Source organism: Sciurus vulgaris (genome assembly GCF_902686455.1).
Source record: "Sciurus vulgaris genome assembly, chromosome: 1".
Taxonomy (NCBI): Eukaryota; Metazoa; Chordata; class Mammalia; order Rodentia; family Sciuridae; genus Sciurus; species Sciurus vulgaris.
In genome coordinates, this window is record NC_136461.1 from 119,940,226 (window position 1) to 120,012,314 (window position 72,089).

The 72,089-nt window shown below is 37.3% G+C and overlaps 4 protein-coding genes and 1 pseudogene across 5 annotated transcripts; 1 reads left to right on the forward strand and 4 right to left on the reverse strand.

Annotated features, from left to right (window-relative positions):
• Positions 1-1,902: 1,902 nt before the first annotated feature.
• LOC306665148 (olfactory receptor 6K2) lies at positions 1,903-2,868 on the reverse strand (the record flags this gene model as incomplete). The annotated part of the gene is made up of 1 exon (XM_079146422.1): positions 1,903-2,868. The coding sequence occupies one exon, from the start codon at positions 2,866-2,868 to the stop codon at positions 1,903-1,905; it is 966 nt and encodes a 321-aa protein (XP_079002548.1).
• A 14,252-nt stretch (positions 2,869-17,120) lies between these two features.
• Positions 17,121-18,044, reverse strand: OR6K3 (olfactory receptor family 6 subfamily K member 3; the record flags this gene model as incomplete). The annotated part of the gene is made up of 1 exon (XM_079102544.1): positions 17,121-18,044. One exon carries the CDS (start codon positions 18,042-18,044, stop codon positions 17,121-17,123), a length of 924 nt encoding a protein of 307 aa, XP_078958670.1.
• A 10,952-nt stretch (positions 18,045-28,996) lies between these two features.
• LOC306639025 (olfactory receptor 6K3-like) lies at positions 28,997-29,944 on the reverse strand (annotated as a pseudogene). Its single transcript has one exon. The product of its transcript is annotated as an olfactory receptor 6K3-like (transcript).
• An 11,902-nt stretch (positions 29,945-41,846) lies between these two features.
• On the forward strand, positions 41,847-42,812 carry OR6K6 (olfactory receptor family 6 subfamily K member 6; the record flags this gene model as incomplete). The annotated part of the gene is made up of 1 exon (XM_079146427.1): positions 41,847-42,812. Exon 1 carries the CDS (start codon positions 41,868-41,870, stop codon positions 42,810-42,812), a length of 945 nt encoding a protein of 314 aa, XP_079002553.1. The 5' UTR covers positions 41,847-41,867.
• A 10,558-nt stretch (positions 42,813-53,370) lies between these two features.
• OR6N1 (olfactory receptor family 6 subfamily N member 1) lies at positions 53,371-55,108 on the reverse strand. Its single transcript, XM_079102504.1, has one exon. It carries the CDS (start codon positions 55,097-55,099, stop codon positions 54,161-54,163), a length of 939 nt encoding a protein of 312 aa, XP_078958630.1. The 5' UTR covers positions 55,100-55,108; the 3' UTR covers positions 53,371-54,160.
• Positions 55,109-72,089: the final 16,981 nt, after the last annotated feature.

Genomic DNA, 72,089 nt, shown 5'->3' on the forward strand with positions numbered 1-72,089 from the left:
TTTTGAAGACAAATAATATATGGTGAAGAGGCTGGGGTCATAACTGTGGCAATTTCTACCTGAATTCTAAAAACTAAGAGTTTTTGGCACAAAGGACAGACAATGGGACACTTTTAAGGAATGCTTCACTGTCTTTCATTGCCAATAATAGAGATAACTTAGGCTGAGAGGGATAAAGAGCTCTTCCTAAAATGAGAAGGCACTTGGATCAGTTGTTTTCAGAAGAATATTAGGACATTCAGAGGCATTTTAAGGTGACTTTGGAGAGATTTTGTGCTGCTTTATGGTTTTTTAAGTAATTAGCCCAGAGATGTGCCTTTTCGTTACAAAAGCCACTTGGGTAGGAAGCAAGGGCATTAGAGTAAACCAAATGATGGTAACAGTTTTCAAAAAAAAAAGGATATTCTGATTTCTTTAACCATCATCATACCATCATTATCAAGACAGCATGATAATATAATAATAATGTAACAATGCCTACAGTTTTGTTTTTTTTTTTTTCTTTTTGCAGTGCTGGTTATTGAACCCAGAGCCTAGCATGTGCTCTATCCGTGTACATCTAGGAAGGAATTATATATACGAGAGAGAGAGAGAGAGAGAGAAGGGAATTGCACTTTCACCCAATGGATGGTCATGTATATTAACTCTCTAACAATACCAGAAAATTTAGCATAGTCACCCAATCTGTACAGTAATACCATTTCTCATATCTTTTGAAGAACATTAAAAACATGCTATATAAACTCAGCAGTATTTCTTGCTTTTCCTCATATTTTTAAAAGTAAGTATTCTCTGAAGCCTTCCATCTGTTTAGATCTCTTCCACCCAAGACCTACAGCTTCTCTTTGATTTTCTTTCTCTGCTCCATCCCAGTTCATTATTAGATGGCATTAGCCTTTTTAAAACTATGCCCTCCTTTACTCCTTGTAAATGGATTACTCCATTTACAAATTAAGATCATTCTGACTTCTATCCAGTTTTCAAGTACCTGTGATTCCATGGTGAGGGTGAGGGAAGGACTATGCCATAGAAGCAAGAAAACTAGGCCAACAACTATAGAATTTGTGTTGGTGGGCTAGGGACACCTAAAAATCTCAGCACTTGCACTATTGTCAAGTTCTTTCACATCCAAACCAAGATATTGGTTCCTATGAATCCTGTATGATTGAAAAAAAAAAAAAAAAAAAAAAAAAAAGGTCAGCAAAAGGGAGTCCTTAAGAAGGTAGGATAAAAAAAAAAAAAAAAAAAAAAAAAGATCCAGAATCCTAAAAGTCCATGAATGAAGGAACTTGAAAAAAATGAAGATTTGTTGTCCAATACAATAAATCATTCATTGCCTGAAAACAATCGAAATTTAGCAAGGTGATGTTGATTTATTCATTCAGCAGATTTATTATTTAATATGTATAATGCATTTGATCACAGTGAAAACAAAGATTAGAATTTTCATTTATCATAAGAAAGAGATTATTAGATGCATTATTTTATTTGAAGCTAGATTGCTTCTCGAGCAATACTTGAACACTCCATTTACAAGTTAAGGTCATTCTTTATTTCCACTGTTGGCACCATGGAGAAAAACAGTCTTATGAAGTTGAATTTCAGTTACCATAATTTACAAACAAATGTTTTGATTGTATTAGAATTAAAGGTGTTCACCCAGAGCATTTCACCAAAATGAGCTGACCTCAGATACCTTGAGTGGCATTAAGTTTAATAAACAAAATTAGGTCCCAAAATGGGTTAAATTGGACAAAGATTGAATAGAAGCTGTCAAATTCAGCTGTTAGCAAATTTTGTTTATTAGGGACCTTTAGGGAACCAGTTTTACTAGAAGACGTTTTTCTGAGAGGTGAGGATGAGAAGGAACCAGCTGCTATATATACTCACAGCTGAAGGCTCCTACTGGAGGTCCCTGGTCTTAGGAAAAAAGATCTTGGCTTGTGCCATGTGCTTTTTGATAGCTTCTTTTATCTCTTTATTCCTCAGGCTATAGATAATGGGATTGAAGAAGGGAGATAAAACTGCAAAGGACAGAGCAATGGCAGTATCCCAGAACAGGGAGTAAGTGGCAGAGAAGCGGAGATACATGAGAGCCACGCTACCAAAGAAGAGCAAAAAGACCGTCAGGTGGGAGACACAGGTGGAAAACGCTTTGCGGCGACCTTCTGCTGATCGAATCCGGAGAATCACAGCCACGATACCAACGTAGGACGTGACGATGAGCATCACCGCTGTGATGATCTCTACCGCATGGACAACATCCACCACCTGGATCATGACGATGGCTTGTGTGTTCGTGCAGGCCAAGCGCAGCACCGGGAGAAAGTCACAGAAGATATGCTCAAGGTGATTGGAGCCACAAAACGGCAGCGTGGAGATCCAGGCAATCTCAGGGAGTGGTGTGAGAAAGCCGCAAACACAGCAAGCCAAAGTCAACTGGGCACACAGCTTGGGGGTCATGATAGTGGGATAATGAAGAGGGCTGCAGATGGCCAGGTAGCGGTCAAAGGCCATAGCTGTCAAGAGGCAGACCTCACTGATGCCTGTGGAGTGGAAGAAATACATCTGCAGGAGACAGCCATTTAGGGAAATACTCCTTCGCTCACTGAGCAGACTAGAGAGCATCTTTGGGATGGTGGCTGTGGTATACCAAATCTCCAGGAAAGAAAGGGCACTGATAAAGAAGTACATGGGAGTGTGGAGGTGAGGATTCAGCTGGACCACGGCGATGATAACCACATTGCCAACAACAATGAAAGCATAGATGAAGAGCAGTGGAACGAAGCAGATGACAGAATCTCCCCAGGAATAAGGGAAGGCAGAGAAAATAAACTCCTGAGCCGTGGTCAGATTGGGGGTCTCCATCTTCAAGGGGAAGGTGAGAGTTTCAACTCCTAGTACACCAAGGTTTCTAGATAGTGTCTGCTGTTATTCTGAGAGAAAATTCACTTACCAAAAGCCAGCCTCTGGGTAGACCCCTGAATTGGGGATAGAAGAATAAAATTAAAAAACGAAAGGGTCTGTATTCCATGCTTGCTTACAACTCTGCAATTGCAGTAAGGAAAAAAAAAAATGCAATGCAAAAAGCACAGCCAATATTTTGAACCAGAGATTCTCAAATATTAGTATGCATCAGAATCAGCTAGAAGCTTGTTAAAACTCAGATTGTTTGTCCCCAGCCCAAGAGCTTCTAATTCAATGGAACTGACTTAGTACCCAATAGCTTGCAGGCAATGTTGATCCTGGTGGCCAGACAATATTTTAAAATTATTGTGTTTAAAGAAACATAGAAAACATTCAACCTTTGGTTGTTTGGGATTGGCTTATTTCACTTAGCATGATATTCTCCAATTTATTTGCAAATGCCATAATATTATTCTTCTTTATGGCTGAATAATTTTCCAGTATGTATATATACCACAGTTTCTTTTTCCATTCATCAGTTCAAAGGCATCTAGGTTGGTTCCACAATCTAGCTATTGTTAATTGAGCTGCTATAAATGTTGATGTGGCTGTATGACTGTAGTATGCTAATTTTAAGTCCTTTGGATATAAACCCATGAGTGGGATAACTAGATCAAAAGGTGGGTCCATTCCAAGTTTTCTGAGAATTCTCCACACTGCTTTCCAGAGTGGCTGCACCAATTTGCAATTCCACCAGCAAGGTGAAAGTGTGCCTTTTTCTCCACATCCATGCCAACAGTTATTATTGTTTGTGTTCTTAATAATAGATATTCTAATTGGAGTAATATCATGCTAAGTGAAATAAGCCAATTCCAAAAAAACAAAGGCCGAATGTTTTCCCTGATAAGAGGATAATGATATATAATTGAGGCTGGGGGTGAGAGAAGAATGGAGAAACTTTAGATTACATAGAGGGAAATGAGAGGGAGGAGTGTATGTAAAATGATGGAATGAGACAGACACCACTACCCTATGTACATGTATGAGTACATGAATGGTATGAATCTACATCATGTACAATCATAGAAATGAAATGATGTACCCCATTGTGTACAATGAATTAAAATGCAATCTGTAAAAAATGAAAGAAAGAAAGAAAGAAAGAAAGAAAGAAAGAAAGAAAGAAAGAAAGAAAGAAAGAAAGAAAGAACCAGTTACTGAAGGAATAGCAAGATATTAAGATAGTGGTCTTTTCCATGTTTAAATCTTACTGATATCTCCCAACAACTGTTCTAACATTATTTCCTCAAACTTTCAGCTCTTCTGATTCTTGGTATATGATTTAATTCATTATTATAATGATAAAGAGAAATATATTGCTGGTGAATTTTTTTCATTTCTCATTTTTCTTCCTCTAAATGACTCTCTCTTTGTATGTACAGTCTATTGGTCTTCTTAGTTAATGTGGCGCCAAAATTTCTTGATTTGGATCTCTCCCTAAACTCCACATTTTATTCTGGACTCTTCTACTTAGAAACCTCTCCTTGTCCAACTTTCTATCCCTGTCTGATATGCACTGAATTGTGTCCCGGTCCCAAATTCATATGCCGAATTTCTAATCTCATTCCTGTTCTATACCTGTGATTATTATGTATGTGTGTGGGTGTGGGTATAAGTGTATGTGTATGGGTGTGGGCATACAATGTGTAAATCTATAGCTACGTCTCCATATTATACATTCATTTGTTCTTTTTTAAATATTTCCTTTAGTTTCTTTTTCATATACATAGCTGTTTTGTCCCAGAAGTCTTGACTTCCCCACCAATCTTCTGTACATCTCCTAACTATGGCCTTCAGATCAAGGTTCTAAAAACTGAAACAAGCACTATTTCAGGAATGTGCCTTCTAAGCAGATCCAGGTCTAACTCTCTAATTTACTAAAGAGATATCATTAAGGTAGGTAAAGGGCATGCTTTCAATCCCAACAAATTGGAAGACTGAGGTATGAGAATTGCAAGTTCTAGGCCAGCCTCAGCAACTTAAAGAGACCCTAAGCAATTTGGTGAGTCTCAAAATTTTTAAAAATACTAAAAAGAACTAGGGATATAGCTCAGTGTCAAAGCTTCCCTGCATTCAATCCCCAGAATCAATAATAATAATAATAATAATAATAATAATATCACTAAGTCAAAGAAAGAATAAAGAAAATCTTAATCTAAAAGAAAAAGTATTAAACTTTGCCCACTGAATCCTTCTCTATCCTTATCTAAACTTCAGTAAAGATAACTCTAGTGAAAATATCACTGACATTAACTGCCCAACAGCCAACTGGAAATCTCATCTGATTCGTGGACCACTTATTCCTGAAACTTTTAGGAATCAATCACAAAGCTCATTTGAAATTTTAAAGCAGTCCTTCCAATCTGGTCCTACCTGCATCTCACTCATTTCTGGAGAAATTTAGTATTCAAGACCTTTGCATTTTGTACTAACTTGCCCTGTAACACTCTTTCCCCACATCTCAAAACCTTCTCAAAGACTACTCACCATATCTGTAGGCTCATTGAAACCGTCTATTGTTAAATAGGTATGTTGTTCTTTCTCTGGATATCTCCCATTCTGCAAAATTAATGAATTCACTGGCCTATATATACCAAGACAAACTTCCTTTGCTCTTTTGTTATCTTTTTTCTCCCTGAGTCCTCCATCTAAAATGAATTTCCTTCGTCCATCAGTAAGACATAGATTTGACTCTCACTGTATAGTCTTTCTCTCTCTCTTTCCCCAAATCCCTCTCTCTCTTTCTCTCTCTCTCTATATATATAAATATATATTTATATATATATCTTTTTCTGAACATACACAGAATGCTGAAATGGGAATAAAGACTCTCTTGGGATTTCTACACAAATGACTCAAGATAAGTAGAAAAATATCCCCATAATAGCTCCAATTAGAAAAACAGCTCAGATTGGTAACCAGAAGAACCCCAATCCCATGGAACTCCAATTCAATCCCAAGTGAGATAGCTTGAGGACTCTAGGCATTGGTATAAAGTTACTTTTCCTCTTATCTGTTTTTCCTTCCCTTTCTGGGTACTTCTGGTTAGATTGACTTTTTGATGCATCAAATTCTGAAAATGCAAGAAAAAGATTTTGGCAATGTTGATAATGTAGAGTGGAGGAGTTCCACAGAGATGCAGCAGTGGAAGAAGGGAGCTAGGCTTACTACTTGGTCCTACTTGATATTGTTTAATTTAGGAAACACAATCACATGTTTTGCCTACTGATCTCATACAGAAGTCTTAGGTTAATATTTTAGCAAATAATATTAATTTTCTCCTATTTTACTTTCATTGTGCATAAAGATCAGAAACTTCTCCAGAAAAAGAAATGATAGGCAGGGAGGTCTCTTAAAGACTGAAGCAAATTAACAGGGTTATATGCCAATCCTATCAAGATCAATTCCATTCTACTTTCGGCTTTCACAAAACTGACTTCCAAGAATTATATTTTTTTGAATAAGTTTAAAGCACATATATTAATTATTTAAAGAGAAAAGCCAAATGAATTACTTTTTGTTTCTTTATGACCACATGGGTTTTATAAGATTATATTTAATTGACAAAATTTTTAAAAGTTTTCATTTATACTTTTGTATTTTACTCCAGAAATTTTGAAAGTAAACCTGTTTTAAGGCTATGAGATATTCCATTCTCTCCTTGAATTTCTCTTGCCCTCTAATGTAGAATGCACTTTTCTTCAAAAAGTTCTAGTTCCTTTATTGAAAACAGCACATAGAAGCCCAAATGTAGGTTTTAGAAAAATGCACATTTTTTCCTTGAGTATCATTTCATAGATAGAAACCTATTTTTCTAAAAATCACATGTTCATATTGGCAACTTCAACTTAATGTTTACAATGTGTTAGAAAAGACAATTGTTATTAATTGTTTTAAATCTTGTTTTACATTTATGTGAGGTAAGAGTACTCTTAGTTCACTTGAACCCTAATTAACAAATGATTTTCTTGGACTTTTCTTTATGACTCAAAAATGGGACTCAAAATATTGATACCACCGTTTACTGGTAACAAGTCCTGCTTCCTCAGGTGTTGAGGTATAACACCAGAGAAGCACACTGAGGCAAGCATAGAGTAGAAAGTAAGAAACTTTATCAAAGAAAAGTAAAAGCAGACTCTCCCGGGTGAAGAAGGGGACTCAAAGGTGGAATCCATAGGATTGAGCAAATCTTGTCCTTTTTTAGGTTTTATTCTCCTGTTCTTTCCCCCATCTCTTTCCTTCCTGCTACCTGACTAGGCCCTGTTTTACAGGTGAGATGTATAAAGTGAGAAGCAGATGAGCAGGGGGAGGCCCAAATTGATTCAGGCAGGTAAGGGCTCAGGGGGCATTAATTAGCAGCTCCTTGCCTGTAGTCCTTGATAAGGGCAGGTAAATTTGGTAATCAATGGGCTCCGGAGATCCTTGACATTCCATCCTCCCAGGGGCAGTCTCCAACTTCCAGAGGCAGATGGCTTTCATGGCCTCCATTTCCTCCATCTGACCCGATCCCCTATTTCTACACTAATTGCCTGTCCCCAATTCTGGCTTCAATATCATACATTTTTTCCACATTCAAGGCTGAAAAATGTATGAATAGGAGGCAATCATCAATCATCCCAGAAACCACAGGATATCCCTGTGTCCCCCTGGAATTATTTATTTCTTTGCATTCTTCAGTTTCACAGGATCAAACACTTTTATGATCCTCTGAAATGTGAGTACATACTTTCTCTATAATAGACCCTAGATTTCTCCAAACTGCCTCATCCTCAAATACGTGTCCACACATGTCAACTTACAAACATATATGAAAATGTCTTTGGGAAACATTTCTAGGAACAGGATTACTAGGAAAGAAGATACTCCTGAGTTCAATTTAATTTCTACCAGGTTTTCCTTGGAGAATGACTATACCAGTGTATCAGCTCTCAAGTACATTTATTTGCTTTCATACTCTGTCTAGCAATTGGTCTTAATAAAGAGCTTAAGCATCTCTCTGTGTAGTTATTAGTCTTTTCAGTTTATCTTCTTTTAAATTATTTACCATACTACTTGCCAATTTTATTTTAAATTGTCTCTATTTTCTTGTACGTTTAAAAGAATATTTTCAAGTTTAATGATTCTTTCACCACTTCCTACCCCTGCTGAAAACTAAATATATATGCAATAAAAATGCTATTATGATTGGGGACGAAGACACACTTACCAATTTGTCTAATGCAACAATTTCCAGTTAGAAAATATTACATAGAATACATCTGAATTTTGTGCTATGCTGGACTAAACATTTTGTGTATGTACATATGGCAAGCAACAGGTATAAGAAGAGTAGAAAATTCTACAGTCCTTCAATACGTTGTGATATTTGTTATATACACATTGCCTTTAGAGCTTTTTTATTTTACCCTTGTCTTAAGAGTCTAACAATAAGCACTAACTAAAACCATCTTAGGATGGTATAAGGTCAGGTCAGGTAGAGCCCATATACAGTATAATGTCATAATTCATCAAGTATTGTGCACATGGACATGGGCATAAAAATGACAATCATTTGGTTTTGTGCTCTTGTAGGTCAGTTGCATTGGAAGTAGTTAAGCTAAACTGCAGGCTCACAACTGGGTTCTGGGCCCCAGGCACCGGCCTTTCAGCAGGTTGAATTCAGGTCAGCTCCTCCTGTCTTTCATTCTGTGAACTATTGAATGATTCTCTGGGGCACTAACTTCACATGGGTTCAAGGCAGAAAGGGAAGCAGCTATCAGGGGACAAACCCAGATACAAAAGAACATACTCAATCTCCCAATGTCCATTAACATCCCAATAGCCAAGTAAGGAGAAAAGAGGCAATTCAATATTGTGAGGCCTGAAAATACACATTACCTATCATGAGTCCTTTCATTGCAAGATTTCATATCTATAAATTTGTCATAGTAATATGAAGGATTGAGACCTATAACTCAATTTATCACAATCTCCTGTTACAGTAATGCTACAACTTTAACTTGCCAGTGAAAAGAATTGATGGGCTTCACAAAATAACTACAGTTCTTTATTTAATCTGTATGCCAGTTGTCATACTATTGAAATTGTGTTGAAAGTATTAAATTAATGTATTATTTGTGTGGATATTTATAAAAACAATATTTTTATCAAGAGCTATACAACATTTTTTCACGTTTTTCTTTGATAAATCAATTTCCTGAAATTTATCTTGAAACAATTCTAATCAAAAGAACTTTATGTAAGAATGTGATTCTTGCAATATTTATAAGACTGATGTTAAGCAGAAAACAATATAAAGGTTCAAAGTAGAGAGGTAATTTGTATGTCCAATCAATGAGACATGTCACTATGATTAAACTAGTGTTTATAAATACTGTGTGAATCACAAGTAAGTCAGAATATAATTTCGAGTTTACAGAAATATGGATTATAAAATTGTCAGGCATGATGGCACATGCTTATAATGCTGGCTACTGGGAAGGCTAAGGGAGGATGATTCAAGTTCAAGGCCAGCTTGTCAGCTTGTGTAACTTAGTGAGACCCTGTTTCCAAAAAAGAAGAAGAAGAAGAAGAAGAAGAAGAAGACAAAAATCATGTATTTATCATATGAAAACTACTGTAAAATCATGTAGATTAGCATTGCAATGGAAGGGAAAAGAGACAAAATAATTTTAGATTCATGGATTAGTGAATTTGATTATAGATGTAAATACATGCATTCATTATATCTTAACCATCTTTTGCATTGATTTTATATAGTTGAGTAAATTTTCAAAGGTAAAGATATGACCTACTCAATTGCTTTGTACAGCAGTTAACCCAATATCAAATATAGCCTATGATCAAAGTTCTTGGAGTACATGCTTCTCTGTTGTATTAAGAATAAAATAAGGTACAGTGGCACACGCCTGTAATCCCAGTGGCTAAGGAGGCTGAGGCAGGAGGATCAAGAGTTCAATGCCAGCCTTAGCTACTTAGCGAGGCCCTAAGCTACTTAGCCAGACCCTGTCTCTAAATAAAATATAAAAAGGGCTGGGGATGTGGCTCAGTGGTTAAGTGCCCCTGGGTTCAACTCCTAGTACCAAAAAAAGAATAAAAAGAATCAAATGAAAACAAAATTAGAGGGATAGAAAACATTTCTCTGACCTTAGAGTGTAAGGCATAGAATTGTTATTTTTGTAATCTCTGTAAACCCTCAGAGGACTTTCTGAGTCTATTCATCAACTCAGTGGGGGAGAGAGTTGGACTAACTGTATAATTTTTTAACTCCTAGTCATTTTTGAGATCAGTATTTTGGAAAGGGATTTCATTAGGGTAAAGAGTAAATTACCTGCCAAATATATTAAACATCTTTGAAAGCAAAAGAGCTTATTAATTGCATCTTTTATGTCCTTATTTCTCAGGCTATAAGTAATGGGATTGAAAAAGGGAGCAAAGACAGAGAATATCTGAGCAACAGTGGTGTCTCAGAATGGCGTATAAGTAGCAGAGAACCTAAGATACCTGAAGGCCTCGCTGTTGACAAACAGCACAAAAACAGAAATATGGGCAGCCCAGGTGGAGAATAACTTTTAGTAGCACTTCAGTGAAGAGATGCCCAGGAGAGCAATGATAATTCTGATGTAAGGAAGAGAAATAATCTGACTTGTTATTAGAATGGAAAGAGCACTGATCCCATCTTGCAATAGGATCCCAGAGTCATCTCTAACAGGCTGAAGTCAATAAAGGGATGAAATCACAGATCTTATGATTGGGTTAGGGCCATAGAAAGATAGGGTAGAAATCCACACAATCTGAGATAGAAGGACTGTGAAGCCGAAGATACAAGCCTGCTGAGTGCTGAGCACACAGTTGGGGGGTCGTGATGGTCAGGAGGCAGAGCAGGTTGCAGTTGGCAACACAGCTGTCAATAGCCATCGACAATTTACAAGGTGTGTTCAGTGTTTCCAAGTGAATGGAAGAAAGAACATCTGCAAGAGGTGGCCAATGAAAGGGAGTGAGAAAAAACTAGAACATGCACACATGGAACTGTGAAAACGTCCATCCAAACTAACTGCAAAGAAGATCGTCAGGTTTTCAATCACAGTCAGGATGTAGATGAAAAGTAAAGGAAACACACACACACACACACACACACACACACACACACACGACTACTGTCCTGGGTGGGGGAACACAGAGAAGATTAATTCAGTCACTGCCGATGTTCCTACTCCCCAAATTCCCACCAGAGCCACCTGAGAATGCATGCCCCACTAACAGAGAAGCTATCTAGTTCAGGGCTTTTCTTCGTTGGGAGACTTTTCATTACTAATTCTGTAACTGAAAGCTTGGTCCTCGTTCACAACCAATTCAATAACAAAGACAAGGTTTTGAGAAAAATGAAGGAAGTTTTATTGCTTTGTAAGCAAAGGAGAAACACTGGGGACTCTTGTCCCAGAGTCTGTGATTCTCCCCATAATGGGGCACAGAAGGTTTTTAAAGAGGTGATTCAGAGAAATCCTGTTTCCTGAGATTAGGAAGGAGAAGATCGGGGAGGAGAGGATCAAGAGGAAGAAGGTCAGGGAAGAGAAGGTCAGGGAGGAGAAGTTTGGGAAACAAAAAAATACGTCGGTTTTAGAGCACTAAGGGATATAATCAAAGCATAAAGTGGACAACTGTTATAATTCAAACTCATTACTTGTTGATATTCAGGTTTTTTATGTCCTTGCAGTTCAATTTTGGCAGTTTACATGTGTGCAGAAATTTATCCTTCTTGTCTAGATTTTCCAATTTGTTAACATAAACTCGTTCATAATAGTCTTTAATAATCCTTTACATTTCTATGGTATTGGTTATAATGTCTCCTTTTTCATCTCTACTTTAAATCTTCTCTTTGTTTTTTCTTGGTTAATTTAGCCAAAGGCTTGTCTATCTTATTTATCTTTTCAAAAGTCCAGCTCTTTGGTTCATTGGTTTTGTTTTGGTTTTGATTTTCGGTTTTAATCTCTATGTCATTTACTTATGCTCTGATCCTTTCTATTTCTGTCTTTTTTTTTTTAATTTTAATAGATTTTATTCAACCCAATATGTCCAAAATAGTATCATTTCAACAGGTAATCAATATAAAAATTGTCAGTGAGGTATTTTATATTCATTTACACTGAGTTTTGAAAACCCATGTGTATCTTATGCTAATAGCACAACTCATTTTGGATTTGCCACGTTTCAAGTGCTTACTGGTTATGTGTAACTGATGGCTACCACATTGGACAGTGCAGCTCTAGAAACTCCTGGTTTTTCAAGAACTGGACATCCATTGTGTGTGTGTGTGTGTGTGTGTGTGTGTGTGTGTGTGTGTTAGTGTGAAATTAGTGGGCAACAGATTTAAAAAAATGTAATCACTGTGCAGGCCAAACAAATCACACCAATACAGGGGGCCACTGTGGCTGGCAGAACGTTTGCTCACACCAGTGTGGGTTGTGGGGTCCCATTGGTCTCTTTTGAGGCTTCATGTGTGTCAGGTCCTGTACTCAGTTCTGGAGGTACAGAAATGAATATGGTATGATCCCCGTGGGCATCTGGAGGAAATGGCTGTTGTGCAGTGGGACAGGAAGCATTCCGACCTGGAAAATGGGATGATTCTGAGCCTCTGCTCCTCATTCTGTCACCAGCTGGATGATCTTGGGTGTGTCACTTAATTTCTCTGGGCTGAGTTATGTTGGCTGTACAACTAAAGAATTAGATTAGATTTAGACATGCAGTTCACCCAAGCACCCCTGCTCCTGTGTTTCCTATACCAAGTTTCTAAACAGAGGTCCCACCACACAGAAGCAGTTAAACACAAGGTCTTTGGTGTCAGGAACTGCATATGCAAACTCCATTTTTGCCATTCACCCTGCTAAGCCTATTTCTTCATCTGCAAAGAGCCCCCTCTTTAGGAAGGATAAGAGTCAAATAAGCTTATCCATGTGATGCACAAGCCTGGCACCTATTAAGTGCTCAGAAAATGCCAGCTCCCTGCCTGCTGAAGCTTCCATGGTCATCCTGCAGAAGATCTGGATGCAGTGAAGATCTGGATACAGGAAGGCTGACTAAAACGAGGGTCAAATGTAAACGCTCACAAGAGCCAGACAGGTCACCTAAGGGTAGGAAATAGACCAGGTGTGAAGCCAAGTCAGAGAGAGACCTAGAAAATATTTCATTTGCCTTTTAACACTACACAAACAAACAAATCAAAACAAGACACATGGTGTGAGTCCAATGATACACTATAGCAGTCCCCCAGCCAAGTCTTGGGGACTGTGATGAGACGCTTACATCTCCTCCATTCAGTGCCAGCCATCTGCCACCATCCAGAAGTGCAGGCCCAGCACCATCAGGCTGACAGCTCTCTTTTTCAGAGAAGCCAGAAATCCAGACTTCCATGTGAAAATCTGGTTTTGAAAGGCCAGCAACCCATTCTTGTTTCCTTTCTTTTTTAGGAAAAAAAGACATCTTGTGGCTCAACAGAATGCAGCAGAGTGCCAATCGAGGGAGGGTCTGCCTGTGTCCTCTGACATACACGTTCTGGAAAGTCCTCGGCAGCACAGAGGGTCTGGAGAACTGTAGGCAGCTTCTACAGCAAGGTAAGAATCTTCAATATTTTCTCCGAAACCTCTTCCCCAGCAGAGCCATAGGAATCGGGGTGCAGCTGAGTCTTGGGAAACCCCATTTCTCATCTTCCTGCTCCTCCCAGGCCTCTGTCACCAGGGACAGTCCATAAAGAAAAAGAAGAGTAGAGAGGGGTTGGGGTAGGATCTCGCATATGCCAGGGAGAGGGCCAGGAGTAGCAAAAGAGAAGTGTACTTTTCCTGTTTATTTCAAGAGAACAAAGAAGTAACCATCAAATTCTGTACAAAAACATGGCATTAGAGCTGTGGTGCCCATATGCCAGCCCCCTTCCCATGCCTGAGCCCAGAGTCCCCCTCGTTTGTCAAAAAAAAAAAAAAAAAAAAAAAGGAAAAGACCAAAAACCCAAATTCTGGGTGGGGGTGGGGGTGATTTTTATGAAAAATCAGGGGAGACCTTCCTAGGCCTCCCTTCTTCCCTGTCCCCAACCCAGGAACTTGGGTGGAGGTGCTATGGTCCTGGCCAGGTGAGCAGTGGGGCAGGCAGTGTGGCAGGTGTAGTGTTTGGCAACCAGTGGGGTTGGGCAATGCCTGGAAAGGAGCTGAGGGGCTCGAGGAAGGGAGACCTCTGGCCCTGCCTTGGCCCATAGGACACTTGAAAACAGTTTATAAAAATCAGGACCAGAGAGTAGAAGAGAAAGGAGTCATCAGAATCAAAAACTAAATAGTGGAAAGATTTTTTTTTTTCTTCTTCTCTAAAAGGCAAAAAACTACAAACAACCCAAGTCTGGAGCTTCCCAAGACGTGGGTCTTCCACTGCACCCCCCAACCTGGTGGGAGTGGGTATGGGGAGTGAGGAGAGGTGGATTTTTTAAAAAGTCACTCCTGGATGGGAAGGCTCTTATCTTCTGTCACCTTCCTCTGCTTTCCACTGCTGCTGAGGAGAGGGCTGGTGAGGACCAGCACTATGCCAGCAAGCTTAGCTTCTTCCCCATTTCTTCTTCTTCTTCCCTATTTCTTTCTACTAATTTCAGGTTTGGATTTTTCTTTGCTTTTATAATTCATTAAGATGCATTGTTTCCAGGCACACTGGTAGAAGTCCATAATCCCAGTGGCTCATGAGACTGAGGCAGGAGGATCTCAAGTTCAAAGCCAGCCTCAACAAGAGAGGTGCTAAGCAACTCAGTGAGACCCTACCTCTCAATAAAATACAAAATAGGGTTGGAGATGTGGCTCAGTGGTTGAGTGCCCCTGAGTTCAATCCCTGGTACACCCCCAATAAAAAGGTACATCGTTAAGTTATTATTTATTTGAAATATTACATGATAATAACCATATATAATATATGTGTGCTTATTGCTATAAACCTTTCTTTGAGTTCTGCTTTTCTTACATCCCCAAAATTTTGTTAGGTGTGCTTTATAAGGTTCCTCTGGTGGTAGTAAATGCCCTGTTCTTGTTGTTTTGAAGGGTTTTCATTTCCTCTTTGTTTCTGAGTACAGTATTCTTGGTTGGTAGTTATTTTCTTTCAGGACTTGAAGTATTTAATTCTATTCCCTCTCAGGTCGTAAGGTTTCTGCTGAGAAATCTGCTATTAGTCTAGTAGGGTTAAATTTAAATATGACTTGATACTTTTCTCTTGTCATTTTTAGTAGCTTCTTCTTTGTCTTTGGGCAGCCATTAATGTGAATACCCATTATCTTTCTCACAATTAGTGATGTTTTAAGCTATTATTTGATTAAATAGATTTTTATGCCCTTAGCTTTTTATTCTCCTTCATATACTTAAAAAATGTGTATATTTTTTCATTTAATGGTATCCTGAAGGTCTTGAACACTATCTTCATGTTTTTTGCCTGACTATCTATCTTCCTTTTTTTACTACTTTCTTGTCTGACTGGGGCACTTAAAAGACCTGTCTTCGAGTTCAGATATTCTTTTTTTTGCTTGGCCTACTCTGTTGTTGAGGCTTTCACCTATATTTTTTATTTGATATATAAAACTCTTTATTTCTGAGACTTCTGTTTGGTTCCTTTTAAAAAATCCCTATCTCTTTGGTGAATTTCTCATTGATATTGTATCAATATTTTACTAATTTGTGTGTAGTACTAGGGATTAGACCCAGGAGCGCTCAACCACAGAGCTACATGCCCAGAACTCTTTTAATAGGTTTTTTTGTTTTTGTTTTTGTTTTTGTTTTGAGAAAGGGTCTTGCTAAGATTCAGAGACTGATCTAGAACTTGTGATCTGATCCTCCTGGCTCAGCTTCCCAAGTAGCTGAGACTACAGGCCTGTGCCAACAGGCCAAGTTTCCCAGCCCTCTGTTCTTAACCAAAAAAACTATAAACACCAGGTGCAAGTAAATGTCAGAAGACATCTGCAAGAATCTTGTACAAGAGAAAAGTTCCTTAAAATTTTTGCCTTACCAACATCAGACCCTTCCACTCCTGTCACTCATTAAGAGGCTGGGCCACTCATGGGCTGTTTTGACTTCCTTTTCAATCAAGGCTGTCCCTTCACCTGGAGGTGAAACCCTAGCCCTTTTCTTTTTCCTGATGAAATCTTAACTTTTAAGAAAAAACTGTTAATTTCTGATGGAAATACATAGAATGCATTTCAAAGGACACAAAAATGAAAGCAAGATTCATACAAAAATACGTGGAAAACGTCACATCTCTATCTCTATTCCTATCTATCATCTATCTCTACTGAATATGTTTGAGACTGTTTTCAAATAGTTTAATTCAATTAAATTGGATAAATTTGACCAAAATAATCAAAGAAAAATAAAGATTGGATTCTATTTAGCCTCAGAAAAATAAGCATTGAAAACTATAAATAATAATCATAGCTAATTATTGCTAAGCATGTGATTTTATTTTCAATATATCATTGTTTATTACAACAATCTTTTCAACATCAAAAACAAATGCTAATAATTAGTGGCAAATAATAGCTAACATTCATTTGTACTTAGTGTTGTGCAATGTTCTAAGTCTAGCATAAAATAACTTATTTAATATTCATAAAACATATGAAGTCCCAATTTTAAAAATATATTAATTTTATGGCAATAGACAATGAAACTAAGATATAGGGAATTTAATAACTTATTAAAGGTCTCAAAGTGACTGTGTGGTACTACTGAAATGTGAACCTTGACCTCTTCTGTAGATCTTATCCTTTAATAATTTTATTTTAAAATCTGTGGTCATTATTAATTATTAATGCCTATATAATATAATGCTTAAGTGATAATAGTGTTTATATAAAAGTAATAAAATAAATGTTCATAAAGACATCTTAATGCTTAACCATCATATTTGCTTTTTACATTTTGTCTGTCTCTGTAAGAGTAGAAGGTAGTACATGCTGTCTTCATGAACCATGCATAAACAAATAAACATGTACAAGGGGAGGAAAACTGGAATAAAAAGACAAAAAATATTCGTGTGACAGTGAATATGGTAATTTGCTCATTTTACGGGTTTGGTTCGTTATAGTAACATTGACAGTGAGAGGTTCCTATGAGCTACAATTAACTTGCAAATGCAATAAACATCTTCTAAGGGCAGAAAAGCTTCTTAATTGCTATTTTCATGTCCTTATTTCTCAAACTGTAGATGATAGGGTTGAAAAAAGGAGCAAGAACTGCAAACATGAGTGCAATGGCTGTGTCCAAAATGGGTGGGAAAGTGGCTGAGAAACGCAAGTACATGAGGGACACACTGCCATAGAACATCAGAAAGACACCCAGATGGGCGGCACAGGTAGAGAAAGCCTTCCGGCGACCTTCAACAGAAGGGATCCTCAGGATCACAGTGATGATTCTTATATAAGAAATGGCAATAATCAAGACAGAGAAGATGATGGCCACAGCATGGATCACATCCTCAATCAAAATCATGGACGTGTCTGTACAGGCCAAACGCAGCACAGGTTCAAAGTCACAGAAGATCTGATGGATATGGTTGGGGCCACAGAAGGGCAGCGTGGAAATCCATGCAATCTCAGGAAGCAATACGAGAAAGCCAAAGATGCAGGAACCTGCAGAGAGCTGGGCACACAGCCGAGGGGTCATAATGATTGGGTAACGGAGAGGATTACAAATGGCAACATACCTATCAATTGCCATGGTGGTCAGCAAAATCCCCTCTGAATTTCCCAGGGAATGAAAGAAGTACATCTGCAAGAGGCAGCCTACCATGGAGATGGTCCTCTGCTTACTGATAAGATTGGAGAGTATTTTGGGGATTGTTGCAGTTGTGTACCAAATCTCCAGAAAGGAGAAAATGCTGATGAAATTATACATGGGGTTGTGGAGACGAGAGTCCATCCTAACTGCAAAAAACACAATGAGATTCCCAATAATGATGAATATATAGATGATGAACAAAGGAATGAAGAAGAAGAGGCTACCATCTTCAAACTGGGGAAATCCAGAGAAGAAAAACTCTGTCACCATAGCAGTTTGGTTACTTCTCATCATGGTCAACAATCTTGACTGCTGTGGGTAGAAAGACACAACTCCCTTCCTAGATAAAATTTTTGAAAAGTCATATGCATGGGTTAATATAGAAGTCAATTAAAATGTTACAGCACCATGGAAACAGGTAAATCATGTATTCCTCTTTATTCATGGATTAATAGCAATTTATATAGACCCTATTTTGTATCCAGTGCTTCTGTTCATTTGTTGAATTCAGCAATGAGAAAACAATCTCACCTTCACAAAACTTGTATTCTAATGAAGAATATAAATAAAATAACACATTAAAAATGTCATAGCCAGGCACAGGTGGCACATGCCTGTAACCCAGTGTCTCAGAAGACTAAGGCAGAAGGATCACAAGTTCAAGTCCAGCCTGAGCAACATAGCAAGACCCTGTCTCAAAATTTAAAAATAAAATGGGCTGGGAATGGATCTCAGTGAAAGAGCACCCGTTGGTTCAAAAAACAAAAACACCCAATAGACTAAGTTGTTCAGGCTGCCCTGCCCTCTGTCTCAGCCTCCTGTCACTGGTATTACACGCATTCACCACCATGCCATGCATTTATTGGATTTTGGCAATAAATAATCAAAACATCAAAAATCAAAAAGTACTTTTACCATAACAAAATAAAATTAATTAAGAAAAATTGTGAAGGAGGGGCAAATTTGGAGAAGGTGAAGAAATGTGTTTAGAGTGGTTGACTCTGGAGTATCAAGAGACCTAAGGAGCGTATCCAATAGGCAGATAAACAGAAAAACCTGAAATTCAAAAAGATGTTCCCACAGGTGATATGTACTTAGGAGTTTCCCACATTTAAGTGGAGTATGACCATACAATATAGATAAAGGTCTACATGGAGAGAATATAAATAAGGTTATAAGTGCAGCAGAGAATTGAGGGCTGGGAAAACACTAGTGTATAACAGTAAATGAGGTAAGAGAATCATAAAAAGCAAATTGGAAAAGGAACACTGGAAAGGTAGAAGAAGGAAGAAAGTAGCAGGTGACAGTTTCAAATACTGAAGACCATTCAAGTAATACAGAAGGGAAATATAATAACCTTCCAGATAAATCAACTTGGAAATCACCACTAACCTATCCAGAGAAATTTGAATGGAGTATGAGGGAGGATGGCACGTGGGAATAGGTTAATTCGTATAAATATGTGATTTGGTCATAAAACAAAAGCAGTACAGCATGAAGAAATAAAATAAGATAGTATTTAAACACAGGGGCTTTGGATATAGCCTGAATGGGTCAAAAATCAAAGCTCTAACCTTTCTTAATTCTGTAATTTTGGGTCTGTTGGGTGAATTTTCTGTTATCTCGGTTTTCTTATCTGAAAATGAAGATAACACTTGCAAAGTTACATTGAGAATTACGTCAGTTTATGCAGGTAACATACTTACAACTTTAAAAATAGTTATTTTTCCTACATCAAATGGAAACAACTGGGGAGTACAGAAATCTATTCCTTCATTCACAGCCAGGCAATTCAATAGAGAAAGAAAAGGCTTTCAACAAGTGGTTCTGGAACAACTGGACATAAACATGCTTAAAGCAAGTCAATTAAAAAAAAAAAAACTGTCAAACTGAGCTTCATCAAAATTGAAAATTTTTGCTTTTCAAACTTAAATTTTAAGAGAAAGCACAAGAAATTCATATAGAGAAAATATTTACAAAATACCTATTTAATGGAAGATATATCTAGAATACATAAGAATTTAAAACCCTATAATAAGAAAGCCCTCACAACATTTTTTTTAGAAATTAGTAAAGGATTTAAGTAGACATTTCACCAAAGAAAACATAGATATCAAATTAGTCCATAAAAATATGCTTGAGAGAATCATTAGTCATTAGGGTAATGTACATTAAGGCCATAAAGAAACACATTATCATTATACATTTATTAGAATGAGTAACTTTTATTTTCTTTTTTAGCCAAGAAAAAACACCCAATCATACTAAATTCTTGGCAGAATATGGAGCAACTGGATATGGTGTATTTTTTTGGTGAGAATGTAAAATGTTAGTGCACCATGGAAACAAGTTTAACGGTTCCTTTCAAAGTTAAACATACATTTACTATTGATAAAGCAATCCCACTCGAAGATATTTACTCAAGTGAAATGAAAATCTATGTTAACTTTAAAACCTGTAATAAAATACTTACAGTGGCTTTATTTATAAAACTGGAAATAATCTAAATGGCAGCCAGTTGGTAAAAAGATAAATTGATACATTCATATAGTAGAATATGATCCAAAAATAAATATGAATGAAAATGAAAAAATACGGAACAACAGGAACAAAAGTCACACATATTAGGTTAAGTACACGAAATCAAAATCTACATATTGCTTTAATCTCTTTATCTGACATTCTGAAAAATGAAAATGCGTAGGACAGAAACAGATAATGGTTGCCAGGGATGGGATGAGAGGAAGTATCATTTTTGAAGGGTGCAATTAGAGAATTTGGGGAGGAAGCAGCAAGCAGTAGACTCATTATATACTTTGATTTCTGTTGGTAGTTTCATTATTTTATGCATTGCATCTACCATTTTCTGTACAGTGAGAGGACCCCACATCTGTACTGATCCACCTGATCCTCAAATTTCATTTCATGGGGGAGATAAAACTGGGGAGAATCAGTTCTCTAATTTTAGCCTCTTACTCATACTATTGCAGTAAATTAATGCCTTCACTGTTAATTTTATTGTTGTAGCTCTGATCAACTCCTCCTGATAGCTCAATGCTGTCTCTTTCTCTCACCTGAGGGAGAGAAATCCTCCAGCCAAATTAATTATCTTGTTTAAAATGATCTTGATCATGGCTTTGGTCCATGGTTACCTCTGCTCATTACCTGGTTTGTTAACAGTTCTTCATTCTGACCTACTCAGTTCCATGATAGGGTAGCCTATGTTTCTCACTCAGATCCCCAAAAATCAAAAGTCAGGACTGGGGAGTCTACCTCCTTGGTTACAAACCTATGTGTGATTTTTCAGACTTGACCTGAGGCTATTGCAAGGGATTTACCTGGCAGACCCTGGAGGAAGGCTCCCCTCCCCACTCAAAACTTGAAGCAAGGCCACTACCCTGTAATCTCTGAAAGGAGTGGTAGTCAAGGACTTATACAACCATCCTTGCTGGGCATGCTTTTTGCATATTTGTATTCCTGGGCTCAGAGCCTCATCCTAAATCTTTTTAATCTGAAGCCTTGTGTCTCTGTGAGCAATTCTTATGGAAGAAAGAAGGGAAAAATTGAAGACAGTTTTCCCCACTTTAACACAACTCAGTGCTCTTAATATTCCTCATCTTCTATTTCCCACCCCCACAGGACACCTAAAACTGCTCCAGCTTTTTGTTTAGAGCTTTCTCAACAGTTAGACACCTCCCCAAGTTGTACTGTGCTGCCTGACCCTGAACCAGTGCACGGAAAAGGAGAGTGGAGTGGCCCTGTCTCTGTTTTTAGCCTCTTTCTCAGGCTATGGCAGTAAAGACTTCACTGTCAACTTTCCTTTTGGTTCCTGTGTCCTTAACTGGCTGCTCCGAACCCTAGCAGTTCAATACCCTCTTTCAACTCTACTGAGTCCCTAGGAGACATACACAAAGAGATTAAGAGAAGGGGCCAAGAAGATTTATACCATGGCCATTTGCAAATCAGTATAAATACAACTACTAGAATTCCTGAGAACTAACACATTTTGGATCTCTAAATCAGTCAAAGTTATGGCTTACTGTGTTTCTGGCTTTTCTATTTATTTCCCCAAGGTACTTGGTTTTAACATTTTAAAGGAACAGGAGTGCCTATGTAAAATCAATGTTCTACTCTATATAGATTAATATGCCAATTAGAAGTTTATCTGTTTAACACTGGAAGGAGAGATATAAACTGACACGATCCCACTGGGAAGAAGGAAGGTAGGAATAAAAAAAAAAAATCATCTACAGGTAGGGATTATTTTGTTTGGATCAGTGCCTATCAGTAGTAATAAGTTCCTCTGATATATCTATTCTCTAATTATTACAGTACAGATCTTGCAGGTTTTCTTTTGACTGGAATCTGAAACTAGGATATGAAGTGTCTTGTATCATAATGTAATTCAGAAAACACTAAGGGTATGAAAGTAGAGGAACAAGCAATTAGAGAAATGCAAGTCAAAACTAAGATTTCATCTCACTTCAGTCAGAATGGCAATTATCAAGAATATAAGCAACAATAAATTTTGGCAAGGATGTGGGGGAAAAGGTATACCCATACGTTGCTGGTGAGAATGCAAATTGGTGCAACCACTCTGGAAAGCAGTATGGACATTCCTCAGAAAACTTGGAATGGAACCACCATTTGACCCAGCTATCCCACTCCTCGGTTTATATCCAAAAGACTTAAAATCAGCATACTACAGAGATACAGTCACATCAATGATTATAGCAGCTCAATTCACAATAGCTAAACTATGGAACCAACCTACATGCCCTTCAACAGATGAATGGATAAAGAAAAAATATATAGATCTATATGATGGAATATTATTCAGCTTTAATTCTGGCATTTTCTGGTAAATGGATGGAGTTAGAAAATATCATGCTATGTGAAATAAACCAAACCGAAAAAAACAAAGGCCAAATGTTTTCTCTGATATGCAGATGTTAATTCACGATAAGGTGGGGGTGGATAGGGAAGAATAGAGTTACTTTATATTAGGTAGAGGGGAGTGAAGGGCAGGGAAGGGGGATGGGGGGAGGCTTGACAGTAGAGTAAAGCAGACATTATTACCTCATGTACATGTATAACTGCATGACTGATATGCTCCTACAATATGTACAATCAGAAAAATGAGAAATTACAGTCCATTTATGTATGATCTACCAAAATGTTTAAATTCATTCTACTGTCATGTACAATTAATTAGAAAAAGTTAAATAAAATAATTAAATATTTTAAATAATTAAATATTTTAAAAAGAAATATCATATTAGTAAAAACGTATTAATCATTCCATCTATCATACCACTCAAAATATATCTCTGATATCTAATCCTGTGTTCTTCCCTTGATGCCAATTCCATTCAACTACATGCAATCTTAAGTATGCTCCCAAATACTGTCATTTAAAATATCAGAAGGAGCACGATCCAAGTGTCCTTCTTTAACTAGTAGGCAATTTACCTTCTCCTTGGTACATGATGTGTCTATATCTTGGACCTATATGTATTCTTTTCTTATCTCCAGCAGAAAATGAAGAACACTCCCTTTCCTGGGTTTATTCAGTTTAAAGTCCCTTCAGTTCAGCAGAAAAGACTATTATATCTGTTTCTAAAGGTTTCTTGGGAAGACTTTTCTACCGAGGTATTTCTCCAAGATAACTAGGGAAAACAGCAACTTCATTTCCCCAGGGCCTAATTAATTGTAACCTCTTCTGATTCTTCTCATTAATTCTCCTTAAAGAACTCCAAGAGTCTTAGTAAAGTGCACATCTCCATTGATATGTTTGCTCTAACCAACAGCATATATGAATACACACACATGCTTAGGAAAAATGGCTTTTAACAGAGTTGGGGATATATTTATTTATTTTTAATTTTTAGAGGATTGTGGAAATTTTTCAAGATCTGTTCAGTTTTCATGAAGAAGACATAATTTTCATAGCAATAAAAGTGACTATGTAAAAGGAAATGATATAATTAATTTGTTTACTTTGCTCAGCATACTCCTTTATCACAAATTCTAAATATACATCACTTCCCTGCCTAGGTTTTAGCCCACACATACATTAGTTTTAGTGGATCCAATGTAGATTTTAACAGAATGGGATGATACCGATCTCTGTTACAAAAAAGTAGCTAATACAGACTCTTCCCTGTATCTATGCTCCTTGAAAAGTGATTTGACACCTCTTCCCATGAGAGGATGGACTCTCTTTCCCTCCTCTCAATTTGCCACTGTAGCTAAAGGGTTCTTATGCTAGTTCTGAGCCTAGTCCTCGAGAGGTCTTGCAACTTAAACTCAATACCCTAACCAGTCATCAGGTGATCAAAGTTAATTCACCTATTAGAAGGTGAAAGATCACATGAAGGAGAGTGTAATTTTCCTGGCTCATGTTGTCCTAGCCCAGTCTGCTCTAACCAGCTGCTGATTCATGATCCAAGAACTTAGTGATCAAGGACTAGGAAAAACACCCATTTGGTTCCAACTCAAATTGCCAGCCCATGAAATTATGAGACAATTTCTGTTTTGGTTTTTTTTTTTAGCTTTTAAATTTTTACAGACTGCATTTTGATTCATTGTACACAAATGGGGTACATCATTTCATTTCTATGGTTGTACACAATGTAGATTCATATCATTCATGTAATCATACATGTACATAGGGTAATGATGTCTGTCTCATTCCATTTTTCATACCCCCTCCCTCTCATTTTCTTCTACATATTCTAAAGTTCCCCCATTATTATCTCATTCCCCAGCCCCCACCCCATTATATATTATTCTCCACTTACCAGGGAAAACATTTGGCCTTTGGTTTTTGGGGCTTGGCTTATTTCACTTAGCATGATATTCTCCAATTCCATCCATTTATTTGCAAATGCCATAATATTATTCTTATTTATGGCTGAATAGTATTCCATTGTGTATATGTACCACAGTTTCTTTATCCATTCATCTGTCGAAGGGCCTCTAGGTTGGTTCCACAATCTAGCTATTGTGAACTGAGCTGCTATAAACATTGATATGGCTGTGTTACTGTTGTTTGCTGATTTTAGGTCCTTTGGGTATAAACCAAGGAGTGGGATAACTGGGTCAAAAGGTGGGTCCATTCCAAGTTTTCTTAGGATTCTCCATACTGCTTTCCAGAGTGGTCGCACCAATTTGCAACTTCACCAGCAATGTAAAAGTGTGTCTTTTAATTTCTGTTTTCAGTCACAAATTTTTAGGGTGCTTTGTTCCATAGCAGAAGTTGATAAGGTCTCTGAAATTATCCTTTCTACCTCCACTGTTGTTATAATACCATCTACCATTCCTATCACATCAAGAATGTTATTCTAAAAATATAATTTCTTACTTAAATCTCAATGTCTTCACTTGTAGATTGAATTAAACTCTAATATATACACAGTTCTGCATACTTTACCTCTAGTTCTCATTTTAGGACTCCTTTTTCCTGAGCCTCATTTGCACAAATCTGCAGCTGGTTCCTCTAATGCACTGAACTGTTTCCAACCTCAAGACATTTGCAAACATGACTTACTTACGTGTATTCCTGGCTAATATTTTCTTAATCTTCAGGTTTCAACTTACTTCATTGAAAAATTGTTTCTGTTGACCACTTCTAAATGTATATCCACATATATAATTCTTTTGATTCATATTACCAAATTGCCTTAGAAAGGATTATACCACTGGAATATCATGCCATTTGCTCTACAGAGAGCATGTATCATCTTCATCACATTTAAATTTTCTTTTTTTTTTTTTTTTTTTTTTTTTGTGGTGCTGGGGATTGAACCCAGGGACTTGTGCTTGCAAAGCAAGCACTCTACCAACTGAGCTATCTCCCCAGCCCTAAATTATCATGTTTTTAAAACCAAAAATTGGCTTTTAATAAAATATAATATTTTATTATAGATAAATTAGAAACCCTGGATGAAAACAAAGTTAAAAATAGAAACCATTATATTTGTATCCAAAGATAATTAGAGTTAAAAACCTAATTTAATTTTGTTTACAAATTGAGGGTCACAATCCAGTAGTAAGTGGTGAAATCAGTTTCAAAAATTTTTTTAATAAAATAGATTAGGAAACAATAGATAAGATTTAAAGTATCACATAAAGTATGTATAAGTATTGTTTTGTAAAAGTATTTTTATTATAAATAGAAATATGAATGTGAAAACCTATGCCTTTATATTCTAAATTATGATTTTAATTTATTTTTTATTTTGAATCATAGTGAAGTATTTTAGTAATCCTGATTGTTTCATATTACCCCAGTTCTTTGCTCTCATTTGTAATAAAATTCTATGGAATAGTTGTTTATACCTAAAATTTCCAATTTTCCTTTAGCCTTCTATTAAACTACTCCAATCAGGATTTGCCTCCATTACTCTGCTCAGACTTCTCTTAATAATTTAACAATGACCTCTGATGGCCACACACAATGATCACTTTTCACTTGCTATCTTACTTGATGGTTAGCAGGATTTGAGAAAATTGACCACTTTCTCCCCCTTGATGTATTTTATTCACCTGGCTTTTGGAGACTTGCTTGTCTTTGTAGTTTATTATTCGCTCATGTTGAAGTATAATTTCCAATTTCTTCTCTTTTCCCCAAATCAATAGTATCGGAGTACCCCAGACCTTGTTAATCTCATCCAGCCTCATGGCTGTAATACTTAATTGTGCTCCTGATTCACCCATACATCTCCATACCAACCTTCAGTTCTGAGTATTGAACTCATAAAATAGGCCACAAGAAATTTTATTAGATGTCTAAGAGTCTAGCTAAACTTAAAATATACAAAACTAAACTTTTGATATCCTTCCTCCCCACATCTTCTTCATATTCCATTTCATCCATAGTGGACACTGTTGTCTTAAAAATCCAAGTGCTGCCCACCGTAGGAAATTTTTTTACCTAGTTTTTATTGTTGCCTGAATTTTTCTCCCTCCACATAACCTTATGACTATCTTTCTTTTCAAATCTTTGTTCAAATGTGACCTTCAAAATGAGATTCAACTGGATCCATTCATTTAAAATTATGATTCCTCCTACCCACTCTAGATCCTCATTGTGCTATATTTGCCTTAATATTCCCTATTTTCCTACTTCTACTCATTTTCTGTTTCCTACGGAACATATGTTCCATGCAATTGGTATTCTTTTAATATTTTAGCTTATTCTTAATATGTATTTTTTAAAATATCACCCCTCCCTAAAATATCAGTTACAAAGAAGGAAGGCATTTCTTGTCAGTAGTATTTCAAGCACCTAAAATAATATCTGGCATAGTAAATACTTCCACATGAATTTAAAAAATGAGCCACATGATTTGTTTTCTCAGTGGGTTAATAATTTTTAAACTTAGCATGATTTTAGAGCTAACTACAGAAATATTAGTGCTAACATTTAATATTAGTATTTAAATATTTAATGATATTTAAATTTATTATTTATATTTTAGAATTAAGACAATTTGACCAGATCTGCTTTGTCATTTTTTTCCCCCCAGTACTGGGGATTGAACCCTGGGATGCCTTATCACTGAGTTACATTCGTTTTTTGTTTGTTTGTTTGTTTGTTTTTGTTTTTTTTAATTTTGAGACAGGGTCTAAGTACCTGTCATCTTCCTACCTCAGCTTCCTGAGTAACTAAGATTAAAGGCATGTACCACCATACCAACTTTCTACTTTGTAATTCTAGATTCATATTTGAAATTTAATTTAGAATTTTTAAAACTAACTTTATTGAGATCAAGTTTATAGTCAAAACTGTACACTTTAATGCTACTTTAGGTTGAAATCTTACTATTCTTAAACATGGTATTTAAACATGGAAAGGGTTTTGGATCAGGCGTCTTTTATAAAGGTTATAAATTGTTATAAAGTTTAAATTTTATAAGAAGAAATTTATATAATTTTCATCATAAAATTATTTTCTTTATGTGTACCCAAAAGTCCATACTGATGTAGGAGGGAATTTGATTTTACAGGAGTGAAAGAGAAAAAGAGCAGATAAGGTCCCCAAGGCCTACCATAAAAGGGAGTCTAAGATTAACCTGAAATTGGGAGTAAGGTCTTTCTTCCACTTTAGTACTCCTAGGTGGGTCCGAAGATTTATCTACCTGACTGACTAAAGCAGATTGAGGCATTTTGGGGTCAAATACTACTGATATTTCCATTCTTGACACCTCTTTCTTCTTCCCACAGCTCTAGCTAACCCCTACTTTTTATGATACCTCTGAAAATTGCCCTGAGTCCTTGTCCTTCTATCCACAGGAGCTAGGTAATTTACTCAGTTCCCAAAGCTACTGGAGGAGTTTCATGAGAGGAGGGCAGACACATTTATCCCCGACAATTAAACATGGGTGACTTCTTTAATAGATGAGTATAGATTACAAAGCAAAGAAGGAAGGAACAAACATTTCAAAGCTAAAATATAATGAGAGCAAAGACATTGAAGTATGAAACTGGCATGACATTTTAACATAAAACATGATTGTGAAGAGTACTGAAAATAATATTTTAAAATATCAAAGTATAAGTGTACATCTTTGTATAACTTGATATTTGTTTTTTGATCTCAAGTATGTGTGTGTGTTTGTATGTTTGATTTTGAAATGTCCAAAAATATTTGTTCTGGAACCTTTAAAACAATGTGAAAATTAACACACGAGGACTTGATAATAACGGCATGATGCAAACATCACAGAGTGAATGACTACAAGTACCATGTATTCATTGCAATATCTCAGAAGACACTTTCTGGACTGAATGTTAGAAAGCCAGACTTCTTTCCCAAGAAAAAATTGCTGTGCATCTCAATAACATTTTTTAAAGGAAATAAAAATAACCTATATTTGCAACAGTGAACAGGATGGAAGAATGCAAAAGGGAAACATTCAGGTGTGCAAATCATAAATATGACTGCTGAGGCCAGGATCCTTGATTGATTTGGAGAAGATGACACTGCACTATCTGAGGTTGAAAAGCAGAGCAAATAGGCGTTATAATCTGTGAATGATAAAAGGATAGATGCATCTGCAGGAGACTTCCTCTATTAGATCCAACAATAGTTCTTAAGTTGGAAAATCGGAGAGAACACTCAATCAGCAACATGAAAACAAAGCATGAACTAAAATTCTAAAGTAATTTTAAAAACTGATTTGCTAGCATTTTTGAACTTATGTAGATGATTTCTCTGAACAGACATGGGTGAATTCCCACTAGCTTCCAGAGACACTGAACATCTTTTGAGAACAGAAAAGTTTTTCTATAGCTTCTTCATGTCTTTGTTCCTCAAACTATAGACTATTGGGTTGAAAAATGGGGCAAGAACAGCAAATATCAGTGCAATGACCTTGTCCAGTAGTGGTGGGAATGTGACAGAGAAGCGCAGGTACATGAGTGTCACACTGCCAGAAAACAGCAAGAAAATAGTAATGTGGGCTGCACAAGTAGAGAAAGCCTTCTGACGACTCTCACCAGAGGGAATCCTCAGGATCACGGTAACAATTCTTAAATAGGAAAGGGTGATGATAGAGACAGAGGTGAGGATGGAGATAGAATGGATCACATCTTCAACCAGAATCATGGAAGTGTCTGTACAAGCCAAGCGCAGCACAGGTTCAAAGTCACAGAAGAGTTGATGGATGTGGTTGGGACCACAGAAGGGAAGAGTAGAAATCCACACGATCTCTGGCAGTAACATAAGGAAGCCAAAGATGCAGGACCCAGAGGCCAGCTGGATGCATAGCCTAGGAGTCATAATGACTGCATAGCGGAGAGGGTTACAGATGGCCACATATCTGTCAATGGCCATCACTGTGAGGACTAGGCCTTCCGTGACACCGAGTGAATGGAAAAAAATACATCTGCAGGAGGCAGCCAACAAAAGAGATGGTCTTCTGTTCACTGACCAAGTTGGAAAGCATTTTGGGAATAGTCACTGTGGTGTACCAAATCTCTAGGAAGGAGAAGATGCTGACGAAATTGTACATGGGATTGTGGAGACGGACATCTAGTCGAACAGCAAAGAAGATTGTGAAATTTTCCACAATAATAAACATGTAAACAAAGAGCAAAGGGATGAAGAATAAAAGGCTGCCTTTCTCAAACTGAGGGAAATCAGAGAAATAAAATTCAGTCACCATTGTCTGATTCTCCTGATCCATATTTTCAGTGATTTCACTTGTTGGCTGATGGAATAAAATACAACAGAATTCTAAGTATATTCAAAGAACAAATAGAAAATCCTTTTATACAGTTAAATAGCTCTGAAGTTAGGTTGAGTAGGTAAATTATGTAATGAGTTGTTTGCAAAAGTTATAATGTAATCCTGTCAAGTTTGCAAATGCTAGTAATTATACTGTATGTTATCAACTATTTGCTAAGCAATAGTTTGCTATTTAGACAAATAAATTGGTATAAATACCCCTGAATAGCCAACTGGCAATTTTAATTGCAAGACTTTTAGAGCCTGCCTTTCACTGTGTAGTCTAAAAATGGCGGGGACCCTTTCCGCCATGCTGCTTGACAAGGTCACCATTCCAGGAAACTGCTGCTGTCATCTCTCCTAGGAATTGGGTGATTTCTTGTAATTATCATGCTTACAACTGTGCAACTGCAAATCATATTCCCTGGATTGTTGTGATAAGATGTTAGCCTCAATGAGTCTGCGGAGCCTGGGGGAGGATGAGGAATGCTTTTAAAAATGTACTATATCAACATAAGTTTGAATGTACAGAGTTTGAGGAGTTCTTCAGAAAACCACAGTTACAGGAATTGTTTGCTCCTATGCTGACCACACCTGCCCCAGTTAATGCTTTACCAGCAAATAGCCTAACAAACAGAACAGGAGACTTATTGTCCCCACAGTACTAGGACTGCCCTACTTAGCCTACAAGATTGGGGGACAATTGTGGTATCCACCTAGAGGAAAACAAGCAAATAAGTATAGGGACCCACCTCCCACAGATCCACCTCTTCCCTATACAAGAGTGTACAATGAAAATGGGAATGATTAATTAATATTAATGGTAAATGGACAAATGTCCAATATTTGTCCTTCCTTCAAAGGCTTGGATGTCAAGGGCCACCCTGGAAATGTAGGACTAAAGAACAAAGAAAGAGCATATGCTAAGAACTAGAAAAATATTATCTTAAGATCAAATGCCCTCATTGCATGTTAACTGGTTATGAGTAGTGTATGCTGGCTTAGGTTTCACATGTGAATTACAATAGGTAGAGGATAATCAATGACATAAAAAATAATAAGATAAAATTAGGTACTGACACTGATTGTTTGGCAGTAAATAACCTAAATTAGTCTTAACTGAGCTTATTTAGGTAATAGAGTAGACCTTTAAGGTTAAATCAAAAACATAATAATATGAGCTAAAGATTAAGTACATGTTTTGCTTAGCCATCCGGTAAAATTAGTTTAAAGCAAAATAGAGACATTATGCTGACCATAGGTCTAACACCAAAGGGTAAACAAAGGCCAGCAAGATGAAAAGAGGAAAATATCTTTCACTGTAATATGCTTATGCGAGTAACTTTAAGTAAATATAGAAAGTTGACCTTAATGTACCTGCTATGTGTTAGACAACTGCTGGAAAGTATGGTTAATGACAAATTTTGTGATAATTTCTCTATAACTTGCATCTTGTTTAATCCTGCTTCACTTAATACTATAAAATAAGAGCTAAAATAAATCTGAGCAGCTCAAGTTGCTCCAGGGGTTCCTGTCGTTCCTCTGCGCTGACTCCACCCATCCTTCAGGGAACCCACAAGTTGCTGGGGCTGGCTCCCAGCATAAAAAAAAATTACAAATAAAAGTGAGATACAACTCTGTCTCAAAATAAAAAAAATAAAAAGGGTTGGGGATGTAGCTCAGTGGTTGTGCACACCTGAATTCAACTCCCTGTACAAAAAAAAAAAAAAAAAAAAAAAAAAAAATCCAAAGTGATGTACAAAGATATTCAATGGGATATTAGTTAGAATATAACTTACCTTAAAAAACAAGAGTCTAGACCCATGTGATAGTATCTGAGTGTGCAAGTTAGTCTAATCCAGTGTAAGGGGGATTAGTTAATGGTTGAAGTACACTAAACTAGAAATCACATTCTAAGAGTAGTTTGGGGACATTTAAAAGACTTTAATCAGCAGTTCATATCCAGAGGCAGATTTGGCAAAAAGCTTCAAATATTCTTATCTGTATGCACACTATAGAGTTCGTTAACTAACCTAACACAAACCACCTTTTTTCAAGTTTAGTTCTATTCATAATTTAAACCAGATAATTCTTTGCTGGGAGAGGAGAGGAAGCCATCCTGTGGATTATACACTTAGTGGTACCCTATCTCAACCCTGTAAATGTCAGTAGATCATCCCCTCTCCTAGTCAAGACAACCAAAATGGCTCTGCAAGTTGTTAAATACCCCTGCAGGAGAGATGTGTGCAGTGCAGAACAACTAGAAAATAATACGAACTTTTTTTAAATGAAAACCCCTGTGATCAAGAGCTACTAATTAACTGGAAGTAGAGTAGCCCATTGCCTGAGAGGGTGTAGGAGCATGAGGCCCAAGCAGCCGCTAAAGTCTGTAGGAGGGCAACGGCACAGGATTCATTCTTTCCTGTGTTCCTCCCTTAATGGGGATTCATCGTCTCACTAGAAATTTGGCTTGCCTACCTGTAAGAGGGTTGTTACCTTTTGTCTTTGACAGAAACCATCATTCATTATACTAATCAGAAAGCCCCAAAATAGGGAGTTGGAAATTCCATGAGCTTCTAAGAATAGCTCAATAGTAGTTTTTGGGTGCCTATTTGCTAATATATATTGCTTTCCTGGCAGAGTTCTAAGTCTTGCCTTTGTTGTATTGAACTCCTTGGTAGTGAGGTTATTGAAGATGGAACCTCTAAATAGAGAAAGCTACGGATATCTAATAAAGAGAGTCAGACAATTATGAACCGCCTATAAATACAATAAATAGATACAATTATTTGAAACCACAGTATAAGCAACTATTTCCAAATTGTGAGTCATGATGGCATTTGTCAACCAAAGCTTTTTTTCCTCTTGCTTTTTATAGATATAGTAAATAATAAATTTATGTTGAAACAGGAGACATATGAGGACAAAATTTCCTTCCTTTGTTTATTTCTTTCATTCTTTTTCTTGGGGATTGCACCTGAACCCAGGGGTTCTTTAACACTGAGCTACATTCTCAGCCCTTTTTATTTTTCATTTTGACCCAGGGTCTTGCTAAGTTGCCAAAGATGACCTAAAATTTGGGATACTCCTGCTTCAGATTCACCACAACCAGCTCCCCTTTGTATTTCTTTAATAAAATTCCCAGTTTAAAAATAGAGGTTCATAAGAAAAAATAATTTATGTTCTGATTGTGTATTGTTTTAATTACTCTTTCCTGGACTCACTGTTTTCAGACTTGCCTCACTCCAGTTCACATCACTCAGGTACTGGAGTAATATTTCTTCAACATGAGGTTGTCAATTCTCTGTCTGAAAACCTTATTCAGTTAGTGGCTCCCTAAAGATTTCCAAATCAAATCTGAACTTCTAAGCAGGATAAATAATATGACTGTATATTACATTTTGGGGTAAGTTTAACCTCAATATATCTTCCTGTTATGGCAGACAATAATAGCCTTATAGTCTTTCTTTTTTACTTTTTCTGAGGCAGTTGGGAAATAAACAGGGAAACTAACTTCATGCTGTATACCAAGTACTCTTTGACATTAGAAGATTGAAACCTTGGAAAAGGAAAACTTGACAGATTTTTAGGGACTTGAGTCTTTATGAAGGAAAAAGGATGCATATAGGAATACAATTTGATATAGACACTTGGGAACAAAAATATACCTAACAGAACTCTCATTTTCTGAGGAAATGGATAGCTCAGAATCTCAGCTAGTAAACCCCATTGGTTGTTTGGCATTCCTTTGTTCTCAGGGACCTTTCCTGACTCCTCTATACAAAATACAAGCATCTTGCATTAGAATTTAACCCAGAAATTATTAAAGGCAAAAAAAAAAAAAAAAAAAAAAAAAAAAAAAACCATAGAGCTAGTCACCCAGAGAAAAATTTAATAGATAATTTCTCTCAGAATTTATTTTATGATTCTCTCTAGTTCTATATTACAAACTTACACCCCCATCCCTGAGCTCTGGCATTTCCTCCTGAGTAATGTGTTTTTGTAAACTTAACATAGTTCCTACAAATCTTTCTTCATTTAAGTTCAAAATTAAATATATGTGTGTACATATGTGTAAGTATCTGTGAAACTCTTCAATGAATAGCAAAGAAAGCTGCTCACCATAACCCAAAGCTCAGAGCCCGCCTTTCATGTCATACCCACCTCTTCCAGAAACCTGCTTCCCCAATGTCTTCATCTAGATTGTTCTGCAGTCCAACAAGTAGAGAGGTTATAACCACAACCACAACTCCCGGTCCCTCTGGGGAGAGCCCAGTGGAGAAAAGCTGTCTTCTGAAGCATTCTTCCCCAGTGTCTGGGGGAAGCAATGCTGGCCCCATGTGCTTAATCAGGGAATACTTTTTGCCACACTCCCCCTTCATTAGGTCCCCACATCTTCTGGAAGCTTATTTCATAAGTCAGGCTAGAAATCAGATGGAAAGAAATAACTTGGTTTTCCTTTACACCAAATGGATGAAAAAAATTGTTTTTATTACAAAGAGTCATATAAAAAGATGGGGGAAGGAAAAGAAAGAAAAAGAATCAATCAAGATGTGGTTCAAAGGCCAAAGGATTTTCTCCATTTGTCATTAAAACAGCTCCAGAACGCAGCAAAACCTTAAGGTCTGATCTAGAAGATTCAGCATGACACATCTTGGTAAAACTACAGAAGGATCCAGGGGCCACAGGGCAATTAGCAGTAGTGGCAGTAGTGAGGAGCTCCCATGAGATTTCATAGGTCTCAGTGGTCTCAGAGCAGATGTTCTCAAGGGACTGAGGTCAGGAAAGGATTTGAGAGTGACTTCCTGCTACATGAAAGATGTATTGTTGAGCAGATATGAACTCTTGGAGACACCTGGGATTGGAAAAGGCCTTCCTATAAAGGGTAGAGAATACAAGTAAAGGAAAGGGATACATTCCTGGTTTGTTTGTTTGTTTGTTTGTTTCTTCTTTTTAAAAATTGGACCTGATATTTAAATTCAACTGGGTAAAGTCAGAAGAAAAACACATAACACATAAATTTATTCTTCTTTTTAAAAACAAAGGCATGAATATTACATATCAAATGGAGTAGTAGCAGAGGCTATGGAAAGGAAATAGAATTTGAAAATATGTTTTAAATTGAGAAGAACAATAAAAACTTTTAGAATGCAAATATGTATAATAAAAAGAAAAGAGTGAGAGCAGAGATACTTGACTCTGAATGACAAGATTTTTTTTTTAAGTGATTTTGAAAGACAAACCTTCAGTAAACATTTGATGAATGAGTGAACTAAGTTTAAGACTCAGGTAGTGATGTAAAGACAGGCCAATTTGTAGCTGTACACATTTGCCTTCTGCACTCTGATTCCTCTCAAAATGTGCCACCATCTGTTTAAGATACATTCCTCCCTTGGGCCCTGAAACAACAATTCTCATCTTATACAGAGATACAGCTTCTTCAGTTATTTTACTCACTTATCTATGTATCCTTGAGTTTGTTCTCTGTACTTAGTCTGTACAGTAAGCTTGTTGATATGTTCATGTATGTCCATCATAAACCCTTCCTCTACTCATTGTGACCTTGAGGCTGTTATATTCTTTCTTCTCCCTTTCCTTATTTTTTACAAAAATGTAATTTATTCTTTTATTTCTACTTTTTTTCCCTATTTTCCCCCTTTTGTTTGCTCAAAACTTTGACCATTGCTTAAGAGACATAACATTATTGTTAGTAACTTTGAAGTCCATCGTATGCTCCTTTTCAATCTATTTCTTTTATCCCATATTACATATTACCATTAACCTGAATTTTGTGCTTATTATTTTATTAAGCAAATTTTCCATAGCAAAAAGCAAAGTATTGTTTAGCCTTGCCTATTTGCCTTCATATAGTATCAAATCTGAGGTATTTACTCAACATTATGTTTTTGAAAATTATTCATGGCAATGCATTTTACTGCAGCTTTAAAAGAATATCACTGCTGTCTTACATAAGTTTGAAATTTTAATCATTAATTAACCATAAACTTTTTTATTGTAGCATATTTGCATCTTCATCTTTTAGTAGCAACTGTCAAATATTCACAAGGGTGTGTCTGTTATCCATTTTGCATGCATTTTTTAAAAAGTCTTACTATTCTTCTGTAACATCCTGTATAGTCATATTTATTGCTAATTGGTTGTTGTAAAACAATATGCCATTGTTTCGACATTTCCCCACTTGTCAATGAGGATGAACATTTTCCATATATATTTTTTATTCATTATTGGTTATTTTTTCTAATTAATTTGTTGGAACTCTTCATATATTCTGAATAGGAATCATTGCAAAGTATACATTGTTACAAACGCAGACTCCTAGTGTTTATCTTATCTCTTCACTTTATAGTGACATTGGTAAATGGTGATAGTAATGATGCCAATATTAATGTAATTGCGTTAAAAGCCTTTGAATTCATGGTTTGTATATCTATTGAACTAAGAACTTATGTCCTACTTTAATTGATTAAAGTATCCTAAATTTTATTTTAAATTACTAAATTTACTTTAATGTTAAATTCTTAAGCTATCTGTAGTCAATTTTGTGGAAATGTAATGAGGTTAGGATACGATTTTATTTTATTTTATTTTTCTTATATGGTCAAAGAGAAATTCCAGCAGCATTTATTAAACACTGCTTGCTCTCTTTCCCTACAGACCTGTTGTTCCTCTACGACCATCTTTTCCCCAGTGATCTGCTCTATCTGTTCTACCATAGGTTAAATTTCATATTCCATCAGTTTATTTTTTGATTTCCATTACTTATTTTCTCCTATTGGTATTTTATAATATCACTTTATAATGATCTTTGATATACAGTTGGAAAATACTCACCATTTTAATCTCCTCAGTATGTCTTAACACCCTCATAATGCCCTGTTTCATACCTCCCTATCCAAAATGGGGGTTGATTGAAAATGCAGGAAGTTAAAGATAAATTTTATATGATTGGCATAGTTATGTTACTGAGACATTCTGTTTTAAAACAGCATCTCTCTCCATTTATTTAGGTGTTACTTCAATGCCTTGCTAATATTTCAAGTGGTATTCTTTTTATTACCATTTTATTGACTATAAAAGCATATTATAGTTGCAATTATTAAATATACTAGTTTGTATCTATCTACTTTCTAAATCTCTTAATTTTTTTTTTTACATTCTTCTGGAAGATTCTATATAAAATTCCATACCATCTTTGAATAATGCCATTTTTTAAATAATCTTACTGCTTTGTATTTATTTGTGTTTTATTATTTCCAAACAAAATTGTATTTTATTTTTATTTTTTCTGATAGGGCATTCACATCTTATTCCTTATTTTAAAGTGAACAATAAAACCATTTCATCATTAAGTATAATTTTATAACTTTTTAAATATTTGACTTCTTAGTGTTAGAAATAATTTTCTCCTATTGGTAGTGTGTGAATATTTTTTCTTTTAAAGCACAAATGGAGGCTAAAGTACATGAAATATTTTCTCTATATTTATTAACACAACTTTACAGTTTTGCCTTTAATCATGGTAAATAATAATTAATAATATGGTGAATAATATCAATTAGTCTTATCAAGGATTTGTACTTTGAAAGATTTTTAATGCACCATTGAAATTATTTGGAGTTTAGAATTTTTTCAGAATACTTTTATTCTTTTACCCTCCATAATCTAAACAAAAGCCCTCATTACTTAAATGGGAATTGCTCCTGTATTGCATACATAACTCATACAAATCTTTTTATAAAAATTTTATGAAGAAAATAACAAAAAATGCTTGTATGCTTAAGCATATTTTGTATGCTTAAAAATTAATGATTTTTAAGCATACAAAATGATTTTTAAAGGGTCAAATGAGATGTGTTTAAAAACTTCTAAAAATACATTTATTTTCATATATATTTCATATATATGTATATGTACACATACTCATCAATGGAAATGGAAATCATAGTGAAAAACAGAAGGAGGCAATGTTTACTAGTGTGCATTGCAGAGAATCAAGATCCTGTCTAAATTCTGTTCTGAACTCCTCAGCTATCCATGGTACTGGTACCTAGCTTAATGCTCAGCCATGAGCTTTGTATCCCAGGAAGCTTTGGAGACTTGACCCTGGGGAATATATAATCACTGCCTGACACTTTCCCTTAATGTGTCCCTTAGAGGGAAGAGTAAGATGCACTGTTTTCTTTCAGATATTGCATCATCTAAGGAGAAACTTCCAGGAAGGATTATCTTTCCATTCTAAAAGTTCTTGAAGAGGCTTCCAAAACAGCTATATCCTCATCAACAAACTAGAAGGGACTAGTGGTTGCAGAGATTCTGAGAAGCATTCTCATGGTCCCAGGCAGGGTAAGTGCTGCAGAGTGTTACTGAGAGAGCAACATCAAACCTAGCCTGCCTCTACTCCTTCCGTGCCTGCCCAGTGCTTTCCTTACATCCTAGCTGCTGCCCTGTATGATAAAACCTCAAATTTTCAGAACTCTATTATATGAGCAATTAAAATTAGAATATTGAGACATGAAATATGTTCAGCTAACATAAAAAGATACTGATATTTAATCTCTTTAGGCACTAAAATTCTGTGGACGTTTCAAAGAATTATAGGTGTCTGGGGAGTCACAGAGCAAGTTACTGCATTTTTCCTATGATTAAAATCTAAGTCAAGTCTCTTCATTATGCAAGAAATATTTGAAAGCTGAGCTCCTTGGGACTACTAAATTTCTATCATTGTAGAAAATATTTTATGTCCTTTATGTGTTTCAGGAGAATAATGTTTATATACCTTTACACAGACCTTGAACCTATGCTAGTGATGGGCACATAGCAGAAGATCAATCAATATATGAGTGTTAGGTGGATAAATGTATGAATGATGAATAAAGATGCAACCTTACTAGCAAGAAGGGACCCAAACTTAGAGAAGCAAAGTAGTCACTTTGGCCTTTATGAGCTACTTGTTACTGGAATTTTTACCCTTTACTCATACCTCTGTAGCATTCTGCTCTGTGCATTTATGCTTTCTATAATAACTACTCAGTGTGGTCATTCTCTGGAGTTTTGGGCTGAACAAAAGTTAGGATAGAGAAGTGAATGCATCAGGCAGAGGACCCTTCTAGTCTCATGCCATTTTGCTTTCACATTCAGCCCTTTTGTTGAGCACTGTTGCTTATTCCTTTTCAAATTTTGTCTCTCCATCTTCTTCAAATCTTGAGGGACTAAGCAAGAGGTATCTTCTATAAATGAGTTTCCTTAATCCACAATGTATTTATGTGACTTTACTCTTGACCTCTTGAAGAAACCATATCAGCTCTCTCTTCATACCCAAGACAGTCCTAAATATGCAGAATTACTCAGAGTAGGAAACCAACAGAATGATGGATGAATCCTAACCTGTATGCACCACTGTGGCATAAAAAAATGGTAGGGGACTTCAGATATAAATGCATCTGGCTTTTAAATTATTGTTTTGAATCCTAGCTTTGTGAATTTGGACGAGTTATTTCTCCTCTCTGGTTCTCAAATTCTCTATCTGTAAACACAGTTGTAATACTTTCTGTCATAGAAATAAATGAGATAAAATCTTTAAGTAAAATATAAACTGCCTAGCATCATTCCATGAGAACTCTTAGATAACCCCATTTCATTTCTCCTGTGTATTCCCCTTAATGAGTTTTCAGTATACTTGGATGAGATAATGCTGATATGTGAATAATTGAAATTCAAGAAAGGATATACTAAATTTAATAAAAGAGAAAAAAGAGGCACTCTTAAGATTAAAGGAGAGAATTATCACTCCTGGCAGTGAATGTGAGTAAGACTTCCATGATGATGGGAATATTTAGTATACATTAGCAGTTAGGATTCCAACAGGAGATCACAAGAAAATAGAAGAAATTAATGACATCAGAAAAAACTGAAATGCAGGGTATTGGTCCTATTCAGCCAAGTCATTAAGTATGTAGGAGAGTATTTGACTCTGAAATTTTTTGGAACCACATTAGAGATTATCAGGATAAGAGTTCTAAGTTTTATTTCTGAATATTTTGAAAAGAAATGGGGAATGAAAAGTCATGCTTAGGAAAATACATTTTGAAGAATGACTTCTTAGAGGTAAAAATACCAGTGAAAAAAACATTAAAATAGTCAAGGTAAAAGGCAATACACACTGCTATCACTAACTCTAGTTAGCTTTGCAAAAAGTTTAGTTGTTCTTTCTCCCCAAGAGTAGATGTTGGTCTGATTTCCATTACAATCGATTTTTGTGACACTTTCCACCCCCCACCCCAAGACAGTCATCGTGATAGAAGTGAGTTTTTTTTATTCAGAATGAATGATTTACTTTTTTTTTTTTTTATTTCTTAGATATGGTTTTTGAAGGAAAGAAGGGATGTGTGGGGCAGAGTTAAGTGCATATCCAGAAATGGCCACAGAGTCAGGTTCCAGGTGATTCTGGAGAGCATCCTTACTGGAGCAATTGTCATAATAACCAGGAGAAGGGAAAGTCACAGATCTGATGAGAAACAGACATGCTAACATGAAACCAATGGGAAAAAGGCAGTCAGAGGAATAAAGATGAGCATTTTAGCCTGTACGAGGCTAGATATCAATGCCAGGAATGATGGGTGAAGTGAATAGAGAACTACTGGGAGAAGGGCTCCTGGTAGTGGCTGTATTTTTTAATTTTTAAAAATTTTTCTTTATACCCATACATACACGAATAAATATATTTTTTCAGTGCTGGGGATTGAACCCAGGGCACTCCGCCACTGAGCAATATCCCCAATCCTTTTTACTTTTCATTTTGATGTAGGATCTCAGTAAGTTGCCCAAGCTGGCTTCAACCATAGATCCTCCTACCTCAGCTTCCTGAGTCACTGAGGTTACAGTTGTCACCATGCCCAGATTTTTTTCCTAAAGAAGAAGAGTAGAGAATATTTGAAAATAAAGGCATAAATTTTTTCATACTAAAATAAAGGAAACAACTTTGAAATTAAAGTGAGTGAATTTGAGGCAGAAAATAAAATTTCTGTGTTGCTTTATGTTTTCATCACATCATTTGAAAATGTTTACCAAAAGGTCATTTAGAGATCCAATTGTAAATATTTCAGATGTTTATGGCATAAGGCTTTAGCTTGAGAGATTTCTAACTGGCTTCTTTAGTATCCTATTATCAGTTTAATAAGCATATTACATAAAGGAGTGAAGTGACTTTTCTTTTCAAATTAACTTTATTGATGTATTACAATTATACATAACAGTGGGATTCACTGTAACCTATTCATACATGCACACAATTTGGTCTCTTTTATCCCCCAGCTCCTTCCCTTTCTCGTCCTTCCTCCCTTTCCTTGCTCCCCTTTCTCTGCTCTACTGGTCTTCTTTTTGTTTTCATGAGATCCATTCCCTACCCTGTTTTGCTTCCTTTTTTTTTTCTCTTGTTTCCACACATGAGAGAAAACATACCAACTTTGACTTTCTGAGGCTGGCTTATTTTACTTAATGCTCTAGAATTCCATCTGCTTACCTGCACATCACATAATTTCATTATTCTTTATGGTTGAATTAAACTATATTGTGTGTGTATACCATATTTTTTCTTTATCCATTCATCCATTATAGAAACTAGGTTCATTCCGTAACTTGGTTATTGTGAATTGTGCTGCTATAATCATGGGTATAAATAATATGCTGACTTTAATTCTTTGGGGTAAATACCAAGGGGTGGAATAGCTGGATCATATGGTGATTCCATTCCTAGTCTTTCGAAGAATCTCTATACTGATCTCCATAGTGGTTATACTAATTTACAATGGGTAATCAACTTTCCAATTCTAAAAGTTTCCTTATTTCTTGTTTTCCCTTCACAGATGACACAGTGGATGATCAGTGAAAATCAAACAATGGTCACAGAGTTCCTCTTCTCTAATTTTCCACATCTGTATGAAGGTGGCCTCTTGTTCTTTATTGCCTTACTTATCGTCTATGTATTTATCATAACTGGAAATCTAGTAATATTCATTGTTATCCAATTGGACATCACCCTGCATACCCCCATGTACTTCTTCATCAGTGTCCTTTCCTTCCTGGAGATCTGGTATACCACAACCACCATCCCCAAGATGCTCTCCAACCTAGTCAGTGAGCAGAAGACCATCTCCCTGGCTGGCTGCCTCATGCAGATGTACTTCTTCCACTCATTAGGCATCACAGAAGGCTGTGTCCTGACAGCAATGGCCATTGACAGGTACATAGCTATCTGCTATCCTCTCCAGTACCCAACCATCATGACGCCCAGACTCTGTATCCAACTGACAGCTGGGTCCTCTCTCTGTGGCTTTCTCCTTGTGCTTCCTGAAATTGCATGGATTGCTACACTCCCTTTCTGTGGCTCCAACCAGATCCATCAGATCTTCTGTGACTTCACACCTGTGCTAAGCTTGGCCTGCACAGATACATCTCTGGTGGTCATTGTGGACACCATCCATGCTGTGGAGATCCTGGCCTCCTTCTTGGTCATTGCCCTGTCCTATGTCCGGATCATTGTGGTGATTCTGAGAATGCCCTCAGCTGAGGGTCGTCACAAGGCCTTCTCCACCTGTGCCGCCCACCTCGCTGTGTTCTTGCTGTTTTTTGGCAGTGTGGCTGTCATGTACTTGCGATTCTCAGCCACCTACTCAGTGTTCTGGGACACAACAATTGCTGTCACTTTTGTTATCCTTGCCCCCTTCCTCAATCCCATTATTTATAGTCTGAGAAATAAGGACATGAAAGATGCTATTAGGAGGATTTTCCACTGTCACAAAGAAAGCTGATGTGGCTGGGAGATAGAGCTAGAGCCTGGAGACTCTGAAAACTCTCCTAGTTCAGAATTTTGTTATTCCTTGTCTGGTCCATGGTTGTGTTCTTTTTCTATTGCCACAGGGACTTGTTCTGTTATTATTAATAGAAACAATGAACCAGGTCATTGGGGGCAGCTGTGTACATCAATGCACACCAGGCTTATGGTAGCTGAAGGTTTATCTGTGGGTTCTTATGCTTTATAGCACAAGTTGACCTCTTCCTCATATTCTACCAGCCAGAAACCCACCCTTCTTATCTGTCATTCCACATGCTGGAAAGATCAGGATGCAGACTAGAAAAGATACCAGACATGATAGATCTGAAAATTGCTCCTGCTAACTTTCCCTCTTTTGCCTTTCCAGCAATGAATCCCCATCACTCAGCATCCCACATAAAGCTTCTTGACACACAAGAGAAGGTTATCTACTTTGATCTTATTTAATCCACAAGTTCAATTCAGCAACCACATACTGATCACCTTCATGATGTGTTACACAATTTTAGGTCTGAAGAGGTTTACAAACACTAGTGACAAACATAGTCTATTCTATTTCTTGGTATTTCACATTACTAATTAAAATATTTTCATCTATATGAAAAGTCTTGCAATTTAAAATACACTGAATAATTGTCATTATTTAAATGTGGAAAATAAAACTAAAAAACATTTAATGATCTTTGCCTAAGGTCATCCAGGTATTTGGTGAGAGAGGTGGGGTTTTAATCTTATCTCTTCTACTAGTTTCCCAATAAACATATGGTTTCATTTAATCTACTTGATGTTCAAGAAATCAAATTATACAAAATTTTTCCCCAAAAAATTTCTACAAAACCTGGTAAGTTCTCAGTGAGTCCTGAGAGTCAATGGTTCTTTTCACTGTGGAGTTCCCAGATCCCAGGTGACTGTAGATCATGGAAAGATTATCAAACTAGGGTATTCAAAGACCACAATTTATACCCTTTCTGCCAATAAATTGTGCCATTTTAAATTGTCTACTTAATCCTCTGGCCTTCAGATTCCCATTCTGTAATTTTGTGTTCGGATTAGATCAATGAGTTCCCAATCTAATTGATCATCAGAATTTATGATAGAAAAAATCTAAAGGGTGAAGCCCAGACATTCACATTTCTTTTTTTAATGTTAATATTTTTCAATTTTTAACCTTTTTTTTTTTTTGCATTTTTCAAGATAAAACATCAAAATGTTGAAATGGATGACATATCATTCATAAAAAGACTGAATGTAAACTAACCTAATATGGCATGACAAGAACCTGTTAGGGATTTTCGAGTTCTTGCTCAAGCAATTACTATGAACTAATTTTTAGAAATGAAAAACAACATATAAAGAACTACCACTAGTGAAGGAAATAAAAGAGCCAAACAGAAGTAGAAAAAGGTCATGCCAAAATGAAACTTCACAAAATAATTTTATATTTATTCTACTTAACCAGGTGTCTTGGGTCCTTTCTCTGGAAAGAGAAAGAGAAAAAATTTATAAAACAGGGGATAATATTTGCAAAACCATACTTCTTTACTGACATTATACATTGACCCATTTTCTCTCTGTTTCCTTCGCTCCCATATGTTTTGAAAGACAAGCAAGCATAGAAAGGGGTACAAATTAGAAGAATTGGAAATAATTTATAAGGACCATAACATCTCATGACCAGAAAACCAGTCAATTTGATGGACAATGATATTCTTATAAATAGCAATGATGATTCATTGGATTTTGATGCCTCCAAAGGCTAAGACTACTTGTATGATACCTGCCAAATGAGTTTTCTACACTTGAGTGACTGATATAGAGTTACTATATTAATAAATGCTAACGATTGGAGAAGTAAGATACCTCATCACTTTAATTATAATAATTAGTATTCATAACATTTATTCATTGAATACCATATTTCCTTTGGAACGCTTCTTAGGTTTAGTGATCTGAATGCAAGTTTTGTAAAATAGGCAAATGATCATAGTCAGTAATTACCTGGCTCTGGGCTCAGACATAGTTGAGTTTCTATCTTGAATTCCTAATAATTAGTGCTGTATATTCGATCTAATTATTGAAATTCTGTGATTTCTGTTTCTCATTTGAAAAAAAAAGAAGTTAATATTTATTTTATGAGATTGTTGTGATAATATATAGGAGAATGCCTGCCAATTCCTTAGCACAGGCTCAGATATTGTTAAAGAAAATCTTTCATTATTATGAATATTAATAAGTACTAGGACTAGAAATGATCTTAGTGATCATCTGATCTAGTTGTTCCCAAATATTCCTCATCATCAGAATTTTCTTGGGAGATTTTCAGAAATATGAATACCTAGCCCTTTCCTAAAATGTTGACTTGAGCCTTGCAGTTTGTGCTCATTCCATTGAGGAAATGGGAACAATTGAAAGTTTTCACCTGAAGTGGACCCCAACGCGGTGGTACACACTAGCAACTCAGGAGGCTGAGCCAAGAGGATCACAAGATTGAGGCCAGCCTCAGCACTTGCAGCATGCTTCTGATGTTATCCCTCCACCTCTCTGTAAAAGTACAGTAATCAGAACTGCTTGGCATCTTCCTGAACCAGACTTAAACCTCTTCATCCAGAGATTTTCTCAAGCATCTTTCTCTTTCCCTTTCTCTTTCTTTCTCTTCCCTTTCTCCTCCTTCACACCTCTCCTCCCCTCTAAGGGAGACTCATCTAGGTCTACATTTCCAACTTGGTGATATAGCTGTAATAATTACTATGCTTGCTTTCCTAAATAATTAATTGCTATATCCTTCAGTTTTCAGTGTAAATGTAGATTCCTCAAGAATAAAATGTGTGTTTATCATGTTACCAATTACCACCATTGTATAAGTAATTAAGCATAACTAATTATAAATTAATTGTCATTTTAAAGTCTACATCCTCTACTATTTAAGATACCCTAAGGGCAGTTGTAGAGTATTTCTTTTGCTCATTACCTTGTTTAGGGCTCAGCACTGTAACTGAAATACATAAATTTAAATAAACATGTTGAATTGAAGTTGGATTGAAGGAAAGGAAGAATGAATCGATAGATATGTTTAAGGCAGAAGAAATTAATTTATTTGGAGACCTTATTGAAAGATCAATAGAATTAAGTCTTCTTATAGTCCAGCTGTGATCCTCTGCTCACAAATAATATTCCCATGCATAAATTCTCTTTACTACTACCAAATAATTAAACCCTCAGATTCTGATATGCTGAATTTTTCATGTATTATAGGAATTAATTAGCAAAAAAAAATTAAATTTAAAAAGTGATCTAGTGTAAAAAGTAATCCTATTTCCTGCCACTGTTTCAACTCCTACACTTTCATGTTTGATCAAGGGCCTACATACTGGGGAGACTAAGAATGACACATTCAACTCACCAGAACAGATTATGCCCAACTGACACTCCTCTCAAAGCATTCTCTCTGGCTGGTTTGATCCTTTCCTCGGGGAGTAAGTACCTAGGAAGTACTTTTGTTTATTTATATTTTATTGGATAGTGCTCTAATATTCAGAAAAAAGTAAGAGCTGTGGGCAGAATAAAAGAAATAAAGATAAGGGGAACTTTTCATTTGTTTGTTTTTACTAAAAGCTATATGCCAGACATTGTATACTGGTCTCCACTGATCTTATTATTTATCATAAAATGAATAGCAAGGAAAATCACTATCAAATGATGAAATTAAGCCTCAGGTTGATTTATCTTCTAGATTTCAAGTAATTGATAATCACTGAACTAAAATCTAACTCATATATATATGATTTTTAAAAATATACTTTACTATGTCAGTGTTTTGTGTATGAAATAATTTGAAGTGGTACATGAAAACCCATTTATTTTTTAATCTAAATTTTATTTAACAAACATTAAGACATGACTATGTGGATTTAAATTAAACCACAATAATTTGAAGACATATATTATAAGTTTAAATATGTAATAATATTTTTTCTTTTTTTAGTTTTATTCAGATTTAATCTTCTGTAGAGTTCTTTTAAGTCCATTTATTACATAGTGTATTTAATTCTTTTTTACTCATTTTTACTGTAAACAAATGGGATACATCTTGTTTCTCTGTTTGTACATGAAGTAGAGGCATACTGTTTTTGTAATCATACATTTACCTAGGGTAATAATATATGATTTCTTCTGTTATTTTTTTTCTTCCCCCCACCCCTTCCACTCCTCTTATCCCTCTATACAGTCTCTCCTTCCTCCATTCTTGCCCTCCTCCCTCCATTCTTGCCCTCCTCCCACCCCCCATTATGAGTTACCATCTGCTTATCAGCGAGATCATTCGTCCTTATTTTTTTTTGATATTGGCTTATCTCACTTAGCATGATATTCTCCAATTTCATCCATTTGCCTGCAAATGCCATAATTTTATTATTCTTTATGGCTGAGTAATATTCCATTGTGTATGTATATATATATATATATATATATCATTGTGATATATATATATATATATATATATATATATATATATATATATCACAGTTTCTTTAGCCATTCATCAATTGAAGGGCATTTAGGTTGGTTCCACAATCTGGCTATTGTGAATTAAGTGGCTATGAACCTTGATGTGGCTGTATCTCTGTGGTATGCTGATTTTAAGTCCTTTGGGTATGGTGGTTCCATTCCAACTTTTCTAAGGAATCTCCACACTGCTTTCCAGAGTGGCTGTACTAATTTGCAGCCCCACCAGTAATGTATGAGTGTATCTTTTCCCCCACATCCTTGCCAACACCTATTGTTGCTAGTATTCTTGATCGCCATTCTAATTGGGTGAGATGGAATCGTAGGGTAGTTTTGATTTGCATTTCTCTTATTACTAGAGATGTTGAACATTTTTTCATATATCTGTTGATTGCTTGTAGATCTTCTTCAGTGACTGTTCATATTCTTAGCCCATTTGTCAATTGGGTTATTTGTATTCTTGGTGTACAATATTTTGAGTTCTTTATATATTCTGGAAATTAGTGCTCTATCTGAAGTATGAGTGGCAAAGATTTTCTCCCATTCTGTAGGCTCTCTCTTTGCATTGCTAATAGTTTTCTTTGCTGAGAGAAAGCTATTTAGTTTGAATATATCCCAGTTATTGATTCTTGCTTTTATTTCCTGATCTATGGGAGTCCCGTTAAGGAAGTCTGATCCTAAGCCAACATGTTGAAGATTTGGACCTACTTTTTCTTCTATGAGATGCAGGGTCTCTGGTCTGATTCCAAGGTCCTTATTCCATTTTGAGTTGAGTTTTGTGCAGGGTGAGAGATAGGGGTATAATTTCATTCTGCTGCATATGGATTTCCAGTTTTCCTAGCACCATTTGCTGAACAGGCTATCTTTTCTCCATTGCATATTTTTGGCATCTTTGTCTAGTATGAGAAAATTGTATTTATTTGTGTTTGCGTCCATGTCCTCTATTCTGTACCATTGATCTACCTGTCTATTTAGGTGCCAATACCATGCCGTTTTTGTTACTATTGCTTTGTAGTATAGTTGAAGTTCTGGTATTGTAATACCACCTGCTTCGCTTTTCTACTGAGGATTGCTTTAGCTATTCTGGGTTTCTTATTCTTCCAGATGAATTTCATGATTGCTTGCTCTATTTCTGTAAGGTATATCATTGGGATTTTAATTGGAATTGCATTGAATCTGTATAGCACTTTTGGTAGTATGGCCATTTTGACAATATTAGTTCTGCCTATTCAAGAACATAGGAGATCTTTCCATCTTTTCAGGTTTTCTTTAATTTCTTTCTTTAGTGTTCTGTAGTTCTCATTGTAGAGCTCTTTCACCTCTTTTGTTAGATTGATTCCCAAGTATTTTTTTTTTTTTGAGGCTATTGTGAATGGGGTAGTTTTCCTAACTTCTCTTTCTGAAGATTCATCACTTATGTATAAAAATACATTGGCTTTATGAGCATTGATCTTATAACCTGCTACTTTACTGAATTCACTTATGAGTTCTAAAAGTTTTCTGGTTGAATTTCCCAGTTCCTCTAAATATATAATCATGTCATCAGCAAATAGGGATAGTTTGAGTTCCTTTTCCTATTCATATCCTTTTAATTTCTTTGGTCTCTCTAATTGCTCTGGCTAGAGGTTCAAGGACAATGTTGAATAGAAGTGGTGAAACAGGGCATCCCTGCCTTGTTCCAGTTTTTAGGGGGAATGCTTTCAGTTTTTCACCATTTAGAATGATACTGGTCATGGGCTTAACATAGATGGCCTTCACAATGTTAAGGAATGTTCCCACTATCCCTATATTTTCTAGTGTTTTGAGCATGAAGAGATGCTGTATTTTATCAAATGCTTTTTCTGCATCTATCGAAATAATCATGTGATTCTTGACTTTAAGTCTGTTGATATGATGAATTAAGTTTATTGATATCCGAAAGTTGAACCAACCTTGCATCCCTGGGATAAAACCCACTTGATCATGGTTAACTAGCTTTTTAATATATTTTTGTATGCGATTTCCTAAGATATTGTTGATAATTTTTGCATCAATGTTCATTAAGGATATTGGTCTGGAATATTCTTTCCTCGATGTGTCTCTGTCTGGTTTAGGTATCAGGGTGATATTGGCTTCACAGAATGAGTTTGGGAGGGTCCCTCCTCTTCTATTTCATGAAATACTTTGAGAAGTATTGGAATGAGCTCTTCTTTAAAGGTTTTGTAGAACTCGACTGAGAACCCATCTGGTCCCGGACTTTTCTTTGTTGGTAGGCTTTTGATGACTACTTCCATTTCATTACTTGAAATTGATCTATTTAAATTGTGTATGTCCTCCTGGTTCAGTTTAGGTCATTCATATGTCTCTAGAAACCTGTTGATGTCTTGGAGATTTTCTATTTTGTTGCTATAGATTTTCAAAATAACTTTTAATTATGTTTTGTATTTCAATTGTGGCTTTTGTGATATTTCCTTGTTCATTCCAAATTTTAGTAATTTGGGTTTTCTCTCTCCTTCTCTTTTAGTGTGGCTAAGGGTTTATCAATTTTGTTTATTTTTTCAAAGAACCAACTATTTATTTTGTCAATTTTTTCCATTGTTTCTTTTGTTTCAATTTCGTTGATTTCACCTCTGATTTTAACTATTTCTTGTCTTCTACTACTTTTGGTTTGCTCTGTTCTTCTTTTTCTAGGACTTTGAGCTGTAGTGTTAGGTCATTTATTTGTTGATTTTTTTCTTCTTTTATTAAATGTGGTCCATGAAATAATGTTTCCTCTAAGTACTGCTTTCATAGTGTCCCAGAGATTTTGATATGATGTTTCTTTGTTCTCATTTACCTCTAAGAATTTTTTTAATTTCCTTCCTGATGTCTTTTGTTATCCATTCATCATACAATGGCATATTATTTAACCTCTAGGTGTCGGAGTAGATTCTAGTTTTATGATCTGATAGAATACAAGGTAGTATCTCTATCTTCTTGTACTTGCTAACATTAGCTTTGTGGCATAGAATATGGTCTATTTTAGAGAAGGATCCATGTGCTGATGAGATGAGTATTTGCTCTTTGTTGGATGGTATTTTCTATAAATGTCCGTTAAGTCTAAATTATTGATTGTGTTATTGAGATCTATGGTTTCTTTGCTCAATTTTTGTTTGGAGGACCTATCCAGTGGTGAGAGAGGTTTGTTAAAATCACTAGTATTATTGTGTTGTGGTCTATTCGATTTCTGGAATTGAGAAGGATTTGTTTGACGTACATGGATAAGCCACTGTTTGGGGCATAGATATTTAGGATTGTTATGTCTTGCTGATTTATGCTTCCCTTAAGCAGTACGAAATGTCCTTCTTTATCACTTCTGACTAACTTTGGCTTGAAGTCCACATTATTTGATGTGAGGATGAATACTCCGGTTTTTTTGCTGTGTCCATGTGCATGGTATGTTTTTTCCCATCCTTTCACCTTTAATCTGTGGGAATCTCTTTCTATGAGATGAATCTCTCGCAGGCAGCAAATTGTTGGATCTTTCTTTTTAATCCAATCTGCCAGTCTATGTCTTTTGATTGATGAGTTCAGACCATTAACATTCAGGGTTATTATTGAGATATGATTTGTATTCCTGATCATTTGCTCACTTTTTTTTTTTTTTTTTTTTTTTTTTTGACACAACTTGGCTTCTCCTTAATATGGCTGTTCCTTTAGGGTAGCTCCTCCGTTTGCTGATTTATATCATTGTTTCTCATCTCTTCCTCATGGAATATTTTGCTGAGAATGTTCTGTAATGCTGGCTTTCTTTTTGTAAATTCTTTTAGCTTTTGTTTATCGTGGAAGGATTTTATTTTATCGTCAAATCTGAAGGTAAGTTTTCCTGGGTATAAGATTCATGGTTGGCATCCATTTTCTTTCAGAGCTTGAAAAAAGTTGTTCCAGGCCCTTCTAGCTTTTAGGATCTGGATTGAAAAATCTGCTGATATCTGTATTGGTTTCCCCCTGAATATAGTTTGATTCTTTTCTCTCGCAGCCATTAAAATTCTGTCTTTATTTTGTATGTTAGGTATTTTCATTATAATGTGCCTTGGTGTGGGTCGGTTGTAATTTTGTGTATTTGGAGTCCTATAAGCCTCTTGTACTTGATTTTCCATTTCATTCTTCAGATTTGGGAAATTTTCTGATATTATTTCATTGAATAGATTGTTCATTCCTTTGCATTGTTTTTCTAAGCCTACCTCAATCCCAATAATTCTTAAATTTGGCCTTTTCATGATATCCCATAATTCTTGTAGATTCTGTTCATGATTTCTTACCATCTTCTCTGTTTGGTCAACTTTGTTTTCAAGATTAATTGTTTTTTCTTCAATATCTGAGGTTCTGTCTTCCAGGTATTCTATCCTATTGGTTATGCTTTCTATGGAGTTTTTAATTTGGTTTATTTTTTCCTTCAGTTCTGTGATTTCTGTTTTGTTTTTTTTTTTTTTTTTTGATAACTCTAACTCTTTATTAAAATGATCTTTTGCTTCCTGTATTTGCTCTTTTAACTGTTGATTGGTGAGATCATTCAATGCCTGCATTTGCTCTTTAATCTCATCATTCAATGCCTGCATTTGCTTTTTCATTTCCTCGTTTGCTTCCCTGATCATTTTCCCTGATCCCATTCTGAACTCCCTTTCTGACATTTCATCTGCCATGCTGTCATTGGATTTTATTGCTATACCGTCTAGGTTTGTTTGGGACATTTTCTTCCCATGTTTTCTCATATTGCTCAGGTATCTACCCCTCTAGTAGTGAAACTCTGGGATATTGCAGATTTCAGATTGGGGTATATCTGATCTGGGTCTATGTCTCTGGTTCTACTGTCCTGGTGGGAAAGCCTCGCCCAGTGGGGAAGACTCACCAGGTGGGGAAGTTCCACTGGGCAATTCTCCTCTGAGCAGTTCCCTTTGGTCCAGAACTACCACCTGGACTTGGAAGCCCTCCTCTGTGATGTTCCCAGGAGTCTTGACCTACCACCTGGGCCGGGGAACTTGTCCCTGTGAGGACTTCCTCTCTGAGCAGCCCTCTGCTATGTTCCCTGGGGACCGGAGCTACCGCCTGGGCCTCGGACCCTCACTCTGCAACGAAGCCTCTCACTGTGTGCCCTCCTCTGCAATGCTCCTGGTTGACTGGGTTCTTGGCTCCAGCAGGTAAGTCTCACTGGGCCACTCTACTCCATGAAGTTCCCTGCATTTCGGGACTACTGCCCTATCCAGGGAGCCCGACCAGTGGGAGGGACTCACCCAGTGGCTCTGAGTTGGTCCTGAGTCTCTCAATACCTCCTCTTCTTGATTCCTGGGTCTTGTCAAAGGTCCTCTAGTTTCCTGTAGGTGTCTCAGGAAAGGAGCTGCCCTTCCAATGATGATGGTGACACACCCAGGAGTAATTCAAAATGCCTGCAGCAGCCTATAAAGAAGCCTCTAGTTAGCTCCGCGGTGCAGGCGGCTTGACTCACCTGCTGGCTCAATCCTCGACTGCGACCAGCCAGTGATGGTACTATCCCAGGTGCAGGGGTCAGGTGTGGTCGCTCAGTGATGGCATCTCTCCTTGGCCTGATGGTTGGGCAGGTTGGCTGCCGCCGTCTAGCTCCTCAACGTGGGTTGGGTGCCCGCCTGCTACCTCCATGATGCAGGCAGCCTGACTCATGTGCCAGCTCACTCCGTGACTGCGACCAACCAGTGATGGCGCCGTCCCCGGTCTAATTATATTTTGTCTTTTTTAATTTTTTAATTTTATTTGTTCAAGTTAGTTGTACATGACGATAGAATGCATTTATACACTTTGATAGATCATACACAAATAGCATGTAATCTCTTTTTTCTGTCTGCACATATTGCAGAATCACATTGGTCATGCAGTCACACATGTACATGAGGTAATAATATCTGTTTCACTCTACTACTAAGTCATGCCAATTTTTATATCATACATTTAAATATTATACATAATACATAAAATAAATTTGAATATATTCTGTTTGAATATATTAAGTCAAATAATGTAACTATTATATATTTGAATGTGGATTCAATTATATATATGTGTATGTATGTATGTTTGTATCTACATAGAGAAACAAATTTGACAAAAATTTTGAATATCATACACAAACGTGTGAGATTTGAAAATCACTGCACTATATCAAGTTGGGAAAAAGTGAATCCTTTAAGACACAATTTTCAGACAGAGTGCTGAATGTGGTTCCAGTAGATAGTATAATGTTGGCTGTAACACTGAAAATTAGGCAACTCTTATTCCAGCTCTATTCTCCCATGTAGAAAAGGATGGAATGTGCAATTATTTCAATTCTGTCTGCTGATGATTCCTATGGTCACCATATCCTCTTTCCTAGCTATGTTAGTCAATTTTTTGTTGCTATGATCAAAATACCTGACAATACAACTTAGAGAAGAAGAAGTTTATTTGGGGCTCAGGCCATGGTCAGCCAAAATCATAGCTCTGGACCTAAGATAAAGCAGCACATCATGGTGGAACAGAGTGGCAGAGGAAAGCCATTCAGCTTGTGGCAGCCAGGAAGCAGAGAAAAAGAGAAGAGCCAGGTACAAGATATAGTCCCCAAGAGAATGCCCCCAGTGACCTGCTTTCTTGAGCCACACTTGGTCTGGCTATGGTTGCCACCCAGTAGTCCATGCAAATAATTAATCCATCAAATGAATTAATCCACTGATTAGTTTACAGCCCTCATAATCTAATCTTTTCACCTCTGAACATTGCTACATTGCTAACACATGAGCTTTTCAAGGAACATTTTTAGATCCAAACCATTAACACCAATCTTGATCTTCTCCAACTCTCCCTTCACCTCAATTTCCCTATTCTCTTCATCTGCCTCTTCATAGCCTCCTTGATCTCCTTGTTGCGCAAACTGTAGATGAAAGGGTTGAGGAAGGGAGTAATCACTGAGTAGAGCACTGCCAGAGCCCTGTCATAGTCCAAAGAGTAGCTCTTCTTTAGCCGCACATACATGAAGAGAATGCTCCCATAGAAGATGAGAACCACAGTGAGGTGGGAGGCACACGTAGAGAAGGCCTTCCTCTTACCAGCAGCTGAGGGAATCCTGAGCACTGTGCAGATTATCTGTACATAGGAGCTGAGGATCAGCAGGAAAGTGGCTAGGATCTTGCAGGAGTTTATAACAAAATCCACTAGGACATTGATAGATGTGTCAGTACAAGCCAAACTCAGCACAGGAGGAAAATCACAGAAGATATGTTGAATGTGATTGGGACCACAGAAGGGGAGGCGAGAAACCAAGGAAATTTCGGGCACTGGCCCAGCCAAGCCTCCCAACCAACAGCCAACAGCAATCTTGGTGCACAGTGCTGGGGTCATGAGGGTAGGATAGTGGAGGGGCTTGCATATGGCCAAGTACCTATCATAAGCCATAGCTGTCAAGAGATAGCACTCAGTAGCTCCAAGGGAGTGAAAGAAATAGATTTGTAGGAGGCATCCAGAGAATGAAATGGTCTTCTTCTCACTGAGCAAGTTTGACAGCATCTTAGGGATAGTGGCAGCTGTATAGCCCAGTTCTAGAAAGGAGAGAATGCTGACAAAATGGTACATGGGTGTGTGGAGCCGGGAGTCCAGGCGGACCACCAGGAATATCAGTAGGTTTCCTAGTATAGTAGTGAGATAAATGACAAGTAACAAGAAAAAGAGGTAAGTCTGGACACCCTGGAGATTAGGGAAGCCCAGGATGATGAATTCTGTGACCTGGCTCCAGTTTCCAGTACCCATTGTTCACCATTCATGTCCCTATAATGTGAAATATATAAGGATGAAGAAGAAAATTAAATCACAGAAGTCTTAGCAAGGACTCTCTGAAGGTACCATTTTCCCACCTCCAGAGTAAAGTCCTCCCAGTAAATGCTTTAAGAATCCAGCATTTCTGTTCCATAGCTCCTTACTCTTACAGCCAACAGCCTCCTCCCAGAGTATCCACCCTTACGTTTAGATTTAAACTGCCTTTTGTGAATGATACAGACCAGTTTGGGCCCTATATTTCATCCTATGACCAAATCGTTTTGTTTAGTGGAATCAAAATAAGTTTTAGAAATTTCAGTATTCCTTTTCTAAAATACACATTACCATTTATACATATTCCTTGTCCAAGGTATAAGTCATCACTTGTAATGATAAAATATCACTAACATACTTAGATCAAGGATACATAATATAAATTACATGTCCTGATTTCTAGTTCCAACTTATTTTCTTCTTAAACTTTCTGACTACTGAAGAGTCAATTCTTGTATCGCTTGCTGCCTCTCATTTTGTCATGGAAACTCATATCAAACATCATCTTTTAGGAATGTGTAGATCAGAGGTTTAGAACTCTTTTGGACACTGGTGAAAATTTAGTTGAGTCTAAGGGAGTTTGAGAAAATAAAAGAGATCCAGAAAGACAGGAGGTAAATCTGTCCCTCAGCATTGCTACTCTAAACTGGCCTCTTCCTGCAGGGTGGGTGAGTTGGCACAAGCCTATAATCCCTATGACGCACGACTCTGGAGCCTGAGAGAAGAGGATCACAAGTACAAGGTCAGTCTGAGTAACACAGCAAGACTGTCTGAAAAAATAAAAAGCACTGGGGATCTATCTCAGTGATAGAACACCTCTGGGTTCAACACCCAAAGTACAAAATAATAAATAACTAAATCCACCAAACTCAAATGCACTGTTTGATTGCAAATGAAAAATATTTATATTCTACTATGTTGAGGTTAATGGAACAAAAACCTATTAAACATTTTCTTGATATTAAACTTAGAATACAGATTAAACAAATTAAAATATGGCGCCTGATGGTAAGAAACCACTATTCCTGGTTTTTAAAATTTTTTATCATTTTTAATTGACACACAAAATTGTGTATATTTCTTATGCACAATTTTACATCATGATCATTACATTATTTATCATGATTTTTGGACTATTTATGTGTTGATGAATGACCGCATCTATCTAATTAACATATGCATTACCATACAGTTATCTTTTTTGTGGTGAGAACATTTAACATTGATTCTCTTAGCATTTTTCAAAACTACAATGTGTTGTTATTAACTATAGTCACAGAACTATACAAAGAAAACTAATACTCTACTAGAGAAAAATGGAGAAATAACCAATTCTTAGGCAGCACTTTACTGGAATATACCATCAATAGAGAAATATGGTATTACTTTCACTTATTAAACAAACAGAAAAAAAAAAAAAAAGTACCCACATTCTTCCTGTTCATTCCCTTTTAGGTCACGGCCGAAGTTGAAGTTCTTCCTCCATCCCAAAACAAAACCCAAAATCCCTCCATAAATTGCCTATATGCATTGCCTCTAGTCTCTCTCTTGCATTTTCTTCTTAAACACATTCTAATTAGACTTTCACCAATACTCTCCATCAAAACATCCCTTCTTGTAGATACTAGTCATCTAAAATTGGCTAAATTCATTGATCACTTTTCATTCGTCAGCATACTTGGGCCACCAGTAGTTTTTGAAAAAGTTGATCTATCCTTTGAGCCTCTTAACACCCCTATCTTCTCTTAATTCTCAGGATACTACACTTTCTGTTTCTTCCCACATTACTGGTCACCCCTTCTCCTCTTTTGGCTCTTCCTCTTCATCCTATTTTTTATAGCTTTTATTGGTGCATTAAAACCATAAATAAGATTCACTGTGACCTATTCATACATGCTCATAACATCATTTGGCCACTTGAATTCCTCAGTACCTCCCTTTCTTGCCCCTCCTTGGTCCACCTTTGGTCTCGCTTCTAGTGCTCTACCTTTTTAAACTTACAGTTACCAAAGGACAGGGTTTGTTCTTTTTCCTCCTTAACCTCCTTGTCAATATCATCCAATGGCAAGGTTTAAGTACCTAAATGTGCTGCAGAATTCTGACTTCATTTCTCAGTCAACATTCTCTCCCCCTATTTCAAAGTCATATATTTGGGGGCTCAGCCTTTTCTCCACTGGTGTCGAAGAGCCTATCTTGAAACTTCACCTGTGTGTGCTTCACCCAGAGCTTGTCCATCTCAAATGATGGCAATTACAATCTTTCAGTTGATGGGCCCAAATTCTCCAAGTCATCGTTTTTCTTTCTTTCGTATATCTAGGATCTGATGGTTTCTCACCACCTTGGTTTGAGTCACTGTCATTTCTAACTTCTGTTCCTATGTTTGACTCCTGTGACTTGATCTTGAAATAGTAACCACAGTGATCTTTTTAAATTTTAAATTAGGTCATCCTCACTGTTCAAGTTTTTTCAGAAACAGCATTTTATAACTTCGTTGTAGCTGTTTCTTTCTTTCTTTCTTTCTTTCTTTCTTTCTTTCTTTCTTTCTTTCTTTCTTTCTTTCTTTCTTTCTTTCTTTTGTTCTTTCTTTCTTTCTGAAAGAATTGTTTTTCACCAAATATCCACTTAGATAGCCCCTTCATTTATTTAAAGTCTTTGTTCAAATCTCAGCATCTCACAGGCCTTAACTGGTCACCCAATGCAAGACTGTAGTCTCCCTCATCCCAACATCCATATCTTGGATTGCCATCACCTGTCGCTACTCATCTTTTAATTTTTTTCCATAGGACTTATGATCTTCTAGCATGTAAAATGTGCTTACTTAATATTCCTATTATTGTTTTTATCCTCTTTGAGAAAATGAGAAAAGGAGCTTTTTTTTTTTTTTTTTCCTATTTTGTTCATGGGTGTATCTTAAGTTCTTAGAGCCATGTCTGAAACATTAATAAGAACTCAGTAAATATTCATTAAATGAATTTAAAAATTCAGTAAGATAAATGTTAATTTTAATATACAGTAGGGGTTGGAAGAATAGTAAATGAAACACAGGCTGGATGTGGAGATCAGGAAGACCTCCTAGACATAATTTGATTTAAAATAAAACATCATAATTTGTCAGATGGAAAAATTAAGGTATCTACAATACAGAGAAGTACTTGCACTATGGAAAAGAGTTATGAAAGACAAGACACTCAGTATTGCCTTTCTGTCCTTCAAGTTTATCACTTCTTCCCTCTCCAGGATCCTTTACTCTGTTCTAAACTAACTTTACTGCTTACTGTTTTCTCAGCCATATACTTTCATTTTAACCCAGACTGTATGTCCACCCCTTATAACAAAAATTATTCTTTTTTTTTTTTTTCAGTACTTGGAATTGAACCCAGGTCCAGAGGCATTCTATTACTGACCTATGTCCCCAGTTCTTTTTATTTTATTTTATTTTATTTTTGAGTCATAGTTTTACTAAATTGCCCAGGCTGGGTTTGAACTTGAGATCCTTCTGCCTCAAGCTCCCAAGTCACTGAGATTACAGTCATGGGTCACCTCATCCATCACAACTTAAGCTTTTCTCAACCTGAGACTTAAGGCAGGATGTTTTACCTACATGGCAGAGAACTTTTTCTGGGAAGAACACTTATATGGATAATCTTGCTTCAGTAGAACCATTTCAATTCAAGCTCTCCCTCTGTCTTGGTTTTCCTCTCTTCAAATTCAACCTGTCCACTGTCCAATTTTGTCTTCTACTCACATCTATGGACATACCTTCTTTCTATAAAAGATTATTTCTAAATTTCTATCCAAATGAAAACTTTTTTCCCTTACCTGTATTACATTCCTTTTCTTCCCAATATAAACATAAAGTACATTCTGAGGCTGCCCCTCTGCATTCCTGGTCTCCATCCCTCACTCACAGATGAGTTTGTCTAAAACCCTTAACCCCTGTAATTCTTAGATCTACAGCGGGTGGGAGGATAGGGAATGGATTGGTCACAAGGTTGAATATTGGAAGTCAATGTCTTGACTTCTCAGAAGATAAAGTTTCCACATAATCCCATGGATTTATTCACACTCTGTGCATTGTATCATTCCTCACTAAGCACCCACAGTTGTTCACTCCCTGGATACTCTGCCTGGGAAATCATGAGGAGCTATCAGGATGAGTTCAAGCATGATTTCCCAGTGAAAACCAGCACCCTATACTCCATCAACTCCAGAGATTTTGACCTCTCCCTTTTCTCCTTTATATCCCACCCAATATGGCAAAAGATATTTATAATTTTTCCCTTACATGCTTTTTATAAATTTATTCTTTCATGATACTTAATTACTATGATAATTTCCAGCACCAATAAACATTAAATCAGTGTTGAAAGAAGTTTTAGGAACTATCACTTGCCAGTAACCCCATAATTTTTAATTTTATTGGAATGTTAGAGAATTTTAAACATATCCCTGGGTATAGTGATACACACTTGTAATGGAAGCTACTCAGGAGACTGAGGCAGGAGGATCACAGGTTCAAGGCCAGCCTGGGCAACTTAGCAAGATTCCGCCTCAAAATTAAAAAATAAATTAAATTAAACATAAAGGGCTGGGGATATAGCTCTGTAATATAGTGTCCCTGGTTTCAATCTCTAGTACAGCCAACAAAAAAAAAAAAAAAAAAAGGAGGAGGAGGAGGAGAAGGAGGAGGAAGAAGGAAAGCTAAAATAACAAGATAAATCATCGACACCAAATATATTGTTCTTATCTTTCTCATTTTGACTCAGATCATGAAAATCTTGCAACTCCTTATTCATGAAGCAGTCTATACCCTGGGTACCCCCAGAGATAGGCACCAAACCCCTGCCAGAACCAATAGTGCCAGAAGCTTCTGCCCCATAAAAACAGTCCTCTCCATTGTTGAAATGCTTGTTTGATAAAACTCTTTCTCCTGTTGATGCAAAATCTGATTTCACTCACTCTTTTTAGTTTTGTTCTATAGAATACCTTACTAGTTTGGTCCAGAGTCATGCTTTTAAACATTATTTTTGTCTTTAGTATATAAACTTTACTGTTTGTTAAATGAGTCCCTGTATTTAGTCTTGACTCCCTCGTAGCTATCCTTACCAGAAATATACTGTATCCTAAGTGAACCTGAAAACACTTCAATCACTTTCTAGGTCAAGCCCACCATTTTCTTTCCGAGGTGAACAATGATCTTTCTTTGCTTCTTTCTCTCATGTGTGTGTGTGTGTGTGTGTGTTAGTGGGCATAGAATCCAGGGGTACTCTACCACTGAGCTATACCCCCAATCCTTTTTATTTTTTATTTAGAGACAGGGTCCTAAGTTGCTGAGGTTGGTCTTAAACTTGTGATCTTTTTGTCTCAGCTTCAGGAGGAGCTGGGATTGCAGGCATATACCACTATGCCCAGCCAAATACTGATCTTTCTTGTCTCTAAATTCTCAGTAGTACTTCCTCACTGTCCCTCTACATCTGGTCAAGTATTGCAACTATCTTTATTCGTACATATTATCATCCCAAAGCAATGCTGTGAGCCTTTTGAAGTTAATAAATAAATCTCCCAGGGTGTTTACCACAATGTCTGATGTATTACAGCTGTGGTGACTGATGAACAAGATGACAATGATTAAGATGACTTGCATAGCTTCTTCATCCCTCATCAGTTACTCATCTTCTTCAATTAGTCTCCTGACACTAGAGTTGGTGCTCTTATAAATCCTAACACCTGTACCAAGTAGCATTTGCCTTCCCCTTTTAAAATATGTTTTTAGAGAAGATCATAAGTCCTATGGAAAAAATTAAAATATGTTTTTAGTACTGGGTATTGAACCTGGGGCACTCTACTACTACATCTCAGTCTTTTTTTATTTGTATTTTGATGCAGGATCTCACTAAGTTGTTCAGGCTGGCCTTGAACTTGTGATCCTTCTGCCTCAGCCTCCAGAATAACTGGGATTACATGCATGGACCACAACATCCAGTCAAATTAGATTTTATTTTCATTAGGCCTTTCGTAATCATGTTTCATTCCACTCACTACAGGAAGTTTTTAGAAGTAATCCCTTGCATTCTGTTCTCTAGTTACCACAGCTGCCTTACTCATAGCCTGTATTTATTTGAGCATAGGGTCAATAAGCTATGGTTTAGGAGGGGGATGCAATTTAAGAGATCATCTCACTCAGTATCTTCATTTTGCAAGATGGGAAACTGGGTTCCAGAAAAGGGAAAATCCTTGCTCAAGGTCACACAGTGGCTTAAAAATACAGCCAGTTTGCTAATTCAGGGAACGGATTCTTCATTACAGCAATTAGAAAACAGAATATCTGTTTATTAAAAAATAGTTTTTATGTTCTGAATGATATGTCCAGAGCCCCTAATTATTCAAGACCTTTCCCTATGTTTGGATGTTCTGGATCTCTTCTTAGTTCTCAGACTAGGGAGATAAAATGATAAAAATGTCTGCCTGGCAAAATCCTTACTCACCATTTAATAGTGATGAAGACTTTGGTAAGGCTTGAATCTGGGACCCCAGCCACTGCTCAGCGTTTGCAGTAGGAAAAGAGCTCCCTTCTCACTTCCTGCTTCTCCTATAATATGACATCCAGCCACTCTTGGGGCCTAGAGGAGGTAAAGTTCAGCCCTATGATGGAACCTGTGGGGGAAGTTAAACCATAAAACATTCTTCTCCCATGACCTACATTCCTGATTGGGCAGAAGCCCCTGGGCCTTCCAATAGACCTCCTGGGGTTGCTAAAGTGCTCTCTCAGGAAGGGTACTGACATGCAAGAAGTTCATTAGCCAGTAGTCCTTCATCAACTTAGTTCACTAGAGAAACAACTACCCATCCAAGTTGAGATAGTTGTTAGCAACCAAGTCAAGGAACTAAAAAAATAAATAAATAAAATAAAGCAAAGTCAGCATTAAAAAAATAAGCAAATGACATAAAAGTGAAAAATATTAATTTACACAGTTTGATCAAAATCAGCTAGATCTTTTCTCCCACAGTTCTTCAGAAGTGATTACAATTTATAGAATTGTAAAAAAAAATAAAATTAAAACATTATAAAAAAAAAAGCCAGGTGATCACATACGTAGATTTAGCTAGGCTAAAGAGAATATGTCAGGTTTAATTTTCTTAGTGCAACTCCTCAGCATTAGGAAATTTATATTCTCAACATGAGGAAGTTTGGGAGCTCTATTTCAACAGAACATCTCTCATGGCGATTGTTTCCTTCAGTAAGAAAGAGTAGCTGGCAAGAGAACTCACATACAATTAGACAAATCTCAGACAAAAAAAAATTAGTGTTATGATGTATAAATATCTCTAGTAACAGATTAAATATCTATGATGCAAAATATACTATAATAAGCTAAAATATTAGTTGTTGATTTAGCCAGAGTTGTAAGGTAAATCTTTTAAAACACTTTAAAACAAATACTAAATCCTTAATTCTTTTAAGACTTAGTTTCCCTAAATAATGAAAAATTGACAGAAAAAGAAAACCACAAGAAATTATCTTGATAAATCATACCTTTGTTCTTCTGAACAAAGTTCTTCTGAATGTTGCTAAGAGAAAATTAAATTTTTAGGAAAAATCTTGTTGCTTTAAAATAAAAAATTTGATTCTGGTTTTATATAAGTATATTACCTTTTCTTAGAAAATCTTTTAAATAACACTTTAAATTATAATCATCTCAATAACACATTTTTTCCTAACCCTGGGACACTCTACCACTGCTACAACTCCCCCTTTTAATTTTCAGTTTAAAGATTGTGTTAGGAGACAGATAGATGAGAATGGTGGAAACAAGAGGTTAAGAAAACAATTCTTAAAATGGGCCCACTGTGCTAACCCCTACATGCCTTCTTTGCCAAAAAGCAATTTGTTTGCAGCCCTGCCTGGCCTAAGTGGACAGGATACGTCACATTCTACAAACTACATGTTATCTGCAATGAAATTCAGGCAGGGAACAACATTAATAAGAGGCACCCAAGTAACTTTGAAGAGAGAGACTGTTTGTGACCATTTTCACATACCAGATTCTGGAAGATAAGGTTAGTTCCCTCCTAACCATAAAATATTTAAGAATGTATAGCTAAGAATCCAGCTAGAACCAGTCAGCATGGGCCAACGTGACCGAGTGTTACCATGGATGGCAGTGGGACTTGAAAGTCTGATGTCACCCTGCTGTCAGTCAAAAATCAAGAGGTGGATCTGGGTGGGACTCTCTGGAAACCTCTCTGGGATCCCCAAAAAAAGTGGAGTGCAGGAGAGACACATTGTCATTCCCCTCTCTGGAGGAACCACTTCACTCTCTCTCTTGGGACTGTCCCCTTACCCCTTTCCTATCCCTTCAATAAACCCATTCCTCTTACTCTGAGCAATATGCTGAAGTCTTTCTGACTTGGTTGCAAGAATCGGGACTGGAAGGGTGTCTTCAAGTTGCCTCAGTTTCTTGGAAGGCCCCAGCTCTGTAACAATAGTGTCTCACTAAATAGATTAGGGTATCACTAATTTGCCCAGGCTGGCCTAGAACCTGCGACCTCCCACTTCAGCATCCCAAGTAGCTGGGATTACCGGCATGTGCCACCCAGGCCCAGTGTACAAAAATTTTTATTACATTTATCTTCTACAAACCTTTTGCAACTTATTTAGACAGTGCAATTTGTTTACATACTTAGATTTGTCCTTATCTCTTTAATCCATCTTTAATTTTAGAAGAAAAATCTTACTTTACCGTACTAAGTCCTTTTTTTAATCCAGAAGCAATCTCCAAAAATATGACTCATACTCATAACCTTCTTATACATCTTTCTCCTGCTTATGATACTGGTCTTATTGGTGATTGGGACTAAGTTCGTGTTCCATGGAGTCAAAGAATGAAACCATTAACAGATAGGCAAGCAAGGATAGCAAGTTTTATTTAAGAAAGCAATAAAAAACAGACTCCTCTGGAGAGGAGGGACTTTCAGAGACCAAATCCCGTAGTATGGGTGCAGCTTGCCTTATAGCTGTGAGAACTTCTATCCTCCATTAATCATTGTCTTTTACTCCCTTTCTGTGGACCCTCTCCTGTAGAAGGAGGCCTACATGGCATTCTGTCACAAGACAGAGGTGCTAACCAGGATCTTTGGGGATTAGGTCCATCCTCTTCTCCTGTGTTGTGAACAGGATGTTCTTCTGTGGTCTGTGAAACTGTCACCTTCTGTGTCTCACATGGTTGTTTTTTACTTTCTGTTACCAACTGATAATCTGCCAAATAAGATAGTAACTGCTTACGCAAGGATTGACCTTAAAGATGTGTGTCTAGCTTAACTGCAAGCCTATAAAAGACAGTGTTACATGCAGTAAAGACAAGCAGCTTCCTCTGTGACAAGTGCTCCAATTTCTCCCGAATAAAGCTCTTTTCCTCGGAACTCCATGTGCAGTCTGAGTCCTTCCCATGGTTGCCAGTGTTAGCGCTCCCAGGGCGCAATACATAAGGCCTGCCTCATCAATAAGTACCCCCTTGTTGCAGCCCCATGCACACCTTTCCTATACCCAAAAGCAAAAACACTGAAAATTTATTGTTTTTCCTTCTGGACAATATAACCAACAGCAGTTTTCTTTCTAATTTTGCTTAAAAAGAATACAAACATTAATCAGTTTCCCTGTTCTCAACCATTTATTCATCTTCTCCCTCCCTTGCTACACATCTACTATTTTTTAGCTTCAATAACAGTGGTTAGCTAATTTCCTCTCAACCCCTCCTAACTCACATCACCCTTGCTCATAGTCGATTTTCTCCTTAGGCCTTGTCTTTCTTTCCTGAACTACCTAAAATTCCCAGCACCCCGTTGATACTGCCATTTACTGGTGATAAGTCCTGTTTCCTCAGGTGCTGAAGCATAACACCAGAAAAGCACACCGAGGCAAGCATAGAGTAGAAAGTAAGAAGCTTTATTAAAGAAAAGTAAAAGCAGACTTCTCCAAAGGTGGATTCCATAGGATGAGCAAATCTTGCCCTTTTTATAGATTTTATTCTCCCATTCTTTCCCCCTATCTCTTTCTTTCCTGCCTAAGTGACTAGGCCCGGTTTTGCAGGTGAGATGCATAAAGTGAGAAGCAGATGGGCAGGGAGAGGACCAAAGTGATTCAGGCATAAGGGCCCAGGGAGCATCCATTAGCATTTTCTCATTTGTAGTCCCTGACAAGGACAGGTAAATTTGGTAAGCAATGGGCTCCTGAGATCCTTGACATTCCATTCTCCCAGGGCAGTCTCCAACTTCCAGAGGCAGATGACTTTCATGTCTTCCATTTCCTTGATCTGACCGGATCCGATCCCCTGTTTCTACACTAACTGCCTGTCCCCAATTCTGGCTTCGCTGTCTCACTTGCTGATTCTTTTTGTCCTTTTTTCTTTCTTTAAGTTTACAATGTAAAACAATCCTTATACAGTTTCCCAATTTAGACGAAATATTCCTTTTTCCTCAATAAAATAAAATACTATATGATTCTCTCAGTATTTTTTCAATCAAAACAGTTTCTTGTTTTTCTTTTTTTTTTTCTTATTGTATTCTTGATACCAGTCTTGAAGATCAGGAACAGGTGCTTATTCCCCCCGGTGTTGAGGATTAAACACCTGAGAAACACCAAGGTGAGCACAGACAGCAAGTTTTATTTAAGAGAGGGACAGAAGTAGAGGTACACTCCTTCAGAGAGAAGCGGTCCCAGAGATAGGTGCCTGCAGGCATGGGTGTGTCTTGTTCTTTTATGGATCCCCAGGAGTCACCCATCTACTCTTGTTCTCCTATAGGTGCCTAAGGGCAGGAAGGAGCAGCCTAGGGAAGTGTGATCCCCTGAGGTATTAGTGACCCCTTGAACTGGAATGTTTGATCCCTGAGGTTAGCTGTTAGCAACCCAGTGATAACAATGATGGGGGTCATCCTCTTTTCACCCCTATCATTCATTATGTACACTAACTACCAGGCCTTTCACCCACTGCCTCCCTTTGTTGAGGAATGTGACATTTGCTATCCCCTCAGACCAGGTGGGGCTGAAGGCAGATTGCTGTTTGGCAAAGGAAGCAAATGGGAAATCAGTACAGTGGGCTTAATTTATGAAATCCCTGAACCTCATGTTTCCAGCATCCTCATCTGTTTGTCCCCTTACATTCTTCACATATAGAATCACATATTCATCAAAATTTTAACTCTTAGTAACCTTGCTTTTCAGTGAAGTCCCCAAACAAAACAATCTTGAAACGGTTTTTCCCTTATGCCAGTAATTCATATGTTTATATATGTGCATGTTTGTGTCTGTATATGAATTTAAGAGGTCAAGCAATAGCACTTGAATTTATAATATTTGGCAATTGATATTTCAGTAGTTTGACCTACAAATAACTCAATGTTCTCTCTCACTAATGCATTTATAAATATTCATCCCATTTATATCAAACCTAATTTATCCACTTTAACAGCTACTTTTAGATTGTTAGGTCAGAATTTGGGTGACTAGATTATGGAAAGTGGAGCAACTGAGGCAAAGGGCAGCGCACTGTAAAAATGCAGCTCAGCTCGGGACCCACGTAGTTCCAGCTCCGTATGCCCTGTCTCAGTTGCGGCTCAACTATAGCTCCCAGAAATCCACGATGGACACAGGACCTCACGCAAGAGACTTTATTATGCAGATGACTAGCTCCTCCGCTCTGGGGTTGAAAAGAAGGGGAAAGAGAAAGATGGTGTGGATGCTTCTCCCAGATATTGGAATCTCCTGGGCTGGAAGGAACCAATAGCGGAGGAGAATACTTGCAAGCTGACTGATGAACCAATAGCTAGCTAGCATGTTCAGACTGACAAGCTATGATGTAACCTGGGAAGCAGGAAATGGCTATAGCGTAGGCCCGAAATTCCTGTAAAGTAAGAGGCAGGCGGAGCAACTTTATCACAGATTGACAAGTGGTTGGGAAGCAGGGAAATAATGGCTGCACCTGAAAGGGCGGGGTATCGCCTTTGACACGCACCACACAGTGACCAATCAAACAGGCAGGAAAACTCCACTGACCCCTTACCTCCACCTATCACTCAGCAGAACCCCCACCCATTCTGGTCTATAAAGACCCTGGGCAGCCAGGGCCATGTGTGATTTTCTTGGGCTCCCTACCCTGACCTGTACCCCAGGGGGCTGGGAATTTCACCTGAGAGCCAAATTCCGATAAAGCTTGCTTCGGTCGGCTGCTTTCTGTCTGATTTCATTTGGCCACTAGCCTTGCTCCCAGCTTACATTGATTACTTACAAAAACCAAGATATCAGAGAAACAGAGTTAATATTTTAAGCCTACCAAAGAAGAACCTCAAAACCATTGGACATTGTACTTTAAATATCTCAACAGAGATAAATACAGTCCTGATTGACTTGTGACATAGGCAAAAAAAAAAAAAAAAAGTGTGTTGATAATTCTAAAGACATCTTTACTTCTGTCTCACTAAAAAAAATTGAAATTATGTGTCAAGGATTTCTGTTAAATCACACAAACTAAAAGGCATTCGGGTTTATGTCTTTTTACTTTATTAGCGCTTATTTATTTTTAGGTCAAAATGGTACCATATAGACAATATCCAACACACACACACACAAACATACATGAAACAAACTGAAAACAAGGATGTTATAGCTTCCATTTGGATTCATCATTTGCCAGTTGTTGGGGGCTGTGCCATGTTGGCGGTGCCGGGATGGCGCCTGATCACATCGGCAGCGAGGAGGTTAATTGACATAAGCACACTCAGGTGATTTTCTCGTCCACGCACACAATGTATGCGCATGTGTCCTCGAGCACTAATTGCCTGCTCGGAGTGTCTCGCCTAATCTTTGCGTAAGAGGCGTGGCCCTGCTCTCCGCCTCCTGGAGGTGATATAAGCGTAGGCGGAGCGAGACAGACACAGCAGCCATTAGCAAAAAAGCAGTAGACGAAGACACACGCTCGGCAGCAGCCAGAGGGAAAAACACGCTACAGCAGCCATTAGCAGAAAAGCAGTAGAAGAAGACTCACGCACGGAAGCAGCTAGACACACGCGCAGCAGCAGCCAGAGGGAAAAACACGGGGCAGCAGCTAGTAGGGAAAAGCGGTGGCAGCAGCCAGAAGAAAGAAGAACACAGCAGCTAGTAGGGACACACAGCAGCTAGCAAAAGAAATGGCAAGAAGAAAGAAAAGCGGCAGAAGGCAGATCGCAGAGCAGAGAACTGAGACGCATCACTAGGACACCTTAGGTAGACACACCCTTAGTTCACAGGATGCAGGGCGCACCAGGAAGCAGCAGAACTTAAGTGAGGCGTAGCAAGTCTCTCTTCCTCTAAGCAAAGCCTGTCCTTCTCTCCAAGTTTCTCTCTCTTAAGCAAAGTCTCTCTTTCTCTCTGATAAGCAAAGTCTCTCTCTCTCCTCTCAAAGCAAGTAAGCCTCATTTCCTCTATCCTCCATGAACATACAAGAAAGCAGTGCACTAAAGAGAAAGATAGAAGTAGCTCAGTTTCTACTCCACCACCCATAAGACCCGTGCAAGTTGTTGCTGCAGGCAGTGACAAATATCCATGGATTTTGTACTGCAAAGAGCCAGCGACAGCCAGTTTTTAAAGTCAAACTATTAAACAAAGACCCAAGATTAGCACACAAGAAAACCAGTTTAGAAATATTAAATGCTTCCCATTTGTTAAGTACTTGCAGGTTGGGGTATCATAAACATCAAGCATAAAACCAGCTGGAGTACCAGATGGGGTTTTTCTCCAAACACTTTCTCCTTCCTTGAATTTTTTCCCCCATTTTAGTGGATATGCCCCTTCCCATATTTCAACCTTCTGAGCTAACTGGTGGATTTTTGTTTTGGACAAAAGGGAGCAAGCTTTCAATACTCAGGAAAAAAAGACAAGACAAATCTACATAGTGGAGTCATAATGAAAATCTCGATCCTTGTCCTCAATGCCAGTTCATGCTATAATATAAAGCTGCATCCCCGCCCTTTCCGCTGCAGTCATTTCCCCGCCTCCCAACTACTTGTCAGTCTGTGAACATCCCAGCTAGCTATTGGTTCATCAGTCAGCTTGCAAGTATCCTTCTCCATTATTGGTTCCCTTAACCTGCAGAATTTGACTGCTCAAGGACAGCTCCCCGCCATTTTCTCTCTTTCTTCTTCACATTCATGCTTTCTCTCTCCTATTCACTTTATTTCTCTCTCCTCCTTGCTTTTCACACTCTCTCTTGTATGTGCCCCTTCTCTTTTCCTCTCATTTTCTCTCTTACCCTGCAGGGAGATACTCTGTTTGCTTAATAAACCCTTTTATGTCAATTCCCATGTCCAGTGTGGTTTTCTGGATTCTTACACATGCCAATTTAATAATGAAGGCAGGGTTTTCAGAAAAAGGAAAAAAGAAGTTTTATTGCTTTGCTAGCAAAGAAGAAGCACAGAGGCCTGTGATTCTGCCCCTCAGGAGGAACAGGGAGGTTTTAAAGGAGTTATTCAAAGGCCATGTTCCAGGTGTGCACTGGCAGGGGGTCCTAGGGAGCCCTGATGGTGTGTTAACATTCACTTGTTAATTTGGGAGATATCCACTTCCTAAATTCTCTAACAGATATCCCCTTCCTGTGGAGCACAGATAGCTCAGAGGTTAGGGAGGGGGGGAGGAAGAAGAGAAAAAGGAAAACAGGTCCTTTTAAAAAATAAGCCTCACAGCTGTATTCAGAAGGGCAAGTGGAGCACTGTTACAGAACAAGGAGGAGGAGGCAAATAACTAGATGGTTGATATTAGTCTAATTATATTAATATTTATGAAACTGGATTTAGAAGGAAAACTGGATTCTCCATCTAGGCTCCTATAATTGCTGGAGGTCAGGGGTTACTGACAGCAGGGGTTACTTCCCAGCATTAGTGGCTGGTCTTACTATCAAATTCTTCCACAGTGGACTGCAGGATTTAATTGGGAAGCAGCTCTCAGCAGCAGGAGATACCTGCTTAGTGTTGCAGCAAACCCCAGCCTCCTGCCAGTGACTTCTTTCTGGGTTCTTGTATGAGAATTCAAATGATCAGTGAGAGTAAAAGAATGGGATTTATTTAAATAAGAAGAAAGAGCTCTCCTGGGGCGGGAGAGGGACTCAATAGAGGTTGCAACCTAAGTGTACTAGTCTAGAGGTCAATATGAAGCCAGAATTGGGGATAGGCAGTTAGTGTAGAGATAGGGGATCAGGTCAAATCGAGGAAATGGAAGCCTTGTAAGCCATCTGCCTCTGGAAGTTGGAGACTGCCCCTGGGAGGATGGAATGTCAGGGATCTCAGGAGCCCACTGACTACCAAATTTACCTGTGCTTGTCAGGGACTACAAGCAGGGAGCTGCTAATTAATGCCCCCTGGGCTCTTGCCTGACTGAATCACTTTGGCCCTCCCTCTGCCCATCTCACCTGCAAAACCAGGCCTAGTCAGAGCCTAGTCACATAGGCAGGAAGGAGAGATAAGTGGGGAAAGAACTGGAGAACTTAACCTATAAAAGATGTATGGCGTGCTCACTTCTTGAGATTCTAGAACATCAGCCATGGCCCCTTTCTCCTTCTCCAGATAAGTCTGTATTTTTACTATTTTTAAATAAAATCTGCTTAATATGCTTGCCTTGGTGTGCTTCTCTAATGTTCAAACTTCAGAACTCGTCATAAGTAAACAGCGGTATCAAATACAGCTACTGGGTAAGAGCATTGATCAACATCTGTGTCAGTCAGGTGTTGAGAAAAATGCCAAGGTTATTGGTTTGGCCCGGGACCTTCTGATTGGTTGTTTCCTTTTAGCCTTTGAGTCTGTATCCTTCACTCAGGTCTATCCTCTTCCTTTTTCCTGCTGCTCTAAGACAAAAGTTGTCTGGAATGTTTTGAATGTTTTAACAGGTTAAATTCATAGAGTGGACTTTGCATTTAAAGAAGACTTCATGGGGTCCATATCCCTCACCTGCTTGCCTCTATTTTACTACCTGTCTATCTTATGTTTCAAATACATTAAATAAAAATAGTTAAAACAAAAAACATTTTAAAAGAGATTTTTGTTTCCATATTTTCCTTTTTTTTTTTTTCTATTGTTTCTTTCTTTCTTCCCCTCCCCTCAACATGGGAATTGAACCCAGGGGTGTTCTACCACTGAGCTACATCCGTACCCCTCTTTAAGTTGTATTTTGAGACAGGGTCTCACTAAGTTACTGAGGTGGTCCTTGAACTTGTGATCCTCCTTTCTCAGTCTTCTGAGTCACTGAAATTACAGGAGTGCACCATGGTATCTTGTTGAGATTTTTCAAATTGAATGGAAACAGAATATATTCTATGTTGACTTTTTAAATCTACTTTAACTAGAAAGACAGATGAATTAAAAGTGTAAGGATAAAAAGGTACCATGCAAACACTAATAAAAAAAAGTTAGAGTTGTTACATTAACATAAAACAAAGTAGACTTCAGAGAGAAGAAACAGCCCCCAAAATTGTTTTTGAAATGACATTACACAATGATGAAGTGGTCACTTCACCAATGAAATTAATAACATGTCCCAGAAGTACATAAAGTAGAAACAAATAGAATAGAAAAGTGAAAAACTATCAATTGTAAGGCTCCCAAAAGAAAACCCCAACTCTGTCCCATGGATGGACGGCAACCCCAATCAACCGCAGGAGGCGTCACTTGATGCAAACCACAAGAGGTGTTTATTCCAGCGCGCTGGGACCCAACTCGTGACTCACACAGGAGTCGAGGAGTCAAGTCCCGAGCAAAAAATCTTGTAGGTTTATAAAGGCAGAGACCACACATCGGGAGGGGTCGCACATGAAACGGAAAAGGGGAACAAAGCTGCCGGAAATTTCAAAGGGGGTCTGGGTTTGCTGATAACATACAACATGTTTCACAATGTTTTACAACAGGATGTAGATTC

Coding starts and splice junctions, on each gene's coding strand:
- OR6N1 (XM_079102504.1), bottom strand. CDS start 55,099: ATGGGTACTGGAAACTGGAGCCAGGTCACAGAATTCATCATCCTGGGC.